The sequence below is a fragment of the Eriocheir sinensis genome, chromosome 66, assembly GCF_024679095.1.
Source record: "Eriocheir sinensis breed Jianghai 21 chromosome 66, ASM2467909v1, whole genome shotgun sequence".
In the NCBI taxonomy this organism is placed as follows: Eukaryota; Metazoa; Arthropoda; class Malacostraca; order Decapoda; family Varunidae; genus Eriocheir; species Eriocheir sinensis.
In genome coordinates this window covers 7,616,769-7,682,234 of record NC_066574.1, presented here as the reverse complement: position 1 = coordinate 7,682,234, position 65,466 = coordinate 7,616,769, and the positions used below count along the sequence as shown (strand labels likewise).

The 65,466-nt window shown below is 43.0% G+C and overlaps 1 protein-coding gene and 1 long non-coding RNA gene across 2 annotated transcripts; one reads left to right on the top strand and one right to left on the bottom strand.

Annotated features, from left to right (window-relative positions):
* Positions 1-13,269: 13,269 nt before the first annotated feature.
* On the top strand, positions 13,270-34,433 carry LOC126987817 (U-scoloptoxin(11)-Sm6a-like). The gene is made up of 4 exons (XM_050845214.1): positions 13,270-13,683; positions 31,327-31,530; positions 32,666-32,881; positions 33,810-34,433. The coding sequence occupies exons 1-4, from the start codon at positions 13,564-13,566 to the stop codon at positions 33,996-33,998; spliced, it is 729 nt and encodes a 242-aa protein (XP_050701171.1). The 5' UTR covers positions 13,270-13,563; the 3' UTR covers positions 33,999-34,433.
* On the bottom strand, positions 34,336-37,854 carry LOC126987818 (uncharacterized). Its single transcript, XR_007741230.1, has 2 exons — positions 35,584-37,854; positions 34,336-35,548 (listed from the first exon to the last, which is right to left on the bottom strand). It is a non-coding gene; the product is annotated as an uncharacterized LOC126987818 (long non-coding RNA).
* Between the last annotated feature and the right edge of the window lie 27,612 nt (positions 37,855-65,466).

Below are 65,466 nucleotides of genomic sequence, written 5' to 3'. Positions count from 1 at the left end.
CGCACCCGAGTCTTCTAAAGTAACGAGAGATGACTTATGAACATGGGCCCAGGCAGGGTGTCGAAAATCATAAATGCGGAAGGAAAGTCATGCAAGGAAACTTTACACCCGAAAAATAGTTATAAGTCTTTTCTTCGTTTATTTCAGGGAAGCGAATAGAGGAGAGTAACAGCGGACTCGAAGTGAGCGACGGAGAGTGAAGTTATTTTTCACTGCTCTCTCACAGCGACTACGCGAAGGAGGAAGACTGGCAGAGAAAGGCGGGAGGTTAAAATAGCAGCAACAGTAGTAGTAGTAGTAGTAGTAGTAGTAGTAGTAGTAGTAGTAGTAGAACCAAAACACCACCACCGCTACCGCCATCATCACCCTCACCACCACAACCACACCACCACCACCAACCAACGAAGGTAATTTCTCGTCTTTCGGTAAATGCTTAACGCTGTCAAGTGCTTATGTGCAGCCCAAATAATACAATGTTCACCAAGAGCAGGGGGGTACAGAGGGAGCTGTGTGTGTTAAAGAGAGAGAGAGAGAGAGAGAGAGAGAGAGAGAGAGAGAGAGAGAGAGAGAGTGTGTGTGTGTGTGTGTGTGTGTGTGTGTGTGTGTGTATCGTGCATAGTCTGCCCTCGTCTCCCGCCTCACTCGCGGAGGGTACACATGCTCTCTGGCGTTCCTTTGAGGGGTGACTCGCCTCGCCTCAACACTCGTGCAATGCCTGCCTGGTGTTTGATCCCACGGCGTTGTGGTGGAAAGCTCGTCGCGTGTCAACCGATAATAATGAAACCGAGACAATATTTACTCTTAAGGTGAAATATTACACTGGGTTACAAAAAAAAATGTAAGTTGTCTAAGTTTTTTTTCTGATTTCGGACAAATTTGCACCGCTGAATCCGAAAATGACAGCCGTTTCTCTCGATAAGGTCAGGTTTTTGAGCTAAGTCGATTTTTTTAAAAATCCGATTCTATAACTAAATCGATTACATGTTTGTGACATTTGCGGTTGATTTTTGTTAATATTTCTCATTCGAAATATTTTTAAGATAAAAAAATCGTTTTCTAACACAATTAATTAATTAAATGTCACAAATATTGATAAGTGTACATTGAATAGTATACATTACTAAAGGTTAGTACATGTAAATTGGATATTAGGTCTTGTTCAAAGAATGTTCAAGAATGGTCAGCGGTAGGGGTGTCTCTCTTCAGAATCCAACAGTAATCAGCCATCATTACTGCATCCCAGCGTCCCTGATACCTGGTCTCCATCTCTCTCATGTCCTGATGGAATCTCTCCCCCTGCTCCTCGCTCATTGATCCCAGATTCTCAGGAAACCGATCCATATGTGAGAATAAGTAATGCATTTTGATGCTCATGTTGCATTCGAGGTTTCAGAAAGCAGTCAGCATATTGGTGACAAGTTCTGCGTAGTTTTTGTCCTTCTTGTTGCCAATAAAGTTCTTCACGACAAGAACAAAAGCCTCCCACGCTTCCTGTTCCACTTCGTTCATTGAGTTTCCAAACTCTGGATCTCTGATGAGCTGACGGAGTTGAGGACCGTCAAAGATGCCAGCTTTCAACTTCTCCATGGTCAATCCTGGAAGAGCCTGGCGCAAGTAAGTGAAGCAGCCGCCATCCTTGTCCAGAGCTTTGGTGAACTGTTTGATCAAACCGAGCTTGATGTGCAGCGGTGGGAAGAGTATCCTGTCTCTGTCCACCAGAGGGCTGTTTATGACATTCCTTGCTCTGCAAGGCACCGAACCCAAATCCGGTGATTTTTGGATTCAGCACATCAAAATTGTCCTAAATCAGCTAAAAAAAAATTAGACGATAAATTTGCTGTTGGCCAGTGTTATTGTTTTAGCGCTGATTTGCCTTTCTTTCATGGTTACTGGTCACCACTAACGTTTTCAACAGTTACAAAGAAATTCTCAATTCTCGAAATCTCTCTCTGTCTGATATTTTAGTGTAGTTCTCCATCCTGCTCCGGACAATACCATGATTTCATCTCTCCTCCTGGTTCTGCTCTGGCTTCTACAATTTCTGGGTACGATGATTCTTGAGCCCACGAAGGAATTCGAGACCCATGATAAAACACACCAACAAACGCCGCTACAACGTCAAAGAACGACTTGAAGCTTCTGTATTTCCACGTATCCCTCTGTCTTCCAAATTAATTAGATGAGGTTTTTGCATCGAGAACACTACTGGTACTTTTTTACTGAGAAAATAATAGTTTCCCTCCTCTTCCTAAAATCACTGAGCCACGTCGAACAAATTCATCTCCCTTCCAGGCAAATCGGATGAAGCCTTCGAAATTCAGAACACTACCTCGTGGCATTTCTTGCTTCGGCATCGAATGAACTACGTCTAACCTTCTTCTTCTGTTGGAGTCACCGCGTTTATGGACATTCCTTTTCCTAACACAAGTTTATGAGGTCTTCGTCCATAACATGTTTTGTCGTCGTTAAGAATGACAAGACAAGCTACTGGGAAGGAAAAATAATATGACAGCTTCTTATTTTACGTTTCAGGGAGGCGTGTTGGTTATTTAAATACCTCTCGTGTTTTCACTCTACACTTTCTCCGTATGACATCTATGGAAAGTTTAATTATATGTAGGTGAGGAATGATATTATGACACAACTTATAATTTTACGTTCTATTGGGACTGCGTTGGTTATATAAATACCTCTCGTGTTTACACTTCCTCCACCTGTTCCTGATGACATCAACGAAAACTTTAATTAAAACAGGAAAACTAATAAAATTCCTAACACATTCGTCCGAGGCCTTATGCTTTTGGGTTCCTGCAATTTCTAGTTTGTTAATAATCCAACCTGTGTATATTAAAGAAGAAATAGCATGAGAAAAAAAGCATACATGTGGCAGAAGGTTAAAGGGCAGCTAAAGAAAATTGTGACAGAACAGACTGCCTCGCCGGTAGAGGGAAAGAAATGGAAAATTGACAAGACAGTAGAGCGTCTCGGCAGGGTGTTGAGAAGCGCCACCAGGAACACTCACATCCAATACCGGAGATACAATTGATGCGATAGATTAGAACTGTCGGATACGTTATGAGTGGAGTAGCGTCGTGAGGGATCTCTGAAAAGGAGTCCAATACCTTGTTAAGCACTCTGGTGTTTTGTTTCTATCGTACACTTTTCCCATCGACTTGAAAATAGCGATAACGTTATGGCAATAGTTTCGATCTCTGGTCTATAAGCTATTTTTTTTTTTTTATAATCATATACTTTTTTCTATAGACCTTTCCATCGAGTGTCAAAAACGTACTAATCTCAAGGCGTTATTTACGTTATTTTATCTCGTTTCTTTACCTTTTTTTTATTATATCATACTTTTCTGTGGTCCAATACATCGACTAGCAAAAACATCGCTAACATTCTCGTAATATTTTCTTTCTCGTTTCTTTAACCAGTTTCTTTTTGCTCTCACGTGTTTTTCTATGGATATTTCTGACTCTCAAAAGCAACACAATCTTGTAGCAATATTTTCGTCTTTTTATCTCTAACTCTTTTCCTTACCCTGTTTCTTTTTACTATCATATACTTTTCTGTAGTCATTTCCATCGACTCACAGGTACGTCGCTAACATTATGCCTATACTTTCGTTCTTTTATCCTTAACTCTTTTCCTTAACCTGTTTCTTTTTACTAACAAATACTTTTCTGTAGGGATTTCCATCGACTCACAGGTACGTCGCTAACATTATGCCTATACTTTCGTTTCTTTTTTCTTTAATTCGTTTCCTTAACCAGCTTCTTTTTGCTGTCATATACTTTTCTATGGATCTTTCTATCTACTGACAAAAGCACCGATGGCACATTTTTTACATTTTCGTTCATTCATCATTAACCAGTTTCTCGTGACAGCGTGCAGTGGACAGCTTCATCTTTTCAGCTCTTTTGGCAACATTTTCGTTCTTTGTCATTAACCAGTTTCTCGTGACAGCATGAGGGGACAGCTTCATCTTTTTAGCTTTTCGGTAATCATCAGTCAGTTACAACGTGCCGATGAAGAAAGTATATTTCGTCTGCAAGAATGTAACAACACGTTTAGGATTTCGTAGTGCATATATTACGTTGGCGGCCTGCCGACTGCTTAGTGACGTCACGACCAATAAGCGCCCGTTTCCAGGTCACGTGATTTTTCCTCAACTTTAATCCATATTTTATACCACATTTACTATTTTACATGAAGAAAAAATAGCACCATAGCTGAATTTAGGGCCTATTTTATCCGTGCAGACAGAATTTGAAATAAATATTTTGACCGGAAACATGTCCATTAGCCACTGTTCCATCCCGGTCAACGCTTCAGAGAAATCAACGGAAAACGTGCTTACTTTTCGCTGTGCCACGATTGGAAACGCGATACACAAGCTAGAAACCGCTGTCTTTCAATACGCAATAAACAACACATAAAAGAACTACCGATAAAATGATGCTCCAAAATAGAAGGCGGTATTCGTTTTTAACAACCACAAAACAAGAACAAATAGCAAAAATATGAGTGAGATCAATGACATGAAGGATACCAAGGAAAGAAAATGTGGCCGATGGAAAAAGTGGACGGTGACCTGAGATACTGACACACAGATACACCCACCTACACCAACACCCCCTCACCCCCCCCTTACAAAATACACATACAGAACCCACCCACCCACGCATCCGCTCCCACATTCCCTCCCACCCGACCACTCACACCCAATCACCCAAACCAACACCCCCCCATACACCCACACGCACACACAACCCTCCCTCCCACCCGACCACTCACACCCAACCACCCAAACACCCCACACACCCCCACACACACACACAACCCTCCACACACACACACACACACGCACGCGAAATATTACCTACCTCCCGTAAAAATATTCATAGAGAGGAACACACAAGAAAGGGACAACACGCCGCCTCGCCGCTTAGGTAAAACAAATTTGTAAACCAAACAATGGAAACAATAACCGGTTACAAGGCGTGACAAGACTCGACCAGACCCTTGATAGCATATTTTTCTCTCTCGACCAGCAGGAACGTGAGAGGCGGTAAAGGAAGGTGAGGTAAACGAGCAGGACACTCTAGCAGGAACGTTCATAGCTGTGTTTCGCAACGTGGGTGGATGAAGTTATGTGAAGAGTGAACGCCTGTCTTCGGATGAGTGGATCAGTGGACGAGACTTCATGGCGTAGGGGTACAATGACGCAACTTTTCCTCCTTATAAAATGTCTCCCACTTTCCTCCACCATTCAGGAGCAGTAAGTAGCGGGCCTTTTTTTTTTTTTCATTATTGTTTCTTTCTTTCCTCCACCTCTCCTAATGACGTCACTTTCCTCCGCCTCTCCAAATGACTCCCACTTTCCTCCACTTCTCCAAATGACGTCACTTTCCTCCACCTCTCAAAATGACGTCACTTTCCTCCTCCTCCTCCTCCCCACGTAACGCCACTTTCCTCCTCCTCCTCCTCCTCCTCTTCCCCAATCTCCTCCACCTCCTCCTCCCCACGTGACGTCACTTCTTACGTCACCATCGCTGTCTGACTCAAGCGGCTAATAGATTAACCTTTCCACCTCCCAAGCGATTACTCGGGACTTCAAAAGGAAGGAAAAAGCGAAAGTCCGATCCACAGGTAAGGAGGCGGTGCACTTCAGGTGTTTCTCATTTAGTAGTAGGAGCTAATAATACCCACCTCCATTATCTCTCTCTCTCTTTCTCTTTTTTTTTTTTCTCTCTCTCTCTCTCTCTCTCTCTCTCCTTTCCACTCTTTCCCCTTTTATTATTATCCTTCTTTTCTTTCATTCACTACTTCCTTTCTTCTTCTTCCTTTTCTCTGTTCTTCTTTTCTCTTTCTCTCTTCCCAGTTTTATTCCATCTTTCCTTTCCGGTCTCTCTACGCTCTTTTCCCTCCATTTTTTTTCTATCTTACTATTTCTTTTCTCCCATTTTCTTTTCTCTGTTCTTCTTTCCTCTTTCTCGTCCATCTTTCTATTTCTTTTATCCTCCTCTTCCTCCGTTCCTATCAGCGTATCTTCTTTCCACCTTTCTTCCTCTATCTGTCTATCTATCACTTATTTATTCTTCCTCGTACCTCCATGCTATCCTCCTCCCCTTCAATTATACTTTCTTATCCCTCTCTCCCTTCCTTTATCTCTATTCCACCTCCTCTATTTTGTTCTACCTACTTCTCTCCCTGTGCATCCATTCCCCGTTTCATCCCCCCTCTTCTCCCTTCTCTGTACTCAATGATTCTTCTTCAGCTCTTTTTCCTTCTCCCTTTTCTCCTTCTAGTACCTTCCCTTAATATTCCTTCCTCCTTTCTCCCGTTCGGTTTTCCTCATAAGGTACGTTATTTACTCCTATCTCTCTACACTTTTCTTCCTCCTTCCCTTCCTTCGTTTCTCTTTTCTTCTTTCTTTCGCTGCTCCTCTCTTCTCTCTTCTCTCTCTTACCTCTTTTTTCCCCTTCCTGTCGCAATAACCTTTGTTTCTCCATATAATCACATTCTTGTCCGTAAGTTTGGCGTCAGTGAGAATAAGTTTTTGCGTATGTGGTTTTTTTTCTTACTCGTTGGTCAACATTATTACGTGTGTGTGTGTGTGTGTGTGTGTGTGTGTGTGTGTGTGTGTGTGTGTGTTAAAGATAGGTAGATAGGCATATGGATAGAGAAGTAGGTTAGTCAGATAGATAGATAGATAAATAGATAGATAGACAGATAGAAAGATAGATAGATAGATATATGGATAGAGAAGTAGGTTAGATAGATAGATAGATAGATAGATGGATAGACAGATAGAAAGATATAGATAGATATATGGATAGAGAAGTAGGTTAGATAGATAGATAAATAGATAAATAGATAGATAGACAGATAGCAAGATAGATAGAGAGACAGATAGAGAACCACTTAATATACACACCCACCCACAATAAAATGCCAATTCAGAAAGTTGAAAAAAACAAAACAATGCATAATAGAGACGGTCAGTGCGGCGGCTGTTCAAGCATGCAAGATTATTTCTGGATGCACCAAAAAGCCTCTACAACACAATACAATATTTAGTCACCACCAGCAAGGCTATGGATATTTTCACCAATTCTAATAACGCATTCAGTTTTTCCTGCGCCCACATCTAGTATTAGGAGCAAGTTCGTTCTGAGCCTTTAACTGGTTCCTTCACTTTATAATATATTGCTGGTTCCTCGCCAAAAGACATTCCCCAAAAGGACGTCATATGTTTGTACTCAGTAAATTCATATATGCTTCCGGCTTCCTCCCAGGCCACACTATTCTTGTTTGTCTAATATTAGGTGAAAATTCTTAACTTTACATTGGTACTTTATTTCCACTTGCAAAAACTTAATCCAAAAATAGAAGTCATATCTTTAATCTCAGTAAATTCACACTTGCTTCGTCCAAGTTCACTGTATGCTTCCTTATCATAATATATTAGGTGCAAACTCTTAACATCCACTTGAAAACTTAACCCAAAAACAGAAGTCATATTTTTTAACCAAAGTAGATTCACACTTGCTTCCTTCTAGTTCACTGTATGCTTACTTATCATATATTAAGTGCAAATTCTTAACATTACACTCGTACTTTCCACTTGCAAGAACATAACCGCAAAACAGAAGTCATATTTTTAATCTCAATAGAATCACACTTGCTTCCTCCTAGTCCACTGTATTTTTTCTTCTCTTATATTAGGTGCAAATTCTAATTATTTCACGGGTACTTTCACTTTAGAACAAGAACATAACCCCAAAACAGAAGTCATATTTTGAATCTCAGTAGAATCACACTTGGTTTCCTCCTAGTTCACTGTATGCTTCTGGATCTTATATTAGGTGCAAATTCTAATATTTCACTGGTACTTTCACTTTCTAATATATTGTTCATTCCACGCAAGAAACATAACCTGAAAACCTAACATCATATTTTTGTGCCCGGAAAATTCGTGCATGCTTAATCATAGGCCATTGTAATCCTGAGGTAAGCACACGATTTACGGTCACTTGCATGCCGGCCTCAAAACCGATTAACCTACTTCCAGCTTCATTGAATATATATATTTTTTTTTAACACAGACCGTTTTTTTTTTACAACGTACGCTAATCAGATGCAGAAAAGAACGAAAAATCCTGTCCGTTTTTTTTTTTGTATTCATTAACATACATGCAGTCAGTTATATATATATTTTCCTTTTATCAGCCATTAGTCAGTCATCTATTATCGAGTTTTCTCTTCACTCTTACCTCGCTCCACTTTTCTTCCTTCTTTCTTCCTTCTCTTTCGGTACATTACGACTTATTCCTTTCTCCTTCCCTCCCTTCGTTTCTCTTTTCTTCTCTCTTTCGTTCTTTTCTTCGTTCTCCATAACCTATAATGGCGTATGTATAAAACCTAAAACATCCACATCACTCTCTCATTTTAGTTATGTGCTATGTTGGTTGATATTTTGTATTAAATAGCCTGTACCTCCTCGGTGATACATTTAAAAGATAATGCTGTGATAATACTAGGGATGCGTCAGTTTTTTTCTATCTTAGAATAATTGCAATAAACTGTATAAATTCCACAACTCCTTATGGGGTGTTTTAAAGGTAAGCAATGGGAAAACGAGATGTCAGTATGGCGAGAGCTGGCATCTTGACCGCGGAGCCCGGCCTGAGGATTGTGGGGCTCGGCGGGCCGCACCCAGCCATCTTCCTCCGAGACTTCGCCGAGAGCTGACGTCCCTCACCTCCTCCCGTACCACGTGTCCCTCGTGGTGGGTTCCTGTCTTTGTAGTATCCATAAGTCCAGATTAACTGTGGCTCTCCGCCGTTGTCAGCGACCAAGGACACAAGGACGGTATTGTTAGACGCTTACGCCTCTCACATCAACTATTTCCAAAGGCCAAAAAGGAGATCAGTCGGGTTCTAATGAGTGTTCTTTAGGGTTCATGGTACAGGAGAAGGGTCAAACTACCACTGGGGCCATCAAGCTACCCCCGGAAATGCCCAAACTCCAACGAAAGCCTTGTCAAATATGTGAACTTGGGCGCAGAAAACCTTTAATAATACGACCCCCAAAAAAGGGCCATATTACTAAACATTTCGTCACTCAAGTTCACCTATTTGACAAGGCTTTCCTAGGAGTTTGGGGCATTTCCAGGAGTAGTTTTAAGACCCTGGTGGTAGTTTGACCCTTCTTCTGTGCCGTGAAGCCTCATTAGGACCTGATTGATCCCCTTTTTGACCCTTAGAAATAGCTGATGTGAGAAACGAAAGTATCTTATAATACCGACCTATTTTCAAGTCACTTCCTCCCTCACCTCTATGCGCGATGACAGCTGCTCCGACTCGCTCTCGTGTGCTCCATAGTCAAGCTTCACCACTCAGCAAGGGGAAAGTTTGGAGGTGGACCCTATAGTAACTGCTCTTCTCACATCAACTTTCTCTAAAGTCAAAGAGGGGTCGTCAGGGATCTAATGAGTGTTCTTTAGGTTCTGATACTGAAGAAAGGGCCAAACTGCATCAGGGATATCTGGAATTGCAACGCTGTGGCCAAGGGACCCCCTCCGTTCAATCTCCCTTCACAGCTGTGTTGGACTGTAATCTATATTGTAATGAGATATATGTGATGGTTGAGATATTCAGTTTTCTTTTTCTTATCTGTGGTTAACGAGACTGGTGCGCTGGCTGCAACATTTTTTCCACGATATCCGGGAGACGAGTGGAGCGTTGAGTGGACCAAATTGTGTGCTTGTGTGGCTGTACAGACTAATGAAGGGCTGGCAACGTTGTCCCTGAAGAATAGAGAGAGAGAGAGAGAGAGAGAGAGAGAGAGAGAGAGAGAGAGAGAGAGAGAGAGAGAGAGAGAGAGAGAGAGAGAGAGAGAGAGAGAGAGAGAGAGAGAGAGAGAGAGAGAGAGAGAGAGAGAGAGAGAGAGAGAGAGAGAGAGAAACATGTCCCCCAAGATGACGACTAATTACCATTTTTCTAATTAAGGTAAACAAGGCTGGCTGGCTTCGATTGTGGTGATGATGGTGGAGGTGTTGTTGTTGCTGCTGTTGGAGGGGGTGATGATGGTGGTGGTAGTGGTGGTGGTGATGGATTTTATAACGATGATAATAGTAATGTGATGATGATGATGATGATAATGATAACAAGAACAACAACAATAATAATAATAATAACAGTAATAATAATAATAATAATAATAAGAAGAAGAAGAAGAAGAAGAATTAGAAGATTGAGCGGAAGAAGAACAAGAAGAAAATAAACTGAAAAAAAAAGAAAACAAAAAACAAAACAAAAAAAAGAGCAAAGAAAAATAACAACAACAACCATAAACAGATCCACAACAACACGAACAACAAAACAAAAATTCACACCAAAAAACAACAAGCATTAAAGCGCAAAACAACAACAAGAAAACACATAATACAACCAAAAACAACCTTCACTTACCCGGATACTGGTACTGGAAGGGGTACGGCGGCGGGGGTAGGGGCGGGTATGCGGTTGGCGGGGACACGGGGAACATGAGTTGAGGCGGCGGAGAAGGAGCTGGGGCGGGCCGAGGCAAGGTTCACTTAGGCGTAATAAACCCCCCGAGCGCGGCTTCCCGGCCACTCATCGCTGGGTGGACGGCGCGATGGAAAAGTTTCCTCTCCGCTTTGTCAAGAAGAAGCCCTGAAAAAAAGTGTCACGTTAAGATGATTGGGCCAGTGAATGAGAGTGAGAGGGAGGGAGGGAGAGGGGGAATGAGGGAGGGATGGAATGAGTGAGAGAGAAGGCGAGTGAGTGAATGAATGAGGGATGGATGGAGGGAATGAACGAGTGAATGAATGAATATATGAGGGACTGAGTGATTGAATGAATGAATGAATGATTGAAGAAATAAGAAACAGTATGAATTAGAAACTGAGTGAATGAATAAGGAAACAAGTAAATGAATGAGGAACTGAGTGAATGAATCAAGAACTGAGTGAATGAATCAAGAACTGAGTATATGAATGAGGGATTGAGTGAGTAAATTGTGAAGGGGGGGAGTAAGTGACTGAAGGAGGCAGTGAATAAATGAGGAACTGAATGAATGGATAATCGAGTGAATGGAGGAGGGAGTAAGTAAGGAATGAATGAGGGATTGAGTGAGTAAATTGTGAGGGGGGAGAGTAAGTGATTAAAGGAGTCAGTGAATAAGTCTAAGTGAATAAATGAGGAACTGAATGAATGAATAATCGAGTGAATGAAAGGAGGAGTAAATAAGGAAATAGTGCAGTCTCCCATCTTTTTAACCGATAACCATTTTTTTCTCCTTTATTGTAAAAAAATAATAATAAAAAAATCCCTCACCTCCTTAAATAGCATCCTCAATTAGCCTTTTTTTTTCCCCCTTTACATAATGAACAAAACTTATACCTCCGGTTCATGTTTCCTCTCGTCCGTAACCTGAACCATACATGTCACATTCTAGCGTGAAAAATAATCGAGTACCAATGGAAAAAAGACTCAGAAAAGGAGGCTGGAAAAGGTTGTGAGGGTTTTTATTCCGCTGACGAAGAGGCTCCTATTAATGATGGACAGGCTGTTATGGGTGAGCTTACGAAGTTTGGCCGTTAGGTGAGGTGGCGGAGGGGCACAGAGGCAGCTAAGTAGAGAGACAGACAGGTGCTAGACAGGTGGTATGAGAGAATGTCAGGTAGATAAACAAATAAATCAGTGGATAGGTATAAACAGACAGATAAATGTAAATGGATAGAGATAGAGAGAGATAGAAAACATATATAAACAGAGGGATACACACACACACAAACACACACACATAAGCGCATACATACATTCCTGTCTCGACCTCACCGGGTCAAGACATGTGTTGACTCTCTCTATCCCCTCCTCGACATATATAAATAAACAAACAGCCATACATAGAGACGGATAAATAGCCAGAGAGAGACAGACACAGACGGACCAGCATGAAATTCCATTGAAACTCGAAATGCATCAAAACCAGAGAGACACAGACAGACCAGCATGAAATTACAATGAAAACTCGAAATGCATCAAAGCCAGAGACAGACAGACAGACCAGCATGAAATTACAATGAAACTCGAAATGCATGTGGAGACGCCAATTCTTTCTCTCTTTTGGCCACCTCTTGATTCTTTTTTGTAGGAGCAGCGAGTAGCGGGCTTTTTTTTTATTATTGTTTCCTTTTTTTGTGCCCTTGAGCTGTCTCCTTTGCTGTAAAAAAAATAAAACCCTCTTATCGTACTCTTGAGACTGATCTTTCACATAAGGCCTGAGAATATGTAGGAAAGAAGGAGCAAATACGGGCAATCCACTTCAGGCGGGACCAGGGCTACCTTCCTTTCTAAGGCTTACCTTCTCCAACGCTCCCCAGGACACCCATTCAGAGGACCAGACCAGAAGGGGGACTTGAGAGCTTACCGGGTGACTAGACTGCTCCTTTAGGGATTCGAACAGAGAACTGGAGGTTGGTATCAAGAAGCACACGCCAGATATTCAACACCAATAAACATAGAGAAGATGGCGCCACTATAAACACTTGCCTGCGCCATGACGGGCTGGGGTCGACTACCATCTAGGTCCTTACCGGCGCTATAAATGTACGAGTAAAAAAAAACAAAAAACGCGGTAGGAAAGGAGAGTTAAGCTACGCGTTGCCTCGGTGTTCAGCTCCGTATCGTTTCGTCTTCTGAGCCCGGGTATATAGAACGCCAGCAATTTGAGGACCGGGACCAAGTGAGTAATCGTACGTTTATTTTCCGTAGATTCTGTTTCCGAGGTTTCAACACTTTCTTTTTCCCCATTCGCAAGGAAAAGGTCAAAGGATGTGGATCGCCTTGGCGTCGACATAGCGGACAAAGACAGCATGGGAAGTTACTCCTGTGTGTGTGTGTGTGTATGTGTGTATGTGTGTGTGTGTGTTAGAAAAAGAGAGGGAGACAGAGATAGAGAGAGACAGAGAGAGAGAGGAGGGGGAGAGGGGACGGGCATCTCTCTCTCTCTCTTCTCTCTCTTTCAGCTGTCCCTCAACTTTACGCATCCCCCGCCGGCCTGGCTGCCCCGCGCTGAGGAATGTGTGGGTGTGTGGGTGGAGGCGACCAGGGGGGGCTGGGCGGGAAGGGGGGGGGGGCTGTGGGCGGGGCGCGCTTGCGTTGCGTGGCGCGTGGCGGTCCTCTCTTGAAGTATATAAGCGACCAAAGGTTGAGACGGCACACCGAAGAGTCTCGCCGCCTCGCTTTGCTCTGGATCGCCTGCACCACAGCTGCCGCCGCCGCCGCCGCCACGCACCCGAGAGCCAGTGCTCAACACACCCCTGCTGGAGACACACACACCCGCACACACACTCACACAAAGACACGCACATACCTGCCCACGCATCCACTACCCTCCCTCCACCTCAAACCATTCCCTTCATCCTCCCTTGCTTAGAGTAGCGATGATGGCCACGGGTACGAACTTCTAGCTCGGCGGCGGCATCTTCAACGCAGCTCAGCGACACTTTCAGCGCCTCCAGCCAGCATGAGGGGCAGTGTGGCGGCGCTGGCCACCCTGCTGGGCCTGCTGCTGGCCAACGCACGCTCCGCCTTCCTGGTCACCGCCAACGTGGCCACCAATGAGATCCTCGAGTCCCCTGTGCAGGTGAGCTCCTCGGCGAGGTGCGGGGGCGTGGGAGTGCGTCCGGGTGTGTGGGCGCCGGGAAGAGGCCTTTGAGGGCGCGTGTCAGTAAGCCTCCTGCTGGGGTGTGTCAGTCGGCATCCTGCGAGGGGGCGTGTCAGTGAGCAGCTCCTGACAACTTGTTATTCACCAGCTGCCTTCTCATCCATACATCTTTCAACAGACAATTATGGGCGAGAAGGAAGATAATGAATAACTTTTTTTCAGGAGCTGCCATGTCTGAGCCGACTGGCGTGTTGTAGTCTTCAGAGCTTGTGTGCCCTTGTGTGCCGGAGACAGACACGAACATTAACTTTATAAACTTTTGGGGACCAGCTCAACTAAGAATCTTTAAAGGCATTGTTTAATCCATTAACTTCAGAGGACTTTCCGTTGACATTCTCGAGATTGAATGGCGCAGGGGTTGAGATCCTGCTGATCCCTGGCCGTCTCCGAGCCTTGGCGGGTTAGCTATTATCATGGGCAGCTAATTAGCGACGTTTCCTAAGTATATTTGGAGGAGGAGTGCGGGGGCGTTGCCAAACTATCATACTTATCACATTGCATTTTTGTAGTTTCTGACCAATAACTAAAGAAAAAACAAACAAACAAACATCAATAAATAGGAGTTTTAACGCTAACTTGAATTTTCTATCGTTATTAGTGCAGGTACGAGAGTTTGAGGCTTAAAAGTAAAAAAGACGAAGTGGTGAATACGATAATCTGGCAACGCTGGAGAGCGGGGACGTGCGGGGGAGTGCGGGAGCGTGTGAGGGTGTGTGTATAGACGTGCGTGTGTAACGAGGCGCAGAGTCGTAAAGAAACGTGGGTGGCGCTTGGAAGCAATCATTAATAATCCTCATGAACGTTAAGGGACAACTTCGACTAGACGCTCCAGCTTTTCTAACGCTTCCTTGGGGTTGAGTGGCGGAGCGGGCTGAGGTTGTGCTTCGAGGTTGTTTTGGGTTGGTATTATAAGACTATCGCTTCTCACATTAACAATATCTAAAGGTTAAACAGGGGGTCAGTCGGGTTCTTATGAGTGTTTCCTTAGGTTCATGGTACAGAAGAAGGGTCAAACTACCACCAGGGTCATAAAACTACCCCTGGAAATGCTCACAACTCCTACGAAAGCCTTGTCAAATATGTGTTCTTAGGGGGCGATATGTCTTAATATGACCCTTAAATCCGTGGGCGTAGCTCGTTAGTTAGAAGTGTTCCCCTGTCACACAAAACGACTAAGTATTGGCCTGTTCCTCGTTTTCTTGGAAGCCTTGTCAAATATGTGTTCTTAGGGGGCGATATGTCTTTTAATATGACCCTTAGTTCCGTGGACGTAGCTCATTAGTTAGAAGTGTTCCCCTGTCACACAAAACGACTAAGTATTGCCCTATTCCTCGTTTTCTTGGAAGCCTTGTCAAGTCAAAGGTCCTGGCGGCCGGTCTAGCGTGATAGGTCTCTTACATTAACATCTCCCTCACGTGCTGCGGGCGGAGGGGAGGCTACGCGGCTCCCATACCACGTGACTTTAGCGCACACGAGACCGATAAGAGTGACTCGCTTACTAAACTTTTCTTTCTTTTCAAAGGAGAGAGCGGAAGTAGAAGTAGTTGTGGCGGTGTTGGTGGTAGTGGTGGTCATAGTAGTAGAAGTAGTAGAGTAGTAGTAGTTATTGTTGTTGTTGTAGCTCTTGTTAGAAAGGGAAAGTAGGTGAAAGTTAATGAGATAAATGAGAAGAAAAAAGGAAGTGAAGGAAGGAGGAGGAGGAAGAAGTGGAGGAGGAAGAGGAGATCAGATTCCAGTGCATCAAGTCAATTGAGATTATAATGCTCTTTAATGCTCCGTATCTTCATGCATTTGTCGGAGGCTGTTGTCAGGCGAGGCGAGGGAAGGGAAGCATCACAATATTAGCTTACAATCACCATCACCACCACCGCGCCAGGGAGAGACAATCACCTGAATCCACTGGACTAATCATTATCCCTTTCACCTGTATTCATCGTGTGTGTGTGTGTGTGTGTGTGTGTGTGTGTGTGTGTGTGTGTGTGTGTGTGTGTGTGTGTGTGTCCCGGCAAACACCACACGTCCGCTTCGTGATTTCGGGTTCACACATCAATGCAACTGTAGCAAAACAAAGAAGAGAGAGAGAGAGGGAGTCGAACATATGTCTTCTCTCTAATTCCGTTCATTTATATTACCCGCTTTTCTCTATCATTAACTGTTTACATTAACCACACGATGAGACAAAAAGAAAGACAGCGACGGGATAGAATATTAATGTTTTCCCTTTAATCTTGTTCTGTTTCCATGCCCACTTTTCTCCATTATAAACTATCATTATTAACCAGACGATAAGAAAAAGAAAAAGAGGGATTGATGCTGTTCTCTCACCCTCTTTTCTCCATCTCAAAATTTTGACACTAACTACACGATAATAAAAGAAGAGAGACAAGGTAAACTATTGCTGGCTTATGTCTGATGGCGTTCCTTCACCGCGCCCAATTTTCTGCATCAGGAACACAGCCACTCAGATTAATACCACTGACGAAGAGAAAGGGAGAGATGAAGATTGACGAAGAGAAAGGGAGAGATGAAGATTGAAAGTAAAGAGAGAGAGAGAGAGAGAGAGAGAGAGAGAGAGAGAGAGAGAATCATTGCCACATTCATCCGTAGTCAACCTTAGTGTTTTGCTTTATGGTGACATATCTCTCTCTCCTGACAAACACCATATTCGCTTCTTCCCTTTCATAAACCCAGTCATATAAACTAACGCCGTTGAGAGAGAGAGAGAGAGAGAGAGAGAGAGAGAGAGAGAGAGAGAGAGAATAACTCAACATGTAACCTCCTGTACGGTTCATACTTCGAGTCTTTGGGTTCATGAAGCAGCTGAAGCCTCGACTCACTAGCCCAACCCCATCCCACCACTAGCACCAATCACGAACCCGGAAAAAGAATACCTGGCTACCTCCTCGCTAACATGACTGACTAATTAACTGAATGCCTACCTTGAGTGAATGCGCTATCATTAAATTCATACCTGTGAGTGATTACCTTTGCGTCCATACAGTTAGGTACCTCTCACACCTCGCCTCCTCAGCAAGCCATCGCCATTAGAAGTCCACTTAAGCGTATTACCTGGGTGGTTAATTTGAGTTCCGTAATTAGAGGCTCTATTTACGCTGGGAGATGTTAATTAATTATAGACGGGAATGGGATATTAGATTGCAGATAGGGTTTAATAACTGTCATCTTCGCAATATTTTTTTTTTAACGAAGGGAAGAAAATGGAATGAGTTAAAAGGAGAGAGAAGGAAATGTATAGACCGACGTGTGTGTGTGTGTGTGTGTGTGTGTGTGTGTGTGTGTGTGTGTGTGTGTTGCGCCGCTGCTGTCGAGATTGGAAATTACACGGTCAATCTATATCCTTCAGAAACCCGCGAAACAAGTAAAAAAAAAAGAATAGAGTGAATTGAAGGAAAAAAAAGAAAAGAATGAAAGAAAGGAAAAAAATATCTGTCTCCCGTGTGTCAATATTATTCTCTCTCTCTCTCTCTCTCTCTCTCTCTCTCTCTCTCTCTCACACATTTTCGCTCTCTCACCGTAGATTGCCTTCCATTCCTCTCCTCACTCCCTCTTCCAATTCTTTTCTTTCCACTAACCATTCGCTTTTATTTTTTACTTTTTCTTTTGTCTCTGTTTCATTTTTTCTCTCTCCGTTTTTCCTGTTTCCACCTTTCTCTTTCCTTCTGCCTGTCTGTCACTTTTGCTGGTAGTCGATTTCTTTTATTCCGTCTTTGTCTATTTCCCTGTCTATTTTGCTGTTTCTTCTTCTGTTTTTTTCTGTCTAGTTGTCTATCTGTCTTTTCTTCTGTCTGTCTCACTCTTCCGCCCACTGTCTTTCTTTCTTTTCCTCTGTCTGTTCGTCTGTCGGTATGTCTCACTATCATCTTCAATGTAGCTCCTCTCTCTCTCTCTCTCTCTCTCTCTCTCTCTCTCTCTCTCTCTCTCTCTCTGTCTAACGTATCAAGAATGGATGTAAATGATTTAGTAAGGCGTATATTCCGCATAGCTTTGGTGCGTATGTTTATAATGCTCGTAAACTGTTTGGAGGGGAAGCATAAGGATAGCATTTTAGCAACAACAACAACAACAACAACAACAACAACAGCACCAACACCAACAGTTAACCCTCCCCCTCCGACAGTCCGTGTGTGTGTGTGTGTGTGTGTGTGTGTGTGTGTGTGTGTGTGTGTTTGCCTTTGTGTTTTATATTCATGGTCTGTGGCGTGATAGTTCTTGCGTGTATACATGTTCTAAGTAGATAATATTAAGCTTGACTTTTAAATCTCTCTCTCTCTCTCTCTCTCTCTCTCTCTCTCTCTCTCTCTCTCTCTCTCTCTCTCTCTCTCTCTCTCTCTCTCTCTCTCTCTCTCTGTGTCCTGACTATGCTGTGTTATTTTCTGTTTTTTTTTTGTAATGTGTTCTTTAAATGTCATGTCGATTTCTTTCTTGGTGTGTGTGTGTGTGTGTGTGTGTGTGTGTGTGTGTGTGTGTGTGTGTGTGTGTGTGTGTGTGTGTGTGTGTGTGTCTCTCTCTCTCTCTCTCTCTCTCTCTCTCTCTCTCTCTCTCTCTCTGTTCACGTATTCTAACATTGTAGGAAAACAGACAGCTATAGTATTTTCATTCAGGTCTTTTTACTCAATGAATCAGCTGTGTCACTCAAATCCCTTCTCGTTACCTGCTTCGGCTCGGCTTTCTAATTGAGGTAAAGAGATACACTCGCCGGTAAGGCTAGTCAGTAATATAATTTTGGAACGCGAACTCTAATCACTGTTTCAGATACTAGTCTCTTAAGGACTTAGAAGAAGCTCTCGTTTCCTGCGTCATTCACTTGAGATCAGTTCCAGTAATGGGAGTCAGTCAAGCCTCGGATGTTCCTTGAGAGCTGTCTAAGAACCTCCTTGACAGGTTATTGGCTACGTTCAAGATACACTTATTTTCTCTTAATATAACTCTAACAGGCGAGTAAAAAGGTAATTCAGATTCAAGTATGTGGATTTAATGAGCAAAAAGGAAACATAAAAGCTGCCGTTGTTATTTGAATAGGTACTAACTAACATTTCTTAGTAAAGGAGACCATGGAATACCCCTCCCCCCCCCCCCCCCACACACACACGCATTTCCATTGTGAAGTGGCTAGCGCGCTCGCCTCAATACCGAGAGGTCCAGTGTTCGATTCCTGGGCGAAGTGGAGATAAATGGGCAGTGTCCTTTAATCCGTGCTAACCGTCCACCCAGCAGTGAATGGGTACCGGGTGTCTGTCAGGGGTTGTGTTCCGCCTCCACACGTAGATAACTAGTAGTAGCGGTAGTAAACAGGTACCCTCGCCATAGACCGACATGTCTTTTGGTGTCTGTTCTTCCTATGTATTCCCGGGTATGCGTGTGTGGGTGTGAGATATTAGCCGTGCCCAGAGATCCGTCATTTGTGGGTTCCGATCTCATTTGAGGAGGATATTGGCTGCCGATCGCGAGTTCATCACGTGCTTAGACTATGGGGAATTACACACATAGGCGAATCCCATCAGTCTCCCTCACATACAAAAATAAAAATGAATTTGTCCAATATACCTGAAGAGACGTTCCTCGCTTCTTCAGGGGGAAAAAAACGTAGGAAAGGGCGAGAGGATCTTACTAAAAAGTGTGTGCGGAGTTTTTCAATTTGACGAAAAGTTAAAGTAAAAACGGTAACGGAAGGTATTTAATAAGTGAAGTGCACGTGTGTGTGTGTGTGTGTGTGTGTGTGTGTGTGTGTGTGTGTGTGTGTGTGCGTGTGTGTGTGTGTGTGTGTGTGTGTGTGTGTGTGTGTTCCCTCTTTCTCTCATGCAATATCAAAGTAACACTAAAATTAGAGAGAGACGAAGAGAAACATGAGAGATGAATGAAAGAAATACGAGATACATACACATAACATCTTTTCCTGTCATACAAAGTCGACTAATATTCAAGAAACGAAAATAATGTAAATTTTTAATAATAATAACATAAACGATTTTCCGATACATACACGAAGAAGACGAGTACAGATTTTACAGAAAGACACGAGCATATGAATTGATAACCAGCATATGACCACAGATGTTGCGCCGACTAAACGAAACTTTCCAACTTTCCCCTTGATAAAATATAAAAAAGTAACAAAGTGAAGTAAAGTAAAGTAGATTAGATTTTCACACTCATAGAAACGAGCCTCCCTTTAGATAAAAAAATAAAAAAGTAGTAAAATAAAATGATCAACTGATGGAAAAAGCGCCCACCTCCATTAACTTAATATGACAAGGCCGAGATGGCACAGGAGTCACCTCGACGTTCTCGCCTTAGCTCACACACAAGGTTCACCCGCCTGAAAACCCACACAAAAGAAACATTACTATTATTGCCCGCTTTTACTTACTTTTGCACTCATATAAATCTCCGGTGCCCTCCTTTACATTTCACTTTCCAAATCATGATGAAAGTAGCGATGGTGGTGGTGGTATTGATAGAGTCTTAGCGAGTATGTGTGTATGAATCTTCACCGCACTCGCTAACATTCACTTAACAAAGATGAGATGGGAATGGCGATAGTCAGCTAGATAGAGAGATAGACAGATAGTTAGATGATGCTGAGTGACTGGGATGCTGGACAGTCTGAGATGGGATGAGGGTGAAAGGACAGGTGTATGATCTCTACAGGTAAACGAAAGGTGAGGATTAGAGTATTGTATTGAGAATTTGTTGCTAGATAGAGAGATAGACAGATAGTTAGATGATGCTGAGTGACTGGGATGCTGGACAGTCTGAGATGAGATGAGGGTGAAAGGACAGGTGTTTGATCTCTACAGGTAAATGAAAGGTGGGGATTAGAGTATTGTATTGAGAACTTCTGATAGGCGGGAGTTGGTTAGAGAGACGATAGGAGGTGTGGGAGAGGAGAGTTGTGGGTGAGAGCGGGTAGATGAAGAATAGAGAAGAGGAACGCGTCATGGGTAGTGAGTGGAGGGTGAGAAGTCTGTGGAAGGTAATATATGGATGGGGATAAATAGGGAGAAGATTAGACGCGTGAGAGAGAAGATACGGCTGTGAGTGTATATGTATGTATGTATGTAGGTACGTAGGTAGAGAAGGTTGGTAGGTTGGTAGGTAGGTAGATAAGTACTGAGATACAAGCATATGAATAGACTTCCAAAGAAAAAAAGAAAAAAGAGACAGACAGAACGGAAGAAAGACAGACGGATAGACAGACAGACAGAAAGAGAGGAAAATATTCATGATAAAAAAGATTCACCATAGCAATTTTCATCAGTTAAGAATAAGGCGATCTGACCTATTTAGTGTGTGTGTGTGTGTGTGTGTGTGTGTGTGTGTGTGTGTGTGTGTGTGTGTGGTTCAATAGATCGTCTGGAGGGGTGACTGACCTAAAAGGGGAGATGATAAACGATTGTGATCCATCCCTATTGTCAAGACTGTGTGTGTGTGTGTGTGTGTGTGTGTGTGTGTGTGTGTGTGTGTGTGTGTGTGTGTGTATGTGCGTGTCCCCTTTTACAAGATTAAAGGTCCACCATCATCATAAGGAAGAGGTGAACGTCTCGGCGGACGGAGGAATATTTAGGTTAGTTTGCCCCTTAAATGAGAACACATCCGTCGTTTTCCTTAGAGGATGAAAATACAATGTGTGCCCGAATCTTTTTTTTATTTTTTATGGGGGGGTGTACGTTATATTGTATTTTTATCTTCTAGTTTTATATATATACTCCATGTTTTGTTATCTTTATGAAAACTCTCTCTCTCTCTCTCTCTCTCTCTCTCTCTCTCTCTCTCTCTCTCTCTCTCTCTCTCTCTCTCTCTCTCTCTCTCTCTCTCTCTCTCTCTCTGGTTCGTTTCCATTTTTCTTTCGTTTTCTATTCAAATCTATTTCACTCTCCGCACGTTAAACGATCTCCCTCTTTCTCTGTCTCTGTCTGTCTCTCAATCTGTCTGTCTGCCTGTCTCTTAGTATTACCTACGAATAAAACAAAGATAAAAGGAAAAGAAATCATTCTCTTCATCTCCGCTGTCCCCTTGTAATGATAATCTCGCGACTTTGCATTCAGCTTTTTCGCTCACACTACCTCGCGTGGGTGAAGGTGACAAGGACAGACAGCGAAGTGTTATACGGAGGGAAGTCGAGGCATGGAATCTAATCTTATGTGTGTTTTGATAGGTGTGGAGAGTATAGTGTTTTGGGGGTGTAGTTTTTTTGTATGTGTGTGTTCGTGTGTTTGTGAGTGCCATATTTTGTTGCGCTTAAAAGATTAGTTATACACACACACACACACACACACACACACACACACACACCTGCCCAATAAAAGAGAGCAATAATGGAAATGAGAAGCGAACTACAAGTCTTTAGATATATACAAATCGACTCCTTCACTATCTCTGTCTATATATAACTCTCTCTCTCTCTCTCTCTCTCTCTCTCTCTCTCTCTCTCTCTCTCTCTCTCTCTGAACCGTCTCCCTTCCTACCCAGTTCTTCCTCCCCATCCCTTCTTCCTCTGCCCTTCCTCCCCTCCCTTCCTCCACATCTCCCTCTCCTCCTCCTCCACCTCCATACCAATTACCTGATGAGGCGGGACCAAACGAGACATCCACCACCACCACCTCCATCACCACCCTTACCTGCCCCCCACCACAACCATCACCCCCACCACCCCCCCTTCCCTGCCCCCCCCCCCCCTTACCTCACCCCTTATAGCAGGTTAATGATGTCCCTTCGCCTGCTTGCATGTCATTACTCAACGCCCCGATTATCTCCCTCCCCCTTCCACTTTGCCCTTTTACTGTCCATGTTCCTGCTACTGCTACCTCCTGCTGCTACCTCCTGCTACTGCTCCTCCTATTACTACTGTTGTTGGCGCGTTTACGTTTGCCGCTAATGCTTTTATTACTCTTGTTCCTCTAGCTGTTGATGATGATGATGATGATGATGATGGTGGTGGTGGTGGTAGTGGTGTTTCTATTTTTGAGTTTTTTTTTTTTGTTCCTTTTTTCTTGTTGGTTTTACTATTATTACTTATACTATTACTACTACTACTACTACTACTACTACTACGACTACTGCATAACTCCTACTACTACTACTATTACCTCTACTACGAACCGACTATCTCCTCTACTTTTTCTATTACTGATCCTCTTCTTCCTCCTCCTCTTACTACTATTTCTACAGCAACTACTACTACTACTACTACTACTACTACTACTACTACTACTGTCACCACCACCATACACCTTTCCCTTAATAGACTAGTGTTCCTCACTCTACACGAAAGGGAGTTGAATGCGGATCCCACACAAAGAACTCAACCCCAAGCCTGTTATACGTTACCTTTGTACCATTAGGAGGGCGGCGGTGTATTACTCTCTGAACACGAGGGAGGGAAGAAGAGAGAGAAAAACAGACAGAGAGAGAATGAAAGAGAAATGAGCAATGGTAACCTTCAACGATCGTGTGTGGTTCGTTGTAGCACCTGAGGGCACCGAGCTATTTCGGGCGCCTAATTCACCTGTTCACCTCACCTGTCCACCGCGCCCACCTGTGTTAATCCCTCGTGATAGTGTGTAATTTCTCCCTCGTCTGTCTGTCTGTCTCTATCTCTCTCTCCCTCCCTCCCAGGCATATTATTGTGGCGTGGTGAACCTTTATACTCGTTTTGAAGTGAACATTGAGTTTTCTTAAATATATTTGCTTGTTTTTAATTCCCGCGCACTTACAATTTTTTTATATATTTTCATAGATTTACACCATTTTAGTTTCCTTAGATTAACACGTCTTTATATAATACTCTTAACTTACAGATTTACTTTTAAAATTCCCTTTCGTTTACAACTTTTTCCATCTGATTTACATTTCTATAATACACACATTTACATTTTTTATATTTCCATCACTTATAACTTTTTTTTTATTTCAGATTTACAACTTTTTTACAGTATTTCCCTCAGATTTACATTTTTTTCCTTATAATTCCCTAACCTTAGCATTTCTTTAAACCAAATTATGTGTTCGTGGAGCTCCTTAAGACAGATAATGGGGGACTTTCGCAAAACCTTCCTAGAGGGCAGCATTGTACTCGTTGTTTCCTTTGTTTGGCGCTGAGACAATAAAAAAAATAGAGAAACAGGTTAATAAATGAATAGAATAAATAAGAAAATAAAAATAAACGAAGCGAAGGAAGGGAAAGAAGAAGGGAAGGAGGGGGGTGAAGAAGATAAGGAAGAAAGAAAGGGAGAGGAAAAGGAAAGGAGAGGAATGAAGAAGGGAAGGAAGAGGGGAAGGAATGAAGGAGAGAAACAACAACAACAACAACAAAATATATGACACAATTCAGAGGAGAAATGACATTGGGAAGAAGAGGAGAAAAGGAAGGAAGAAAGGGAGAGGAAAAGGAAAGGAGAGGAGAAAAGGAAGGAAGGAAGGAAGGGAGAGGAAAAGGAAAGGAGAGGAGAAAAGGAAGGAAGGAAGGAAGGGAGAGAAAAAGGAAAGGAGAGGAATGAAGAAGGGAAGGAAGAGGGGAAGGAATGAACGAGAGAAACAACAACAACAAAATATAAGACAATTCAGAAAGTTCACACATATATATTTTTCTGTTATCATTTTTACGACCCCGCTAACCCTTAAGCATTAACGATGACGTCATCCAAGCAATTACGTATGTTTATAAAGCTGTTAATTACGCGGGAAAAATAGGTCGCGCTTTCGTTAGTCTCCTGTTCACCATGCCGTACGCTATCTTAACGACTTCAATTACCATCATTATCATTGTGTCAGCGTTAATTATCCCAGCATGTGTTAAGGTGAGGGGTCTTTTTCTTCACTGATAGCTTGGTTAGTCATTTATTATCATTATCATCAACGTCATCATCGTTATCATCATCGTTGTCGTCATCATCATCATCATCATTACCATCAAGACTGTCACTATAATGTCTGTCTGTTTCTGTCTCTGTTACTGTCTGTCTCTCTGTCTCTGTGTGTGTTTGTGTATGTCTGTCTGTTTGTCTGTCGATGTCTCTGTCTGTCTATCTGTCTATATGTTTGTCTATCAGCCTGTCTCTGTCTATCTACTTCTGTCTCTCTCTCTCTCTCTCTCTCTCTCTCTCTCTCTCTCTCTCTCTCTCTCTCTCTCTCTCTCTCTCTCTCTCTCTCTCTCTCTCTCTCTCAATCAGAGGCGACACATTAACACTAATTTACCTGCGCCATTTGGTCAATTACACCTTTACAGCCTATAATAGGTGGCCCTGAGGGGGGGAGGAGAGAGAGTGTGGGGGGGGGGCGGCAATAGATGGGAGGGGGAGGGGGGGAGAGGGGGAACGAATGGGAGGGGGTAGGGAAGGAGGGAGGGAGGGAGAAGGGAGGCAATAAAAGGGAAGGAGAAGGAGGGGGAGGGGGAGAGAGAATTAATGTCGGTCAGTGGACGGGTGGGAAGGAAAGAGGAAAGGAGGCAATGAGAGAGTGAGGGAAGGAAGGAAGTGGAGAAGGAAAGGAGGGGAGTGAAGAAGGAAAGGAAGAAGGGAAGAAAGAAGGGGAGGAGGAAAGTGAAGAACGGAAGGAAGGGAGAAGGGAAGGGAAGGGATGAAGTGAAGGAGGAAAGGAGGAAGGGAAGGAAGGGAAGGGATGAAGTTAAGAAGGATTGGAGGAAGGGAATGAAGGGAGAGAAGAAGGGAAGAAGGAAGGGAATGAAGGGAAAAATGGGGTAGAAGAAGGGAAGGAGGGGAGAGAAGAGAAGAAGCGAAGGAAGGGAAAGAAGAAGGGAAGGAATGAAGGGAAGAGAGGGGAAGAAGAAGGGAAGGAGGGGAGGAAGGGAAAGAAGAAGAAGGTAAAGAGGGAAGTGAAGAAGATAAGGAAGAAAATAATAAACGTAACAAAAAAAATGACATTGGGAAGGAGAGAAAGAAAGGAAAGGAAGAAAGGGAGAGCAAAACGAGAGGAGAGGAATGAAGAAAGGAAGGAAAAAAGGAATGAACGTGAGAAAGAAATGAGGGAAGGGGGAAAGAAGAGAAAGGGAGGAAGGGAGAGAGAGGGAAGGAGGTGAGAAGCGAGAGAAGAGGAGAGCAACAGAAGAAGAGGAGGACGGAAAGGAGAGAAAGAATTATTTGGGGTAGGAGAAACAGAGAGGGCGAGAGGGAGGGATGGAGGAGGAGGAGAGAAAAGAGAGGAGGATAATAAATGTGAATAAAGAAGAATGGAGAGAAAATTAAATAATGACGGAGTGAGCAAAGAGGAGGAAACAGACTGAAGCAGGAAAGACGAAAAAAAAAAAAGAGAAATATTGAAGGAAAGAAAATCGGTGAGGAATTTTGGGACAGGAAAAAAAGGACAAAATTAGGTATGAGAAAAGAGGTAAAGAGGAGACAGAGAAAAATGGTGATAATAACGACTCTTGGGTGAAAACAATGGAGGGAGGAAACAGACATTGAAGTAGAAGAAGAAAAAAGAAAAGAAAAAAAGGAGGAAGAGGTGTTGACAGAAGAAATATGGCGTGTGGGGTTAAAAAGGAAGAAAGAAAGAAAGAAAGGAAGGAAGGAAAGAGAGAAAGAGGAAAAGGAAGGAAGGAAAGATGGAAGGAAAGAAGGAAGATATGAAGAAAAAAGGAGAATTTATGGTCATAGATGAAATAGGGAAGAGAAAGGAAAGGCAGAAGGATAATTAAGAGAGTAATGAAAATGAAGACAAAAGGGAGAGAGGACAGAGAAGGATAATATATGTAAGAAAAGAAGTATGGAGAGAAAATAAGTAATGACGGAGGAGTGAGCAAAGAAGGAGGAAACAGATTGAAGGAGAGACAAAAAAAGAAAGAGAAATAACGAGGGAAAGAGAAATGTTGAGGAATTTGGAGACTTGGGAAAAAAAATCGAAAGAAGGTATGAAGAAAAGAAGGAGAGAAGAAAAGAGGAAGAAAGAAAGGAAGGAAAAACAGAAGGAAGGAAGGAAGGAAGGAAGGTAGAAAAGAAGGAAGGAAGGAAGGAAGGAAGAGAGAAAAGGAGAGTTAAGAAGAAACTAAGGAAGAAAGAAAGGAAGGGACCAAAGAAGGAAGGAAGGAAGGAAGGAAGGATGGAAGGAAGGAAGGAAGGAAGAAAAGAAGGAAGGAAGAAAAGAAGGAAGGAAGGAAGGAAGGAAGGGTGGAAGAGAGAAAAGGATAGTTAAGAAGAAACTAAGGAAGAAAGAGAGGAAGGAAGGAAGGAAGGAAGAAAAGAAGGAAGGAAGGAAGGAAGGAAGGGAGAAAAGAACCAAGCAGACAAAGGATATACATTGATTCCACCTAAAAACACACACACACACACACACACACACACACACACACACACACACACACACACACACACACAGAGTCACAAAAATACGGGTCAACCTTTCCCTCACCTATCCTACCTGTCCCACCCACCTGAGAAAGCTATACGATTACAGGTAAGGCGCTGAATGAAGGGAGTCAAGGACCTGAGTCACGATAAAGGTGTTCGCCAGGTAGGAAGCCAAAGAGGGTTGATGATGTTATCTTTTTCAAGCGAGTCATGACATTGATATAATTTATGACTGAGTACGAGCAAATATTGGAGGAGTGAGGTGTTTAGAATGCATGTTAAGTGGGTTTAGTTAGTAGTAGTAGTAGTAGTAGTAGTAGTAGTACGTAGTGGCAGAAGAAAAGTGGTTGTAGAATGATAAAAAGTAGACCATAGAAGTCATAGATATATAAATAGACATGTAAATAGATAGAGAAATAGATAGATGAATATAGAAAGAAAGATAGATACATAGATCGATAGATAAATAGATGAGGAGAGAGAGAGAGAGAGAGAGAGAGAGAGAGAGAGAGACAGACAGACGAACAACATGACAACATAAAAAATAACAGTAGGCCTATAAAAAAAGTATTAAAAACAGATGACGAAACATTGCCGGACGGTCATGCAAGAATTCACACACACACACACACACACACACACACACACAAACACACACACACACACACACGTCATATAACATGCGTGGGCAGACTCAACGATTTTTTATTTTTTATTTTTTTTAGATCACAACTTTGCCGGAATTGTATGCAAGTTTCCGGATCGTTTACTGTCATGCGATACAGTTTTGGGGCTGAGCGGAAAAGTTGGAGTGTGGGTGGGTGCGTGGGTGGGTGGGTGCGTGTGTATGTGTGTGTGGGGGGTGGGGGAGGGGAGTGTGGGGGGGGAGGTTCATGTGTGTGTGTGTGTGTGTGTGTGTGTGTGTGTGTGTGTGTGTGTGTGTGTGTGTGTGTGTGTGTGTGTGTGTGTTTTTCCCGAAGGTTTTTTGCCCAAGGAGGAGATTATTTACGTTGACCTAGACTGTATCGCGCAATTCAAGCGAAGTCTGACTAAACTCTTTCATTGGGGTAGTATTACATCTTGAGTCTTGAATGGAAAGTTTGTATATAGGAGGAGGAGGAGGAGGTGGAGGAGGAGGAGGAGGAAGAGGAGGAGGAGGAGGACGAGGAGAGTTGGGAAGAAGTGGTAAGGTGGTATTGGTGGTGGTTGGGGGGTTTTAGGAAAGAAGAAGAAGAAGAAGAAGAAGAAGAAGAAAAAGAAGAAGAAGAAGGAGGAGAAGAATAAGAACAAGAACAAGAAGAACAAGGTGAAGATGAGATGATAATAACGATAGAGAACATTGTTATTAGAAGGACGGACACACACACACACACACACACACACACACACACACACACACACACACACACACACACACACACACAGAGGTCCGTAAGTGATTCTATTAGCGTCGTTTCCAAAAGTTCTGAGGCGCTTGTGAAGGTGTGGGTAAAAAGGAGTAGGAGGAGGAGGAGGAGGAGGAGGACGATTAGGAAGGAGAAAACAAGAACGATGAAACGAATCAACAAAAGGAAAACAAGAGGAAAGTTAACAAAAGGAGGAACGAAAAAAATCAAAAAAGGAAAAGAAAACGAGAAAACAAGAGAAAAATAAGGAAAACAAAGGCAAGGCGAAGAAAAAGGGAGAAAAAAAAGAAATATCAGGAGCAAAACAACAAAGAAAGAAGGAAGGAAGGAAGGAAAAAAGTTAAGCTTGTAGAAGGAAAGAGGAGAAAAGAAGAACGATAAAGAGAACAAGGAAACGGAAGAAAGAGAGAAAAAAAGGAAGAGGAAAAGAAAAACAACAACAAGATGTATTAGGAGGAGGAGGAGGAACCGGAAGCACACTTTAACACACGCTATGAGATAACACACACACACACACCCACACACACCCACACCCACACACACACACACACACACACACACACACACCCACACACACACACACACCTTTGCCATTTCTTTGTGTTCTTCAAAATCCTGGAAAAACAAGAAACCCGGAAAGACAAGTTAGAGTAATTACACCGCCTCCCATTACTTACCTGACGTGTCTTTTACCTGATATGTTTAGGAAGAGGAAGAGAAAGAGGAAGAGAAAGAGAGAGCGCAAGAATAAGAGAAGAACAAACAGAATACGTAGACAAAAAAATATAAAAAAGAAAAAGAAGCGTAGGAGGAAAACAAGCTGAGGGAGGTGGAAGAGGAAGGGGAAAGAAGAGGATTAGGATTAGGAGGAGGAGGAGGAGGAGGAAGAGGTAAAGGTGTCTGGAATTAGTGTAAGGGCAGGTGCGTGTTTAAAATCTTGTGTGTGTGTGTGTGTGTGTGTGTGTGTGTGTGTGTGTGTGTGTGTGTGTGAGAGAGAGAGAGAGAGAGAGAGAGAGAGAGAGAGAGAGAGAGAGAGAGAGAGAGAGAGAGAGAGAGAGAGTGTGTGTGTGTGTGTGTGTGGAAAGGGAGTAAACAGCAAACCATGACTGTGTGTGGGAGGGCTGGAAGGGGGGAGGGGGGGTGGCGTGTGGGTGAGAGGAAGAAAAAAAAAAAAAAAAAGAGTAGATAGATATATTAGGACAGACAGAGAAAAAAAATACCGCAAATGAAAACAAGTGAAGCTCGAATGGGGGCGCAAAGCAATAAGTGTAAGAGAGTTTGAAGAGAATATATATTTAAGAAAACGAAGTAATAAGGGCAACAATGCACGATTTAAAACAACATAAAAGTGCGTCATTGAATATAAACCCGTGAAAGTAGATTAACATGCAGGAAACTTTTATTATATATATGTGTGTGTGTGTGTGTGTGTGTGTGTGTGTGTGTGTGTGTGTGTGTGTGTGTGTGTGTGTGTGTGTGTGTGAGAGAGTGTATTTTTTTTGTCCGTTTATATAATTCCCGGACTGTCTCCTTGTACCTCTAAAATAGTAAGAAAATTAACACCTACCGCGTGATAACCCATAACATTAACATTTGTATGCAGGAGAAGTTGTATTTTCCTTGTATCTCTTTGTTAAGTTCTTGGTATTGTGTCCTTGTACCGCAAAAATTTCAGCAATATAAAAATAAGCTACCATATAATTCACAGTTGAAGTCTGAATTAGCATGCAGGAAACGATACTCATAACAATAACATTAGTATGCAGGAGAAGTTGTATTTTCCTTGTATATGTTTGTTAAGTTCTTGGTATTCTGTCCTTGTACCGCAAAAAGGTTCAGCAATATAAAAAAAAGCTACCATATAATTCACAGTTGAAGTCTGAATTAGTATGCAGGAAACGATACTCATAACAATAACATTAGTATGCAGGAGAAGTTGTATTTTCCTTGTATCTCTTTGTTAAGTTCTTGGTATTGTGTCCTTGTACCGCAAAAAGGTTCAGCAATATAAAAAAAAGCTACCATATAATTCACCGTTGAAGTCTGAATTAGCATGCAGGAAACGATACTTTTCTTCCCTGTTATATGTTTCTGTAGTTTGGGTTTATCTCCTTATCAAGTTAAAAGAGGAGAAAAGAGGAACGATAAAGAGAACAAGGGGACGGAGGAATGAGAGAAAAATGGGAGAGGAAAAGAAAAAAAAAAAAAAAGACGTATTAGGAGGAAGAGGAGGAAGGGGAACAACATTTTAAGACAAGCAAAATGAAAACAACCATTGAATAAAAAAAAGCCATATTTAACCCATCTTTCGAGGCGGCCTTTTTTTGTTTCTTCTTTTTTTGCCCTTGAGTTGCTTCCTATGGTACCACTATAAAAAAATGCCGCCCGACTTGTAACAAAACACTCCATAGCTTAGTTACTCTTTCCATCACCAAGGCAAAAAAGCGTACCCGTCCTAAAATGCTCCCACCAATAACACTGAAGTCGCTCTCATTTTTTCCCCCTTTTCCTTTCTCCTGTAACATGTTTATCTGTGCTTTACATGGAGCCAGTAAAAGAAAATTCTCTCTCTCTCTCTCTCTCTCTCTCTCTCTCTCTCTCTCTCTCTCTCTCTCTCTCTCTCTCTCTCTCTCTCTCTCTCTCTCTCTCTCTCTCTCTCTCTCTCTCTCTCTCTCTCTCTCTCTCTCTCTCTCTCTCTCTCTCTCTTACTTCCTCTCTCACTCACTGGTTCTCATCTCTAACTCATGACATAATTATACTCTCATTACTTTCGCTCACAGATACCTCTCTTCCCAAACTCACTCACACGTTCCTCTCTTCTCTCCACTCTACAGGAAGACTTCAACCTGCCCCCCTGCCGGAACGGAGCGGCATGCGGCTACCTACAGGTGAACGCCTTCGGGGTGAGCAGCAGACAGTTTTGTAGCTGCCGCGGGTACGAGGGCGGCGACCGAGGCGGCGTGGCGGCGGGGCGCTGCGGTATGGCGTGGGACCCCGAGGACGGCCGCTCCGTGACGATGGGCTCCCTCCAGTACAAGGTGTGTGTGTGTGTGTGTGTGTGTGTGTGTGTGTGTGTGTGTGGGAATGAAAAAGTGTGTGTGTTAGGGAAAAGGGAAGAAAAAAAAGGGTGCGCGTGTGTGTGTGTGTGTGTGTGTGTGTGTGAGAGAGAGTGTGTGTGTGTGTGTGTGTGTGGGTGTGTGTGTGTGTGTGTGTGTGTGTGTGTGTGTGTGTGTGTGTGTGTGTGTGTGTGTGTGTGTGTGTGTGTGTTTCACATTTTCACTGCCATAACCACTACCACCACCAACACCACCACCACCACTACCACCATCACCACCACCAACAACAACAACAACACCACCATCATCACCACCACCACCACCACCACCACCAACACCAATACCACCATCACCACCACCACCAACAACAACACCACCATCATCACCACCACCACCACCGTCAGCATCATCACCACCACTATTCAAGTCGTCGGGAACAATATCCGTCTTGCAGGGTTTCCTCCATTCAGCCTTTTCTCCTCCTCCTCCTCCTCCTCCTTCCCCTTCACTACTCTTCCCTCCATTGAGTTTCCTCCACTTTTGCCTCTTCTTCCTATCTCCCACTCCTCCTAACTTCTTGCCCTCCTTTTTCCTCCGGCTCGCCTCTCTCCTCCGGCTAATTCCTCCCCTGAATAGGAGGAACACTGTCTGGGCTTCCCTTCCTTACACAACACCCAAACGGCTAACCCTCCTTCCTCATCCCGGCTTCATTCACTTCGCCTTTTATCCTCTAAGTCTGATCGAAATTGCCACCCCACACCTCCCCCCACACCCACACACTCCCCCATCCACACCCAGACACATAGAAGGGCCACATGCATTCGCTGTGGCAATATGAAGCGTAACGTTGCCTCCAGAATGTATCATAACAATTCACATCATGACTCATATATTCTGCCTGAAGCGCGTGTTGCTTATCATTCTGTTATCTCCTACACCTTCTCACCCTCTTCGTTTACTCACGTGCCTGCAATCGCCCTTATCTTTCATTCATACGCGCGAACTCCTTCTTATCTTAACGCGTATTCCTAAAATCTTTGCGCTCATAAGTCATTTCACTCCTCCAGTCATTCTTATCTTCCCCTCACGTGCGCGTGTAACTAACCTCCTCCTGCAGTACTGTGGGTCGCCGCCGCCGCTTCGTGTGTGTGACAGGGAGGAGGCAGCCTACACGGCCGCCTTCCTCTTCCACAAGGCAACGTTCAGCATGTCGGAGCAACGGCACGTTCTCCACTGTTACTGCCCGCCACCGCTCACCCACGTCCACTCCGATGTCGAGGAGGACGTCGTGGGCAGCGAGCTGGTCATGGCCACCATCTACTCGTGCTCCAGGGTGAGTTTATCGCCACTTTCCTGTCTGTTTTTTCACCCTAGTGCTGTCCTGTACCTCCGTTTCCTCCTCTGTTCAAAGCCTCACCCTTTGTCCTCGAATCTACGGCTTATGCATGCCATTTACTAATCCCGAATCCCGAAACTGACCTCTCTTTTTGGCCACTCCTTTGACCTCTATTCAGGAGCAGTAAGTAGCGGGCTTTTTTTAATATTTTTCTTTACGCCCTTGAACTGTCTCCTTAGCTGTAAAAAAAAGAAAAAAGAAAAAAAAAACTTCACTTCTCGCATTGTTTCTTCCCTGTTCATTTTCCTTTCCTGCTTCTTTCCTCCCCTCTTCAATCTCAGGCCATACGCGGCCCCTCCACTTCTTCCCTCACTTTATCATCCCTTACCCTCACAGTAGCTAGAGCGTCTGAGGAGAGGTCACCTAACGAGGCACACGTATGATAACTTGCCCTTGAGCTGCTTCCTCCGCTGTAAAAAGAACACTATTACCTCCGCTCTCCCACATAAGTTCCTCCTCAACCCTCACACAAGCCTTCTCTCCCCTCACCGCTATTCAGTTAACCTACTCCCATTCCATCCCTCTCTCTCTTCCCATTCAGTTAACAGTCTCCTCTCTCCTTCCTTAACCTTTTATATACCTCCCTTCATCCTTTTCCCTGTCTCCGTATCATATTTTCTAACCAACCACACACACAACACACGCCTGGCTACCTCACCACTTTTACTTTCACTCTCTCCCTAACCTTACCAGTCCTATCCACACCGCCTAAATCTCTCTCCTGGTTCCCTTCACGTCTTCAACCCTCACACATTTACAAACCTCGCCACCACTCTATAACCTCACCAGTCCTTTTCACTCAGTCTAAAACCTCTCTCTTTACTACCTCGTCTAACCCCTCGCCCTCTCCCGGTCTCCCCCGCAGCTGCCGCCGTGCATGGAGGGGACCCCGTGCAAGGAGGTCTCGGTAGGCGAAGGGACAGCTTTCGTTTACCCGAAGTGCCGCTGTCCCCGCCAAACCGCCTGCCCCACCCTCACCTCAGCCGCCACCCCACACTCCAACTCATTCCCCAAGGGCGCCGCCTACTCGGTACACTGCCTCCCCTTTTACTAGAGGCGCCCTCAGGATGTTGTACACAGATGGAAGCAGCAGGACAGCGCCCACCACCACCACCACCACCACCACTACAACTACACCCTCCGCCATGTTTGAAGTTCTTGATTTGGATTTTTCTGCTTACGTTCTCGACTTAACCTCGATGTATCCAACCATATCCAACGCTACTTATCCCTCCTCCTCCCCCTCCCCTTCCCCCTCCTCCTCCTCCTCCTCCTCCAATTTCAGGAGTTATCAAGACAGTCTCAATCAACAACTGACGTGATGTTTTGGGTTGTCGCTAATCAATTTCTACGTCCCTCTCTGATTGACGTTTTGCATAATCAATCAATCAATCTCTCTCTCTCTCTCTCTCTCTCTCTCTCTCTCTCTCTCTCTCTCTCTCTCTCTCTCTCTCTCTCTCTCTCTCTCTCTCTCTCTCTCTCTCTCTCTCTCTCTCTCTCTCTCTCTCTCTCTCTCTCAGCACCCCTTCGCCTATTTGCACGTTTTCTTTCTTTCATTCTTCCTCGACACTTCTTAATCTTTCTCCCTCTTCGTCCTCTAAGCTCTTCTTCCCTTCCCTTCACTTCCCCTCTTCCCCATTCTTCTTCCCCTTCACTTCCCCTCAACGTCCCCTCACTCGCAACCAAGAACCACCACTACCACCACCACTACTACGAGGATTGCAGACTAGGCCAGTTTTATAATCACAGGCGGATAGAAAAACAAAGAAGAAAAACAATCTCTCTCTCTCTCTCTCTCTCTCTCTCTCTCTCTCTCTCTCTCTCTCTCTCTCTCTCTCTCTCTCTCTCTCTCTCTCTCTCTCTCTCTCTCTCTCTCTCTCTCTCTCTCTCTCTCTCTCTCTCTAACCACCACCAGCAGCAGGTCAGTGGCGGGAAAAGTGATGAATGGTAATGTTAGCTATTTGCCAGACCGTAATAACTCTCTCTCTCTCTCTCTCTCTCTCTCTCTCTCTCTCTCTCTCGCTCTCTCTCTCTCTCTCTCTCTCTCTCTCTCTCTCTCTCTCTCTCTCTCTCTCTCAGTTTGTTTCCTCCATTTCATATTTCCTGTCTCTCGCTCTCTGTTTCCCTTCTCCTCTCTCCTCCTTTACTCTCCATTCCCCTCTTCGTAACATTTTTTCTCCTTATCCTTGTTACGTGTGGATTCGTGAGACTTCATGACGTGGTTGTTGAGAAGGTGCGCGAGTGTGTACAATAAAATCCTACCAACACTTTCTCTATTCATGAAATCTGCTCTTCGTAAGCCAACACCTCATTTATATACCCGAGCGAGTCGATTTGTAAAGGCCGGGCATTCGGAAGTAATAGTATGGTAGTAATAGTGTAAGTAGTAGTAATCCACCGCTCGTGATCCGTGTTGGTGTGATCCGTGTAAGTGCAGAGTGGATCATGTTGGAAATGGGTTGTTTAAATACCCATTGATACTACCGTGGCAATGGTTATGGAAGGGATTGCAATTAACGCTTCTCTGCTCTGTCATACCGACCCAGTCTCAAAAGTTTGGTGTGTTGGCCTTTAAAGAAATACTCAAAAGTTTAGTAAGTTGACCTTTACAGAAATACTCAAAAGTTTAGTATGTTGACCTTTAAAAAATACTCCAAAGTTCAGTATGTTGGCCGGAAAGAAATACTCAAAAGTTTAGTAAGTTGACCTTTAAAAAATACTCAAAAGTTTAGTATGTTGGCCTTTAAAGAAATACTCAAAAGTTTAGTAAGTTGACCTTTAAAAAAATACTCAAAAGTTTAGTATGTTGACCTTTAAAAAAATATTCCAAAGTTCAGTATGTTGGCCGGAAAGAAATACTCAAAAGTTCAGTATGTTGATCTTAAAAAAAAGTTTAGCCTGCTGACCTTAACTTAAAAAAAAAAAAAAAATTGTTGCACACGAAAAACCATTCCACGGACACCAACACGAACCACAGGTCACGACAAACGGATGCCCAGTCTTACCTGTGACCTACATATAATACCTATCGACTCACACCTGTTCAATTAAGGTTCACCTGTGTATGGCCGATAGCCGCCAAGCACTGTAAACCTGTCTATTGTTATTTTTTACTTATATATGCTTTGTCTGTCTACCTAAGGGTGATTCTACGCTGTGTACTGAATAAAAAGACGGAATAGATCGCTTGTCAGGCCATCTTCTGTCTGTTCCTTTCACACACACATTCGGTCTGGCTGTTTATTTAAAGAGCTTAGTCTGCACTCATTGCCTGTCACTTCAACTTTTCTCCTTTCTCTTTACCTTTCATTGTCTTTTTTCTTTTTACGTGTACGCCTATAGCGCCGGTAGGCTCTCTTTAGGGGTATGGCGCAGGCAAGTGTTTATAGTGGCGCCATCTTCTCTTAGCTCTTGTCTGCCTCTATAACAGTTAACTCACCAGACACTCACTGTTTAGTCGTCTACTCTTAAGTCTGTTTCCCTCATCTGTATTTTGCCTCTCTTTTAAGACGAAGTGAATCACCAAAATCCATCCTTCTTTTAGTTTCTCTCATGTCTTTCACCTATATCGAATACCTCTCACCTTATTGGAAAGAGCCCCCTAAAACCCACTTTACCTGTCAAGCCCTACCTTTATCTACCTCACCTGCGCACCATACCTACTCCTCCTTTTCCACTTTCACTTTTTTTTTACGAATCCTCCTCTTCTGGTTTTAGTTTCGTTCACGTCCTCCTCCTCCTCCTCCTCCTCCTACTCCTACTCCTCTTTCCATTTTCTTCACACGAGGCTGGAAATTACTTGATCTCGTCCATTCCCTCGTGGCTCGCATAGGGACGACCCTCCACACACACACACACACACACACACACACACACACACACACACACACACACACACACACACACACACACACACACACACACACATCTAAATGCCGACAATCGACTTACTCTTATATCCATAACTGAAGCAAGCAACGCTGTGCACACATGTTTGGGAAGCTTCACTTTATTAATAGAATGTCACAAAAAAAACTTTAATTTCGCCAAGCTCGTCAGGTGTCGAAACTATGTATAAATAATAATGATAATAAAAATATGTTTAGATGAAAGTTAGTTAATGCAAAATAGAAAATATGGACTTTGAAAGGTTATTGAGATGGTGAGTGATAAGGAAAGTAGGAAATAGTACATATGGAAAGAAAATAACATGAGGAATTATCAAGAGAAGAAGAGGAGAGGTAGATAAGAGGTCACAAGGCAGGAAGTCATAAGGAAAAGCGATGAGTGTGAAAGAGAGAAAAGGGCCGAAAAATGTGATAAAACGACAACGGAGAGAATCCAAAAACAACAACAATGAAAATATAAAAACAAGAAGAAGAAGAAGAAGAAGAAGAAGAAGAAGTAGAAGAAGGAAAACAAGAACAAGAACTAAAACAAGAACAAGAAGAAGAATAACAACACTAACAATCATAACTACCAAATAACTTGAGGTGTATAACAAGTCATTCCTGGTGTAGAAAGAGAGAGCGAGAGCCACACAGGCTGAAGACGAACCAACCTTTCCGGCGGGCGTGTGTGTGGCGCTGGTTTATATATGTGTAGAAGAGACACAAATAAATGATAGGTGAACTTACAGCCTCTTATTCCCTGTCCTGGCGGTGGTGTGTGTGGTGGAAGTGTGTGTGGTGTGCTATGTGAGTGTGTGTGTGTGTGTGTGTGTGTGTGTGTGTGTGTGTGTGTGTGTGTGTGTGTGCAGGGAAGGGAGGAAAGGCAAGATTTTGTTTTGTTTCTGCCCTTTTTCTTTTTTTACGTTTCGTTCTGTGGCGCCGGTCGGCTTCTTAGTGAGGCCTGATGGTCGACCCAAGCCCGTTATGGAGCAGACAAGTGTTTATAGTGGCGTTATCTTGCTTGGCTCATACTGCCCCCCCCCCCAGGGAAGAGTGGGGTGGGGAAGACAAGGGAAGAGGAGGGGAGGGGAGGAGGGGAGAAGGCTAGGGAAGTGTAGGGGTGGGGGAAAACGAGGAAAAGGAGGGGATGGGAGAGGAGGAGGATAGGGAAATGTAGCTTTTTATTCTTACATCAAAAGGAAGCAGCTCAAGGGCAAGAAAAAAAAAAACAGGAACAGAGAGGCCCGCTAGACGCCGCTCCAGTGAAAGAAAACAGGAGTGCCCAAAAGAGAGGTCAGGTACGGGTGGAGAGGTGTCCTGATGCTCTCTTCAAGTCGTAGGCAGGAAGACATACAGAGGGAAAAAGGCTGTTCCAGAGTTCACCAGCGGAAGGGATAAAATGATGAGAATAAGTTGCGTAATGGAAGGGAATGAGAGTTAGTAGATGGGATAGGAGGGGGTTGGGGTCGGTCTCTCTCTCTCTCTCTCTCTCTCTCTCTCTCTCTCTCTCTCTCTCTCTCTCTCTCTCTCTCTCTCTCTCTCTCTCTCTCTCTCTCTCTCTCTCTCTCTCTCTCTCTCTCTCTCTCTCTCTCAGGAGAAAAAGAAGTAAGAAGAAAGAAGAAGAAGAAGAAGAAAGAAGAAGATGAAAAGAGAAGAAAAAGAAGAAAGAGAAGGAGAAGAAGCAGAAAAAAAATGAAGAACAGGAAGAAGAAGAAGAAGAAATACTAATAAATAATGATCGCGAAAGTGACTGATTACCATTATTTTTATTATCATTATTATTATCATTATCATTATTATCATTATCATCATTATCATTGGTATTATTATTTCCTAAGAGACGGAGGAGGAAAACTGTGGAGGAGAAAGAACTGGACTGGAGAGAGACTGGAAAAGGCGGGAAGGGGAGAAGGGGAGGAGGATAGGGAAGGGAAGGGGAGGGAAGGGATAGGAGAGGGGAGTAGAGGGAAGGAGAGGAGGAGACAAGGATAATGTAGGGGAGAGAGGAAGGCAAAGGAAAAGAATGGAAGGGGAGGGAAGGTGGAGGGGAGGAGAGAAGATAGAGGAAAGACTAGGGGAGGGAGAGAGGGAGGAGAGAAGAGGGGAGGGAAGGGGAGAGGAGGAGAAGAGGAGAAGGAATCCAAGGTAGTGAGTGAAAGGGAGCCTAACCATCTTACGTGAACAAGACCAAAAAAAAGAGATATATAAAAAAGTATACCTCCCCTCAATGACCCTCCAAAAAGAATGACTTACTACAGATCAGAGCCAATTATAATTTCCCGGCTGACCTCCTCCTCCTCCTCCTCCTCCTCCGCCGCCGCCACGAGTATCAATCCAGGGAGTCCTACACACCAAGGGAGGTAAAACTAGGATGAAATAGGATGATAAATAAGAAGCCGCGCCCCGGAAACATTTAATAGGGCGGGACCTGGCCGAGAGAGGGAATGGCGTCACATATTGGGGCGGAGATACGAGACAAAGAGAGTCGACGGTTCTATACAAGGTTCCCGATTATTTTTTTATTTGCCTTTTTGTTAATCTGTTTTTTATATGCTTGAGATTATTTCCAAGTGAAGACTTTTATGTGTTTTAACGATTGGCATGGAGCTGGTTTTCATGTTGCTGTAGATACAAGGAGTGTCTAACGGAGTCGACGGTTCTACACTTTTACCGTTTCCGTCTCGATTGTTTTTCTATAATTATATTCAAGAGATTATTTCCATGTGAAAGGGTGAATGGCTTGATTAATTTTCTGAGGCTGAATTTCATGATTGTTATTTCTGTGCTGAATTTCATGATTGTTATTTCTGTGCTGAATTTCATGATTGTTATTTCTGTGCTGAATTTCATGATTGTTATTTCTGTGCTGAATTTCATGATTGTTATTTCTGTGCTGAATTTCATGATTGTTATTTCTGTGCTGAATTTCATGATTGTTATTTCTGTGCTGAATTTCATGATTGTTATTTCTGTGCTGAATTTCATGATTGTTATTTCTGTGCTGATTTCCATGATTGTTATTTCTGTGCTGATTTCCATGATTGTTATTTCTGTGCTGAATTTCATGATTGTTATTTCTGTGCTGAATTTCATGATTGTTATTTCTGTGCTGAGTTTCATGATTGTTATTTCTGTGCTAAATTTCATGATTGCTATTTCTGTGCTGAATTTCATGATTGTTATTTCTGTGCTGAATTTCATGATTGTTATTTCTGTGCTGATTTTCATGATTGTTATTTCTGTGCTGAGTTTCATGATTGTTATTTCTGTGCTGATTTTCATGATTGTTATTTCTGTGCTGAATTTCATGATTGTTATTTCTGTGCTGAATTTCATGATTGTTATTTCTGTGCTGAATTTCATGATTGTTATTTCTGTGCTGAATTTCATGATTGTTATTTCTGTGCTGAATTTCATGATTGCTATTTCTGTCGTTAGCTATTATCCATTCGGAGTAACAATAAAAATAATAGTATCACTTTAACTTACCATTTACATTTGTTTTCCGTGTGTCTAACTAACTAAGGGGGAGCATACACCCGGGGGTCCGTCGCTTCACTCTCTCGCCGTCCATACTCCAGGCAGCCCCCCCGACGAAGCTCCCATGCACCTATTTGGGGGGCTTATATCATGGCACAAATTTGGCCCGTCACTGCTACACGGTAAAAGCCACAAATTTGGCCCGTCGCTGCTACCGGGTTAACCTTCCCGTAATAATACTAACACAAAAACAGCATAAGAGGGAGTTTTTGCCGTCATGGTTTTAATCTTTACGATCTCTATATCAACTCTTCCCTGCGACAGTATAATCGGAAAAGGAAAAAAATAAAAAATACTGAGCACATCACAAGACTTTTATCAGTTTATTATTTTCCATTACCACGAAGAGTAACAAAAAAAAAGATCAGCTTGAGGAGTTTTCTGCTCAATTTCATCTTCCTATTGGTATTTTCTTTCCCGGCAGCATAAGAAAAGTAAAAGGAAACGGACGCATCTCAAGATTACTTCGTTTTCTCGCTACTTTTTTTTCTTTTACCGACAGCGATGACAACTTTGAAAATGAATCTCAGCGCTTATCATGATTACTCTCACCTCCTTTTTATGGTGATTTTTTTTCTAACCGAGATAAGTTAAACGTAGATCAACTCATTGCAGGCTCTCTTTGAACTCTTCTGATTTGATGTTCCGCTACGAGGAAAAAAAAAAATAACGTAGATTGCTTCCAACATTCCCCCATTTATTTTACGAACACACACACACACACACACACACACACACACACACACACACACACACAGGTAAAATTATGTGTACGCGCGAACTGACTCCTGATTGCTCTGTTTTGTAACGAGATGAAAATATTGAAATTTGAAGTAAAAATGGTTTCATGTGATTGGATATTTGTTCTACTCGCAGCTCAGTGTCACGTTGAAAAAATAAGAGAAAAAACATTGGTCGGACCTTCGTTATGTAGAGACTTAGTTAATAAAATATGAAAAATAGAACAAGAAAATAGTATGCTCTCCAGTTCTGCCTGTACAAAACGCTCTATTCCACAACGCAGGTCACCCCCAAGGAATAACTGCCAGATTTTCAAGTTATATTCACTGTCACCCCTATTAGCACTTACAGGAGAAATAATATCACTAGTCTCATTCACCAGCATAAGTATTCTTCTAAGTGCACTATAACCAATCCTGTTCCCTCAATACCTTCTACATTTTTTTTTCTTCACGTTTCCCTGGTGATATTGGTATGCTGGATATCCCCTCCTAGGCTAACCCGTCCGCTGCGATTGGAACGGATTTGGCCTTCACTGGTAGCCTGATAACATATACTCCCAGGTCTTTCTCTGCTTCTGTGATGGATACTAGTGTTTCCCTTGTGATATTGGTATGCTGGATATCCCCGCCTAGGCTAACCCGTCCGCTGCGATTGGAACGGATTTGGCCTTCACTGGTAGCCTGATAACATATACTCCCAGGTCTTTCTCTGCTTCTGTGATGGATACTAGTGTTTCCCTTGTGATATTGGTATGCTGGATATCCCCTCCTAGGCTAGCCCGTCCGCTGCGATTGGAACGAATTTGGCCTTCACTGGTAGCCTGATAACATATACTCCCAGGGCTTTCTTTCTCTGCTTCTGTGATGGATACTGGAGTGTTTCCCTTGTGCTATTGCTATGCTGGATATCCCCTCCCAAGGTTCACGACTTGACGTTTTTCTTCTTTGAATTGTAGCAGCCACTTTTTGAACGATTCCTGCAGCTTGGTGATGTCTTCTTATAGGAAATCCACAGGCAAGGGGTTAAAGAGACAGCCCATATCCACAACAGGAGAGCACCAACACTCTTTCTACACCCCCGTTGCTATGTGCCTAACCTAACCTAACCTTAAACATGAATGACGGAAGGATAAGCCAAAAGAAAACAAAAGAGCAGAAGAAAATATCATAGTCTCAATGTTCTTTCCTTCATATCTCTTCAGCGTTAAACCATATTATTCACAATTTATTTTATCGTCCTCTTTAACACCAATAATACCTACTTTCTTTAATACATGTCTAAGTCACCTCCGCGCTTCACCCTCAAAGCCGCTACCTTATGAAGTTTTATCATCTCTAAGTTAGCGGTTTTAGTTTCGTCGTTTTAATCCCCAGGGTCGTAAGTTCTGTTCATGGGTAGTCATTTTCAGGCGCTGTATTCGTGAGCCCTTTAAAAATGAATTGTAAAAGATAATAACAAGTGTTTCTTTATTTATTTGTTTCTATTTCTTTCTCTCGTTCTTCTTGTGTTTCTTTCTGTCTATCTTTCTTTTTCTCTCCATTTATTTATTTTCTTGTTCTTGTTTCTTTTTTCCCTTCCCTTCTTTTTTTCGCCTTTTGTCTTTCTTTTGCCTTCTTTTATTTTCTGTCCTTCCTTCCTTCCTTCCTTCCTATCTACCTACCTACAAACCTAACTCCCTCCCTTCCTTCCTTCCCTCCTTCCTACCTTCCTACCTACCTTCCTTCCTTCCCTCCTTCCTACCTTCCTACCTTCCTTCCTTCCTTCCTTCCTTCCTATCTACCTACCCACAAACCTAACTTCCTCCCTTCCTTCCTTCCCTCCTTCCTACCTTCCTTCCCTCCTTCCTTCCTACCTTCCTTCCTTCCTTCCTTTCTATCATCTTGCCAACCTATCAACCTGCCCATTCACCTACTTTTTCTTTCTTCCCTAATTTCCCTCCTCCATATCCCATTACCCTAACTTAAGGCACAAACCCCTAACCATTTTTCCTCCCCAGACTCCATTTAAACAACCGCCCATAAACTAAAAAAGACACACACGTGGAGCGCAAGACGAATGGCGAAGTGACGGGTCGAGGGGGAAGCTTTACCCTCCGAAGATCCCCCTGTCCTAGTAAATTACCTCACCTGTCCAAACGAAGGGTAGGGACAGGTAGGGTGAGGGAGGGAAGGGAGAGAAAGACAGAGACGGTGTTTGGCTGATGTCGCAGGCGAGGCTCAGGTAACCCACTTTCTGTATTTTGCCTTCTTGAACTAGGTTACACGAGGTCACTCAGTTGGCCACTTAAGAGCGAATTGACGGGAGCTACCTAAGTGTAGCCCAATATAACCACACCAAACCTAATCTCTCCAAGTACGGTTGCCCAGAATCACTTAGTCGCTCTCACCCTAGTAGTAGTAGTAGTAGTAGTAGTAGTAGTAGTAGTAGTAGGGGCAGAAGAGTACATATATTATAAGTTACAAAGACACACCCATGATACTTACTTTTAGTGTGAGGATGTGTTTCACCTGTCTAATGGGTGAACTAGGTGGGTGAACTTTAGACTAAATAAGTAAAGATATTAAGAAAAACAGAAAAAAAACGAAGGAAAATTTGATAAAGAAAGAAAGAACGAAAGAAAGAAAAAAAGAAAAGATAAGCGTTATTACAAATCACAGTTAATCTCGGAGGCGATCATGAATACACTTCCAGCAAATATCTAATCATGAACCCTTGCACTGTTTCCTCTACTGTAAGAATAAAATAAAATAAAATAAATAAATAAATAAAAAGTCTTTCCGTAAGTGTTGTGGGTAGACGAATATTCACCTCTTAACGATATATACAAACAATAGCCTTCATATACCGTCCGTCTTTTTTTTAACCTTTCTTTTGCATTCTTTTGTATTTTCGGCGGGGCAAGGGGAACTATGGCCCCCAACTGTTTTTTTTTTTTACAACAAAGGAGACAGCTCAGGGGCACACAAAAGGAAACAATAATAAAAAAAAAGCCCGCTATTCGCTGCTCCTACAAAAAAGAATCAAAAGAGGTGGCCGAAAGAGAGGTCAATTTCTATATCGGCTTCAAAATGCCCTCAAGAGTGCTTTAAAAAAAATCCCGAAACTGCGCATCCTTTCTTCGCTCGCCCCTCTCCTCCCCCCCACCTCATGAACCTATGATACCCTCTAGCCCCCCCCCCCCCCCTAGAAATCTGTCCAAATTACGTGTCTGAGTGGTGTAAGTATTCACAGTGCAACAGGTATGCAAGACGCAATCACAGCGCCACAAAACTCACAATCACGCGCGGGACCTATCAGCACCATTTATGAAGAGCTCAGCGGTGTCACTGTGGGCCGCTTTCACAGTCGTTTTCTTTGTTCTGATCTTTACCAATGGCGGCGATCGCTGCTATTGTATTTCCACGTAAAACTGGCCGATGGGGTAGTGGCGGCTGCGGGGTTAGCCTAGCCCAGCACCTTGGCACACACTCTCAACACCTCTCTTCCTCTGCAGCCAGTTTCACGTGGAAAACTATAACGTCGATCGCCGCCATTCGTAACGATCAAAACCAACATCAAGCCCTTTATCACCACTGCCGCGAATATTATCTCCTCCACCTCGTAGTGGTTTTGTCGAGACTCAACAAAAGCCTCCACTCGATGCTCGGATTACACCGCCACCTGATCCACTTAAGAGAGCAAAGCCGCCTCGCCGCGCCACCCTCCGGACAGGTGTTCAGCCGCTTCACCTTGCTACCTGGCTTGCGAGGATTGGTTACCTGCATGAAGCGCCGGAAACTCACTCTTTCACGCTCACTTCTTTCCCTCCTCAAACGCGAATTTCTCTCTTCCTTTATTTTTACAGAAAGGGAGGCAGCTCAAGGGCAAAAAAACAAACAAAAAAAAAAGACAACAAAGAAATCCTAATACACGTTTGCCGAATCAGCGTTTACCGGGATCTTTTATGTTTTTTGTTTTTAATTTTTTGCCCTTGAGCTGCCTCCCTCCACGCAGAAAAGAAAGGAGAGAAATTTGCGGTAGAGGAGAGAGGAGCGCTGAGGAAAATTAGAGTAAAGAGGTCGGCAAAATTCTGTTTCCAGGAAGATAATGGAAGATGCAAGAGATTATAATTTTACAGAGCTACCGAGGTTATATTTTCTGGGGGGCGGGGGGGAGGGGGGGGGGGTCCAGGAGCTTCGGGCGGGAGTTTATTTTGTTTTGCTTTATTTTGCAATTATTCTTATCATTCTTTTATTATTGTTATCATTATCGTTATTCGTATTACCATTATTATCATTATTATTATTATTATTATTATTATTATTATTATTATTATTAAGCGCAGTGCAATAGGCTGAGCAACAAGAGTACAAATGATGAAAGTTACAACGACACATCTAACACAGAAAAGTATTAGTGATGAGGTAAATAAAAGAGAAAATAGATTAAAATGCGATAAATACAACTGAGAGGATCAAGCAATAATAAAAATAGTTTAGGCGAAAAATAAAACGACGCACTCGCCTCTGTTTTCTCTCGTCAAGTAAAACAAATTAATAAAAATTCACCAACGAAGGGAGTAATTATCTAAAGCTTAAAAACGCTTCACTATATATTTCTGCTATGGCGAGGAGGGATAGAGATGGATAGAGGTGCGGAGGGGGAGATAATAGAGAATGTAGAGGATATAGGAAGAGGGTGAAGGAAGAGTGGGACAGCTGAGAGGGGGAGTGAAATATAGGTCGGGAAGTGCAGAGAGAGAGAGAGAGAGAGAGATACATGTAAAATTCTCACTCTTATTTTGTGGGCATATACTCGTTGCAGAATAAATAATAAATGAAAATAAAAATCCCTCATTCCAAATTCATATCGTCGTTTTACTTTCTCTCCTTCCCTCCCTCTCTGTCTCCCACAATTATTTCCTTCCACAACAAGTACTTTCCTTTATCACTACAATCTATACTTCTTACGATTCCTCCTAAGGCCCTCTTCCGAACGATTGCCTCTGTACCTTACCTTTAAATTATTACACCTAGCTATTACCTGTTATTATATGTACATTATCTTTTCATCTCATCTCTAACCCATACTTCTATTTCTTTTCTTTTTTTCCTCATTCCTTTCACTCGTCGACACTCTCACTGCAACCTTCCACTGATAAGACTGTCCAAACTCTATACTCATTTTTTTCTGATCAAACTCATTCAGCCCTTTAATAAGTATCGCTCTTTCATCCTCGTTTTTCGTTTCTGAGGCACAGATAATCTATTTTTCTTTGATGTATCTAGTCTAAAAACACTTCCCGTTGTGTATATATAGTCTTTGTATGCATTAGCGCTAACCTTCAGACCTGTTCCTACTCACTCTCTCTCTCTCTCTCTCTCTCTCTCTCTCTCTCTCTCTCTCTCTCTCTCTCTCTCTCTCTCTCTCTCTCTCTCTCTCTCTCTCTCTCTCTCTCTCTCTCTCTCTCTCTCTCTCTCTCTCTCTCTCTCTCTCTCTCTCTCTCTCTCTCTCTCTCTCTCTCTCTCTCTCTCTCTCTCTCTCAATGGCCACTCCTTGCTATTTTCATTTATGGGAGCATCATTAAACAGGCTATTTTATTCTGTTTTCTTCTCTTTTTCTTTTGCCCTTGAGTTGCTTCCTTCCCTGTAAAAAAAAAAATACAAAAACAAAATCCATCTCGCGTCTCGTTACTCTTCAACAGACCCCGACAAAGCCATCTCCAGCAAGCGCTACATCCCTTTAATAATAGCTCCCCGGCAGCCTCCTCCTAGTCCCTCCCTCCCCCTCTCTCCCTCACGGTATGCAGAGAGCCTTCCATTAATCCAGTGCGGCTGATTTGGGCGGCTCCTCACGCGTAAATACCGCCTGGCAGCCTTTTCTGATCAGCGTGGTGTGTGGCGTTCGCGAAATCTGTCAGACGTATGGACGCTCGCTCATGCTTGTTGCCTACCTGCCTGATGCGCGTTTTCTTTTTTCTACTGATTGATTGGGAAGCGGTGATTAGTGTGTTGGTTTGGTGTTGTTGGTGGTGGTGGTGCTGGTCCTGGTTTAATGTTATGATAGTTTGTGTGATGAAGGTAAAGTTAGAGCCATACTCTATAGCTCCGTGTGGTCGCACTGGCCCATGAGTCCGTGGTGGGAACAGTCCAGTACCCCGGGACACAGGGACAATGCATGGGGATGGGCAGGTGGGTGAGGTACACGCCGACTGCCCGGGCTGGGATTCGAACCCGGGTCCACGGATTCGTCGCAATACAGGAATGCTAATAATCACTAGACCACGGAGGCGTGAAGAAATGTGTATGTGTTTGTCTGTCTGTTTGTTTGTTTGTTTATTTGTTTGTCTGTTTAACTGGCTCTGCTTGTGTATCATCTCTCTCTCTCTCTCTCTCTCTCTCTCTCTCTCTCTCTCTCTCTCTCTCTCTCTCTCTCTCTCTCTCTCTCTCTCTCTCTCTCTCTCTCTCTCTCTCTCTCTCTCTCTCTCTCTCTCTCTCTCTCTCTCTCTCTCAGATAATAATACGACGTTATTCATTGGGAAACACGGCGGGAAAAAAATACCTCTTTCATCACTATCGTTGCTTGGCTCAGGTGAGAAAAGGACTTAATGTGGGAGTTACTTACCCTCTGGTGGTGGTGGAGGGTATCAGGCTCAGTGTAGGGGGGGAGGGGGTCATCCCATTGCGCCTTACCCCATGTCAAGGTTTGCCCGACGGTTTCCTTCAGAGCTGCCACACACTTTTGCCAGGCGCTGTGAAAGGAAAACAAATAAACAGAATCAATTCCTACTTGAATTCATAAACGTATTCCGCCAGTGTTCTGGGAATGTTGTTTAAAAATAAAATACATACAACAAAAAGTAATGTTTCGCCTCCACAGCCAAACATCCCGAAAGTTCAGCGGTTTGGGAGATGCAAGAGTGCAATTATTGGTTTATTAATGGCAACGAAAGGTGAAAGTTTCTTCTATCACCGAGGCATGAGGTACCTGACACGGGGTAGCACACGCACCGCTGCCCGACGAAAGACATATTGGAAACTATTAGATGAAGGTTAGCGCGACGCACACCTCCGCAAAACTATCCTTTGAACCTCGCCAGTGCAATGCCTTTAACAAATACTTTTCAAAACATGTATTGGACACTATTAGAATGAGGTAAATGCGACGCTCACCTTTAAACCATGTCTCTCACCTGTGCAGTCACGACCAACTACTTTGTCTAAAAAAAAAATAATAATAAAAAAATAAATAAATAAATAAAAAGAGACGATGGCGCCACTATAAACACTTGCCTGCGCCATGATGGGCTGGGGCCGACTACCATCTAGGCCCCTCAAGAAAAGCCTACCGGCGCTATAGGTGTACACGTAAAAAAAAATATCGGGAAAGGTAAATGGAACCCCCACCCTCTTTCAGGCACTTCTTCGCCAGAGCCATGACCAACTCCCGATGCAGCACAGGGAACGGTAAATGTGACCCTGACCACCTCTAACCCACCTCTCCCTCGCCAGTGCAGAGCCATGACCAACTCCCGATTTAGCACACAGGGAAAGGTGAATGTGACCCTGACCACCTTTAACCCACCTCTCCCTCGCCAGTCCAGAGCCATGATAAACGACCTTTTCAACACAGGGAAAGGTAAACGCGATTAAAACCTCCCATGAACCATCTCTTCCTCGCCATTGCAGTGTCACGACAAAATAACTACTTTTTTCGACAAGGGAATGAAAGACACCAAGGAAAGACACATCACATCCCTGCCACTGACGTAAAGACAAACCCGTCCACCTCATCCCCTTTGGTACCGACACGCAAATGAGCTTTTAAGGGCCCACGGCGTTGACAGGAGTTTTAATTGATTATTTAAGCAAATTCTTCTGGCTACACAATAAGGGCGGTCACACGTGTACTCCGAAACCGCTGACAAGTTATGGGAGAAACACACAAAACAGCTGCTTCAAATTTAATTAAAGTTTATACCAAGAGCGAGGCGTACTAGAGGTTATATAAACAACAGGTCTTCTTTAAGAGCCCAGACAGTCTTAGGAAGAGTGGGCCGCTACAGAGGAGTACGTGAGCCGCTTTGGGTGTCTGTCTTAGCACAACGTAAAGCTTGCCAGGGAGAGGATGAAGAAGCAGACGCCCTCCCTATGCTCCGGGATTTCTTGGGGTAAAGGGGGCGCGTGGTGGCATATCAGATACTTGGTACTGGGTAAGTAAATCCATCCACCTTTATTGCTGTAGTTTTTTGTAGGTGTTGGTATTTATTTCTACTATTTTTTATCATTTTCATTATTCTTAATCTTGTTATTATTATCATTATCATCATTATGGTGGAGGTGTCGAAGAAGATGCAAGAGGCAAGATTGAGGTGATACGGGTATGTTTTGAGGCGAGATAGAGAAACAGACGAGAGGAGAATACTGGAAATGGAAGTGCAGGGAAGAATTATTATGAAGGAGAGGAAGACCTAAGACGAGATGGAAGGAATGCATAGCAGCAGACATGAGAGAAAAGGGCCTCAACACCAACAAGATAAGCGATAGAGGAACGTGGAGGCGGCTCATCAAAAACAGCGACCCCGTATAAAGACGAGTTAATAAACTGAAGATCATCATCACAATCACCCATTACTTGTGATTATTTTGTAACGCTTTATATTCAGCCTAAATACAAATGTCTGTTCAAGTGTTCGCTAATTTGTCGAGATGTTTGCCTCTATATAAAAATTATGTGGCCTGATTCTTCATTTATTTACATATATACACACCCTTATCGACGGCCCTGCCCTGCTTCACTGGGACACGGGGATTTATTTATGTATTTATTTATTTTTACAGCAGAGGAGTCAGTTCAAGGGCATAAAAAAGTTAACAAATGTGAAAAAAAGCCCGCTACTCACTATTCCTAAAAAGAGTTAGAGGAGTGGCCGAAAGGATAGGGGGGAAATATCTATCTCTTACTAGACCACTGATGAGGATTGTTAGTGCCGCGATATGAAGAGAGTTTGGCGTCGAACATATGGCAGTGCTCCGGTGTTTCGCTCCACTAGACAGGAAGCTATTCGTGCTGCGGTAATGGACGGCACGTTGATGTTAAGCCGCTCAGTGAAATGTGAAAATTCGTGTAGGCAGACGATGGCTGTGGGGCCGGAAAGCTCTTTTTTATTTTGTGTACGCGCGCCGTTGTGCAGCACTTCAGGAGGAGAGTATCAGGACACCTCTCCTCCCGAAATTGACCTCTCTTTCGGCCACTCCTCTGAACTCTTTTTTTAAAGGAGCAGTGATTAGCGGGATTTTTTTCATTATTGTTTCTTTTTTTTGCCCTTGAGCTGCTTCCTTTGCTGTAAAAAATAGATATACTACTCAGGATTTTTGTACGTGTTGCTAAAACATGAAAACATTTGTCTAGTCGCACAATGAAACTTTATTCCATGGCGCACAAAGTGGAATGGAGGAAAAAAAATATGTATATCATTTAGACACGAAGCAAGCCAAATGGAACAGACAAAAATTGAATATATTTTAATCTTCTTCTTCTTCTTCCCAGCTTTTCCCTATTCGGGGTCGCCGTTGTGAATGAGCCTTCTCCACGTATTTCTGTTGTTGGCCATCTCTGGGTTTAAATTCTTCTCCCTTAGATCTCCGTTTATGCTATCAATCCACCTTCGTTTGGGCCTTCCTCTTCTTCTATTTCCCTGCACTTCCATTTCCATGACTTCCCTTCCTACATGATCTTCCCCAACTCTTCTTCTCAAGTGTCCATACCATCTCAATCTCAATTGAATATATTTTAATACCGATTAGAAATAAGAAATGAACTTGGGGAGCCGATGATAGTGGCAACCTGGGAAACGTAGGCAAGTAACACCATAGCTTAGCTTAGCTCTCTACACACAAGCAATTCAAACACACACACACACACACGCAGCACGTCGGGGGTATATAAATAAGGTGCCCGATAAACAATAACTACACCAGAACAACTAACGAACCTACACCATACAACTGTACACTCCTAGGTCGGTATTGTAAGACATTATCGCTTTTCAAATCAGCTATTTCTAAAGGTTAAAAGAGGGGATCAATCAGGTTCGAATGAGTGCTTCTTCAGGCTCATGGTACAGAAGAAGGGCCAAACTACCACCAGGGCCATAAAACCACTCCTGGAAATGCCCAAAACTCGCACGAAAGCCTTGTCAAATAGGTGAACTTGGCCGATGAAATGTTTAGTAATGCGGCCCCTACTGTCTTTTCTATTCCCCTCCTGCACCTTCACCACTAACCCACTTCCTCTTCGTACCGTACCCTTGATTAAAAAAAAGAAAAAAAAGACAGAGGGGCGGGTGGAGGGATGAAACTGGAGCATTTGCCGGAGCAGGGTGGAGAACATTAACATAAGACAGAGGTGGAAAACGTTGTGAGGGCCGTGAACTATTTTTTTTACAGCAATGGGTGAATATGAAGATAATGATGATGCTAATTAAGACGACTATTAAGGTTTAGGTTTATAGGTACGCCGACTTGTACTTATGGATTTGTTGTAAACAGAATATTTTTTTAATGAATTACTTTGCTAATTTATAGGATAACAAGGTTTTACTGTGGAAATCATATAAGAAAAAGTAATTGACATCAATATCAACAGAAAGCAGGAGATTCCATGCATTTAAGAGCTCATCAATATCGGAATATTTAATTAATCTTAATGGTAGGGAGATTTTATCATCCGTCTGAGCCTCACTGTGGAGGGGCCTGTGTATGTATGAATATGTATATGTATGTTTGCCACCACGTTAACTGGACAGACTATGGAAAAGCCCCGCAGTCTCCGCCAAGCACCGTATTTAAGTATTTATAAAACATACGATCTTTTTCTCTCCCTAAGGCGCATATTCATTACCTACCTCATAAGCATAACCTACAAATTACCTACCTCATAAGCATAACCTGTGACATTACCTACCTCATAAGCATAACCTACTTCATGACCTGCCTCATAAGCATAACCTACTTCATAACCTGCCTCATAAGCATAACCTACTTCATTGCCTACCTCATAAGCATAACCTACTTCATTGCCTACCTCATAAGCATAACCTATTTCACAACCTGTCTCATAAGCTTAACCTACTTCATTGCCTACCTCATAAGCATAACCTACTTCATTGCCTACCTCATAAGCATAACCTATTTCACAACCTGTCTCATAAGCTTAACCTACTTCATTGCCTACCTCATAAGCATAACCTACTTCATAACCTACCTCATAAGCATAACCTACTTCATAACCTACCTCATAAGCATAACCTACTTCATAACCTGCCTCATAAGCATAACCTACTTCATAACCTGCCTCATAAGCATAACCTACTTCATAACCTACATCACTAATGGCCACAATCTTCTTCACTTCGGGTCCACCTGCTCAGTTCTTGCGGCGACACGTCATTAAATGCTTCACTCCTTCCTTCCGCGGTGTTATCCAGGGAGGGAGGAAAATATCACGACCTATATTATAAGCTGAGCGGCGAGACAAGAAAGGACGCTGTTTTAGGAAGAAAGTTAATTGGAAACATGATGCTTGATAGGAATTTTCGGGACGGCAGAAGAAAGAGGCAAAATTGGTGAATGTTTTCGGGATCCATAACATCGGATCCGTCGAGCTTGTATTTTTTTATCCGTTATGGGAATTTTTAGCCACGTTCGTCTAGATTTTTTCCTTCTCATAGCACTTTTTAGCCATCCGACCTACGCTGTCTTCGGCCACTCCTCTAACTCTTCTTAGGAGCAGTGAGTAGCGGGCTTTTTTTTTTTTTTTTACATTTTACGCCATTGAACCGACTCCTCTGCTGTAAAAAAAATAAAAAAATAAATAAAAAACTCAAGGGAAGAAAAGCTCATTCATCCACACGAAGGAGTATACCCGCAAAATGACAGACAAGCACGATAAACACTGATCCATAGAGGCAGTGCGTCAATCTCCTCCCAACCCTACTTGTTGTTGCTGCTGATGTCGAATTCTCCCCCACAATTTTTTTTTTTTTATATAGAAGCTCTTGTTTATTTGTCCATATGTCCATATACGTGTTACCCTCTAGATATACTGGGATCCCCGAAAGTTTTAGGGAAGTCTAACTGCTGGGAAAACACGAATTGTGGATAAAATGACGACGCAGCAGAATTTTTCGACAGGTAACAGAGGTAAGAGTTAATAATTTTATCCCAGAAGCAGCGGGAATCATGATTCTTAATGGTCCTTCTAAGCGAGAAAAATGAGAAAAAATCACCCCTCACACAAACCATTTCATAATATATATCAAAGCATTTGTGATCAGTTTATGTATCATCTATTTTGGGGGGTTAAAATCATGGCATAAATTTGGCCCGTCGCTGCTACACGGTAAAGCCACAAATAATAATAATAAGAATAATAGGTCGAACATAAGACTAAATTCAAGTTTGCATTTCATTTCTTGTGACGACGCTGCGTGAAGGTTAATATAGTTAGTCGAGGCGCGCGCCCTCCCTGCACCAACACTACATCTAATGGACCTTTATCTTGACGACCACCTATCAAAGGGTATTTTCTTTCCTTTGTCCTTCACGCCATTATGACCAATTATCCAATTAACATTAACAGCAAATTTCGAGCTGGCAATGAACAATTTGTCTCTTAAATGTGTTATGGCAGCCGTTCAGCTCGAGGTGTCCTGGCGGAGGTGCGTGACAACAGCTTCAGCAGCCCCTTCAGCATCCAGCAGCAACACACATCTACACCTACACGAGGCACGTCCCACACAGGCCACAAGAAAGTTATCAAACTCTACAGTGCGTCATGCAAGCTAATTATTCGAGCTAAGAGAGACGATTAAATAAGAACCTGTTCATAGCCTTCATTAAGCACTGTGTACTCACCTCACCAGGGTCATACCCAAGGAGTAATTAGTGCGACTCAATAATAATAATAATAATAATAATAATAATAATAATAATAATAATAATAATAATAATAATAATAATATTTATAATAATAACATTAATAATAATAATGATAATAATAATAATGATAATAATGTAACAATAATAATAAAAAAATGCTAATGCTAATTGATAACAAAATCGAAGATAATTTTACCGAATCCGACACCGACCCCGACTCCGACTCCACACCCTTGGTTAATACTGTGTGATGGCGCAAATTTCGAAGGAAGATAAAGAAAAAAAATTCGCTACGTGTTGAGTGGGATGGCTGCCTCGCGCTAAGTCTATATACAACAAGTCAAGTCATACGCAGGTTTGTGGGAGGAGACACGGCAGAGGCGTGATTTATGCGTGACACTGCTTGGAGCCAAACTAGAGAATGTAGAAACAGGGATTTAGAGGAAACGAAGAAAGGCGGACTAATTTAAATCAATCACCTCATCATGCCGTCCCTCACACCCCACACTGCCGTTTGTAAGCAATGGAATTACAGTCACGCAGTAGCACAATAAAAAAAACATATTTTTTCGTCAGTGGCTTGCCTGAACGCGCTGTGAAAGGAGGCGAGAGTGCACATCCAGAGTACACACACGGCCCCAACTTTAGTCACCCCTGAACTGACGCGTATTTTTTTTTATTTTTTTTTAGCTTCAAGTGACGTCATCTCGCTGCTCCGCCCCAAAACCGCCTCCTGCGCGTACCGGTCGCAGTTTTGAAGCAGATTGACTTAACTTGGTATATATAGACTTAGATACGCTATTGTTGTCAGTAGCGACGGACAGGCTACGGTAATCTACATATTCCATTAAAAGAGGCATCCTGGTCTGCTCCCTACAAGCTTTACATTACTAATATCTACACTGTCACGATGGGATACTGACTGCTTCATGTATACTATTACTCTGCAAATACGTGTTATAGAATTTACAAATATGGGAAAGAAAAAGAAAAAAAAACTATGAGTGACCCGGCACGCCCGCTCCCTTCAGCCTCAGTCTCCCTCACCTCCCTATACAGTGTTTCGGTAAGATATTAACTCTTCCCATCACTAAATAATTCCAAAGCAAGACATTCAAAGTTAAGAAAAACGAAGAAGGTTTGTAGAGGAGGTGGTAACGGTGGATGTCGCGCTTCTTTTGTTTGTATTTTCTCACTGACAGGACAAAAAACACCATTCTCGTTCCCTACAGCCTCTACAGTGCTCGTTTCTTTGTACAGTGCTTCAGTAAGATACTAACTCCACCTTGAACTAATAAACCTCAAAGCAAGACATTCTAAGTAAATAAAAATGAGAAAAGTAAGCGATGGAGGGGTAAGGACGGCGGGTGTTGCGTCTCATTCCCGCTTCTTACAGCGTATATATCACTCCCTTCCCCATACAGTGTTTCAGTAAGGTATTGACTCCACCTTGGACTAATAAACCTCAAAGCAAGACATCCAAAGTAACGAAAAACAAGATAAGTGGTGGTAGTGGTGGGTGTCGCGTCTATTTTGTTTCTGGGTTCCTCAGTGACAGGACAACAAATACATCTTTCACCTCTCTCTACGGTACTTTAGTAAAATATTAACTCAACTTTGGACTAATAAAACTCAAAGCAAGGCATGTTTGGTGAGGAAAAAACGATAAAAGAGTGTGTGGAACCTCACCTCGCGTTGCAGGCACCCCGCGGACTCCCGGAGAGGTTGGCTAGACAGACCCGGCCTAAGGTAAAACTTCCTGTTACGTTGTTTTTTCACATTTTTTCCATCTTTCCCTCATCGTCAAGCTTCATTAAGTCACCCACAACATACGCTGGTTACGAACGATGATTGGAGTCCACTATGGCACCCAAAATACGCGGAAACAGGAGAAACACTACACCACACAACACTTAGCAGACGACTGTGGTGTTGGGCGCCGTACCGTGTGCAGAGTTGCCAGATATTAACTCATTATCAAATTCCTCTTTTCATGATCGAATTCAGCTTTTCATTGCCTTCTTATGAGCTTGTTTTCTTAGTTTGTACTTAGTGATACTAGTTACTCCCATGAACGAGTGGTAATAGGCTAAACAGCTGCCTTCCTTGAGAGCTGACAAGTGTTAGCCTAGGTATGTTAATTTTCAGCCGTCAATCGTTAGATCCTTTAACCATACTATTTCCATATTATATCGATGTTATTTCCAGGCTGTGAAGACTATCATAATAACTGAATGTATCACTTATTTCAGTTTAGATACCAAAACTGTGCCTATTACTATTATAGGTAATCGAGACAGACGCTGCACAGAGAGAGAGAGAGAGAGAGAGAGAGAGAGAGAGAGAGAGAGAGAGAGAGACGAGCCTGCTGGCCCATAATGTCATGTTAAATACTCCTCACTGCCTCTATTTGTTTTGTCCCTCTCAATCAAATAATAAAGGTAAGAAACAGTGCGTGGATATTTCGAGTATTATAAGAAAATAGTTCATTATTTATTCAGTATTTGTCTTTAGTAACGATTGAAGGTGTCGGCTCCAGTGATCATTAAGTGACGTTCTCTGTCCAACATTCACCAAGTGACGTACATATAGCCTACTTTTGCTGTGGACAGATGTGGGAGGGCGGCGAGAAGGGTTGCGGCAGGGTGGCATTAGGAGCGATATATAACTTTTTGGTTTTATGAAATATGAATGATAAAATCTATGTTACAAACGAAATTACCATACTCCATAACGAAACCCATAATCCATACTGTTCGTGTTTAATCTTGTTTTAATTTGCAGCATTCCAACTACCGAGAAGATGTGTGTGTGTGTGTGTGTGTGTGTGTGTGTGTGTGTGTTGGGTGGAGGGAGACTTCAAAAACTAATCTCTGAGCCGAGAGGGCAACAGTCTGGAAAAGTTTGGTAACCACTAATCTTGACAAATCAATACCTGGAAAATTTTGAGTAAATACGGAAAAAAATTTCTTGTGGCATAATTTAAGGCCTCACCATTAAATAATAACTATTCCACAAAAATAATAACAGGCAATTACTTACTCATCGTTAGTAGGCTTCAGTGTTACCAACAATTATTATCGTGTTCCATTATATTAGGCTTCATCTTTACATAACCATCGTGTCTTACATTAAATTAGTATATTAGGCTTCACTATTATCTCATGGGTTGCAGTATGTTAGGCTTCACTATTATCTCATGGGTTACAATATATTAGGCTTCACTATTAAATATCTATCGTATACCGCAATATCATAGGCTTCACCTTTACATAATTATCGTGTTTTGAATCTAATTATCGTGCGTACTGTATTGCTTATGTCACTTGGGAAGTAGGATAACAATGTAGGTCATGAAGCTATTTATTTATTTTTACTTATTTATTAATTAATTTATTTATTTATTGCCTTCTTAAGAGTAGGCCAAGACATTTCTCGTTCCAGCTTTCCTCGACAACGTTCCTCATTTAACAAACATGCAGGCATCATATGGTTCCTTTTCCGACCCCCGGTAGTTAATTCCCGAATGCAAACGTAGGTTATTAGATCATCAAGCCTCCTGTTAAGCTTCCTTGTTTTATAATTATCGTGTATATGGACCATTTATTGCTTACGTCCCTTGAGAAATGTGATTATAAAGTTCATGGAGACAAGATTGTTTTAATTTCATTCTTTCATTTATTTTCATTGTGGTAGTTCTCCCTCAAGCTTCCATCTACAATGCGCCTCAAATATTATGTGAACTTGGGTGAATTTCTGACCCCTGTACCCTACTAAATTCCTTCAACTGAGATCAGGATAAAAATGGGAAAGAAACACACTCTTAGGAATACATTGGTCGTCTATTGTCTAATCTCAGGTTGACATACAGTGCGCGTCTGTCCCATAAAGGTGCATCTGCTTTTCAGTGTGTGCAGTGCTGAGAACGTTGTCAGGGGAGAGGACGGTTACGAGTGGAGGACCTGAGGCTGGTGAGTACATTTTCCATTATTATTACATTTAAGTTAACTTCTACATATCAATCTTACTATCTATTTGCTCATTTTTCTTTTTATTTGATTTTTACGTATTTTTTATTTATTGTTTTATATATTTGTAGCTCGGATGAAGTGGAACAGAGTGAGATATGGTTACATTAATCTATAACCTGTGGAAATAGTAATTAAATAGGAAAATAGAGAAAAGCAAGATATATTAGTGAAACTAATGGCTCCGAAAATATTGAAAAACAGCCAATCTGAATGAGCCACAGAGCAAGGAAATTGAGAAAAATGCTGCACTGCTAAGGAGCAGGCTAATCAAGCAGGAAAGCCGAATTCCTTGGTACACTCACGCTCAGGTGCAATTCCGCTGAGGCAACATTTTGGCAACATGTTACATGCTACTGTCAAGGTTGTTTCAACTAGTTCAACAAATGGCAACATGTAGCATGAGACTTTGTGGCATGTAACAGCTGGCCACACGCAGGTGTAGCATGCGACAAGGTTTTGCCTGTTGCCCAAGGCCAGCGTTGCCTCCCCCCCACCACAGACCAGACGCCGGAAGGATACCATGTTAAAAGCAACAAGATGAACTGGCCTCGAGAAAAAATCGTAGAATTTTACATTTACACATGGGTTGACGGTGGCTGAGTGGTTAGCGTGCGGGCCCCGCATTCACCACGTACTGAACGACGCGGTTCGAATCCCCATGCTACCACCAGGGATTTTTCAGTCAACGCCGAGTGGCCTAAGACTACCCACATGCTGTCCTGAAGACCACCCATCAACCCGGACTCTAGAGGAAACCGTCCAAGTGAATCAAGAATGAGTTCCGGGGGGCAGCATGAGCCAGGAATAAATGGCGCCACTATAAAAATTGCCTGCGCCATGACGGGCGTGGGCCGACCATCAGGCCCCTGAAGAATGCCTACCGGCGCTATATTAAAAAAAAAGGATACGCAAAGATAAAAGGAGACAACACTAGGCCACACTGCCAACACATGACAGTTCCCGACGATGGGTTATTCACCATGCTCCCTCCCATCCATGAATATATATTACCTCCATTCAATGCTTTCAATTATGTTTGCCTCAATACACACCTGCTCAGTTTATTCCACTCATCCACCAACCTATTTGTGAACAGTTCTTGCTTGTTTCCTTCCTGAACTTGAATTTATCCAACTTCTACCGATACTGCGTGTGTTAGAGAATCTTTATTTTTTTTCCAACCAAAGGAGTTCCACAAAAATAACGACAGGCAATTACTTACACCCAACTGTGACAAAACCAAACCGATTAAACAGTGTAAATTGGCAGCTTTCAGGCAGTTTCGATATTTTTCTTTATCGAATAGTGTAGTTGCCTGAGATTGCAGACTTCATTACGTGGCAAACTTGATGAAGCTTTACTCGAAATTATGATTTGACCCCATGAATTGTCTTATGATAATTGAGAGAGAGAGAGAGAGAGAGAGAGAGAGAGAGAGAGAGAGTCCCTTCACCAGTCCCTCTCTCTTTACGTATGGGCTTCATTTTAACAAGATATATAACCAAAATAATACAGTGGCAACTTGTCCCAGGAATCGCAGAAGTCAAGGGAGGCAGAGAACCTTATGGAGAAAAACATATCATTTACTGGAGCAGAATGGAGGACTGGAGTTTAATATCATCACAGAGGGAGGTTGAAGACGTTGAGAAAGGCGTTGGTGGTGCAGTGGGTTGGTAATGGCTGCTGCTGATGATGATGATGAATGATAACTCTAAAACGTTCCATCTCTATTTACTCATCGCACCGTTAGTCACTTTTATTACCCCCGTCTGGCTGTTCCTTCTCCCCCACGTTCACGAATCTTTCCTTAATGCACATCTGTAGTGAAACCAAATTGTCGAGTCCGCTTTGGCGTTGGCTCCCGCGGGTCCATTTCTCCCCTCTGCTCTGCCACACAGTCCCAACACCTATTTCTTCCTCTCATATGTTACCTATAGCTTACATATGAGAGGAAGAGATAGGTGTTGGAACGGTGTGGCAGAGGAGAGGAAAGGACCCGCGGGAGCCCTCGCCAGACCGGCCTCGACATATTTGGAAGACTATACGTTCGAATTCTCAGACGCTCTCGGCACTCACAGCGAATATTTCCAATGGCCACAGAGGAGATTAGTCGGATTCTCATGCAATTTCCTCATTCATGGTGCAGCAGAAGCCATGTCACGCTCTATTACCAAGCTCAAAACTATCCATATAAATGCCTACAACCTCTACGAAAGCCTTAGCTGTTGTGGGTGCGTAGCCCGGAGATGTGTAAGGATATGGACCTTATTTTTTTTTTCAACCTATAGAGCCAGTAGACTTTCTTGAAGAGCCCGTTAGTGGCGCAGGGGAATCTAATTTATAGTGGCTGCCGTGATAAATGACTTGCATGGCCCGAACTCCCCCCTGGTGTTCCTCTTGACCGAAGTCGCTGAAGTTAGGGTTGACAAGATTTGGGCAGCGTGTGGGTATAGTCTGATCAATTATTTCCATCTTCACTCAACCTAACCTAACCTAACCCAACCCCCCTCCTGTCTGTCCCTTGTCACGAGTTTGCTTGCTCTTCCTCTTGACCGAAGTCGCTGAAGTTAGGGTTGATTGAAGATCTGGGCAGCGTGTGGGTATAGTCTGATCAATTATTTCCATCTTCACTCAACCTAACCTAACCTAACCTAACCCCCCTCCTGTCTGTCCCTTGTCACGAGTTTGCTTGCTACTCCTCTTGACCGAAGTCGCTGAAGTTAGAGTTGACTGAAGATCTGGGCAGCGTGTGGGTATAGTCTGATCAATTATTTCCATCTTCACTCAACCTAACCTAACCTAACCTAACCTAACCCCCCTCCTGTCTGTCCCTTGTCACGAGTTTGCTTGCTACTCCTCTTGACCGAAGTCGCTGAAGTTAGGGTTGACAAGATCTGGGCAGCGTGTGGGTATAGTCTGATCAATTATTTCCATCTTCACTCAACCTAACCTAACCTAACCTAACCTAACCCAACCCCCCTCCCGTCTTTCCCTTGTCACGAGTTTGCTTGCTACTCCTTTCCTTCCTTCCTTCCTTCCCTCCGCGTAGCCTGACAAATAGTTTCGCTTAGCATGCACACGTGAGAGTCCGCCGCACGCCATGCAACACCACGCCCTCTGTCGGAAGAGTGTCGAGTCGTGTCCTGTAGATGTGGTCGCGTTCTGTCCAAAGTGTAAGGTCATGACATCACTCAGATTTTTCTTCCTCATTCTATCTTTTTGGTCTAGAATAAAAGCTCTTGTTATTATAGGGAAACCTTATTTTTAGGTTTACATCAGATATAAAGTCCCATTATTCCCTGTCTGGCGTGAGTTACGACCTGCGTAAAGAAATATAATTGTCGTGAGTCTCCTAATATAGCTTCACCTTGCATGACGCGCCCTCCCTTCCTGGCGGCCTATATAATCATGGTTATCATGGTTATCATCATCAAGTGGACGGCTGACTTTGAGCTTTGCGAGAACAGTGTGTGTGTGTGTGTGAGGTTAGTAGGTGGTATTGGGTGTATATGTGTGTATTTACCTAGTTGTCCCGTCTCCATAACGCTTATTAACCAGTTTGGCTTTAAATTCATGAATCGTTTTTGCACACACATTCTCCTCGTCAAGTCCGTTCCATGTTGTTATGCTTCTGTATGGAAAACTGTATTTCTTGACGTCTTTCCTACAGTCGCTCTTCTTCAATTTCTTACTATTCCTTCTTGTCACACTCCTGTCACGTACCACTAAGTCTTCCCCGTCCAATTTCTCCAATCCCTCTTGTATCCTGTATAATGCTATTAGGTCTCCTCTCTCTCATCTCCTCTCCAGTGTTGTTAGTCCCAATTTCCGGTAGTTTGGTCGCTGCTCTCTCTATTCTTTCCAACTTTCTAATATCTTTTTTCAATCTTGGTGACCACACTAATGCTGCATATTCCAGTCTTGGACGTATGATCGATGTTATTAGTTTCTTCACCATTTCTTCATCTAGATATGTAAATGCTGTTTTTATGTTTCTAAGAAGATTGTACGGTTCGATTATGAGACACTCTCGTCCCTCACATCAGCTATTTTTAAAGGTCAGAGAGGGGGTCAGTCGGGTTATAGTGCGTGTTCCTTCAGGTTCACGGTAGAGAGGAAGAGCCAAACTACTACCAGGGTCATAAAACTACTCCCGGAAATGCCCACAACTCCTACGAAAGCCTTGTCAAATATGTGTTCTTGGGCGGCGAACTGTCTTGTTATACAACCATATGCTTTCCCAGTTATCTGATTTATATGCTTTCCAAAGGACGTCCACCTCTCTCTCCAACGTCCCCATTCAATCTCTCATATCCTTCATCTCCCTTTCCAAGTCGATGAGTCTCCTTCTCAACTTAATACCTCTGTCTCTGTGCCTCTCCGCGTCATCAGTGAAACCCTCAAAGTCATAATCTCTCGGCCTGGTCCCTATGCCTTGCGGTGTAAACAAAGCCGGCGGTGACGAAGACCCCGCCGCCCCCACCTTCTCCTCGCTCATTATTCGGCGTTGCTCACTCTCAACAGCCTTTTGTCCTTCGGGAATGCACGATTACCACCCAGCACGGCTTCCACCTTAATATCCACTTCTAGGGTTTAACTCCCACGCAGCTTTGATGAGAATTTGCTGCAGCGTTCGGAGATCATCTGTGTTAGTCTGCCATCTTGGTGTGTGTGTGTGTGTGTGTGTGTGTGTGTGTGTTATTATTATTGTTGTCATTATCAGTCATTATTATATCATCCTCATCCTCATCATCGTATTCTTACCATCAACACCACTACCACATACAACATTTGGCGGTGATGATTTATCGTGACATTTACCACCACCACCACCACCACCACCATCATGATCCCCAACATAAACACCACCATCACCACCAACCATCACCATACAGAACACAACAATTGGGTGCAGTTACAATTTTCACCACCTCCGCCATCACCGCCACCACCACCGCCGGAACAATTAATGGCGGCAGTACACCTCTGATCACCGTCACATTCGCCCATTCGCCCGTGAACAGCCGCGTGAATTCAACTTCCTCTCATGAATACCTGAGCGCGCGCTGCCTCCGGTCCTCCGTTTATGAGTGAGGGGGAAATGAGTCCAGAACGATTTAGTTTCCAAAGCGTTGATATGCGACACAGTGAACGATGCATGGAAGGTCTCAGTGACAGGGAAAGGAGAGGAGAGCTACCCACGTTCAGTCACTTTCACTTAACACTCACTTTCGTTATACTTCTTCGTGACTTTTCCTTCACTTTCGCTTTTCTTAATACCTTTTGTGTTATGAATAGAGTATCAAGACACCTCTCGAAACATTTTTTTTTAGAATTCGTTTTGAGGATTCTCTGCCACTATTCCTTTTGAGTATGTACGATGTTTTTTTTCCGTTTTTTTTTTTCTCTCTTGGTTACTTTCTGTGGTGTGAAAAAAAAAATTGTTAGCTTCATCGACGTTCTTTGGTTACTCTTTAGTCACTCCAGTAAACAAACAGTCAATCAGTTCGGAGGCTTTTCCCGTTTTCTTTTTTATGAGTGTTTGTTTTTATTTTGCTGTTTGCTTTTCACTGCTTCCTCCTGTGTAAATAAATAAAAAAATACCTGTCAGCTTCGGCGGCGTTCTTCGGTTATTGTTTAGTCACTCCAGCAGGCAAGCAGTCAGTCAGTTAGTCAGTCAGTCAGTCAGTCAGTCAGTCAGTATTCTTGAGATACTGTGAGCCTTACCATGGTACCTCAAAATGTCTCGCCACCACCACCACCACCAACAACAACAACAACACCAATAGCAACACCACCACCACCACCACCAGACAGGGAAGTGGAGAGTGTTGGAGAGAGCCCATTGTTCTCGAGTGGACTTATAACGACTGATGACGATGACCTACTGCTTGATCGGGGTGGGTGGGGGGGGGGGGGTCTCAATCGGTGGATGACTGCCCCCTATAACTGATCGCATGGCCTCTGAAGTCTGGTAGTGAAGGTTTAGTCTCAACCGGCCTCTTGCAGACTCCTTACGTTCTTATGTTCTTATAATTGTCTACCGATAAAAAGACAAAAAAAATATATACCACATTGTTCATTCATATTGTTATAGAAGCTTCATTTTTTTTTTCAGTGAAGGATATTTTTTGGGTAGTAAAGGAGGCAGCTGAAGGGCTAAATAAGCATGGCTTCCTAAGTGGGGAACTGAAGGTTTAGTTTATAATTGTCTACCGATAAAAAGACAAGAAAAAGTATACACCACATTATTCATTCATATTGTTATAGAACCTTCATTTTTTTTCAGTGAAGGATATTTTTTTTATACTATAGAGGCAGTTGAAGGGCTAGAAAAAGGAGACAGGAAGCCCAGTAGTGCAATATACGCGTCTGTAGCAGGTACAAATGACATACTGCAGGTAACCGTGTAATGTAAGAATGACATCAAAAATAATTGCATTACCTAAGCATTTCATCACGTTCAGCGCCACAGGGAGGGAAAGGGAGTGGAGTGTTCCCTTCCGCTTGTTCCACGATGACTTTGCGACGATTATCTACTTGCTTTCCTTCTCAGTCACTTTCTCTTTCTTCGACGCTTGGTCACTTTCTTCTTTCTTCGTCACAATCACCTTCTCTTTCCTCAACGCTTGGCTATACTTCCTTCACCGTCACTTTCCCTTTCTTCGACGCCTGGCTACTTTCTTTACGTCACCTTCACTTTCTTTGGCGCTTTCCTACCTCCCTCACAGTCAGTATCACTTTCTTCGACGCCTGGTTACCTCCTTCACCGTCAACTTCACCTTCTTCGACGCATGGCTACCTCCTTCACGGTCAACCTCACCTTCTTCGACACCTGGCTACTTCATTCGCCTCTAGCTTACCAAAAGAAGACTTCTCTTTGGAAACTTTCTTCAGCAATTTCGTAATCTCTACCTTCGTCTTTTTCTTTCCTTCCATCGTCAGACACTCCAGGCTCAGACTTCGTTTCCTCCTCTTCTTCATGAACTAAAGACACTGACTCCTTTCCTGGCATTGTCTTTCTTTAGTCAGTCAAGCGGTGATTATTTCATGAACATTGTGAGTATTTATCGGTGAGTGCAGCATGTGATCAGCCATTCAGCCATTGTCTATGAAGGCGGAGAGCAAATCCACTTTGGCTTTCTATTAGCGCCTTCATTTTCCATCCACGCGCCGCCCTTGACGGGGTGGCGGCGGAGCATTTCACGCTGGAATGAGAACGCGTGACACAGGGAAGGCTTTATTGGGCGAGGGAAGCAGAGGAAGCGGATTTTTATGAGTGTTAAAAGCATATCACTCTCCGCAGATGCTATTTCAGGATATCTTAACGGAAAAATGTGAAAATGTCAAGCAGTAACTAAACTAAACTAAGTAAGAGTGCAGATCCCCCAAATCAT

Bases quoted from the DNA above. Each gene is read 5' to 3' on its own strand.
- LOC126987817 (XM_050845214.1), top strand. From the start codon at position 13,564: ATGAGGGGCAGTGTGGCGGCGCTGGCCACCCTGCTGGGCCTGCTGCTG. The intron at 13,684-31,326 runs GTGAGCTCCTCG...TCCACTCTACAG, and splicing joins TCCTCGAGTCCCCTGTGCAG to GAAGACTTCAACCTGCCCCC. The intron at 32,882-33,809 runs GTGAGTTTATCG...TCTCCCCCGCAG, and splicing joins CCATCTACTCGTGCTCCAGG to CTGCCGCCGTGCATGGAGGG.